This window comes from Hordeum vulgare, chromosome 2H (assembly GCF_904849725.1).
Source record: "Hordeum vulgare subsp. vulgare chromosome 2H, MorexV3_pseudomolecules_assembly, whole genome shotgun sequence".
NCBI lineage: Eukaryota > Viridiplantae > Streptophyta > Magnoliopsida > Poales > Poaceae > Hordeum > Hordeum vulgare.
The window spans coordinates 601,622,012-601,693,911 of record NC_058519.1 but is presented as its reverse complement, the minus strand read 5'-3'; the positions used below and the strand labels follow the sequence as shown (position 1 = coordinate 601,693,911).

General features: G+C 47.0%; 3 protein-coding genes across 4 annotated transcripts; 1 reads left to right on the top strand and 2 right to left on the bottom strand.

The window, feature by feature from the left end:
• Window positions 1–30,139: 30,139 nt before the first annotated feature.
• LOC123427628 (cinnamyl alcohol dehydrogenase 7-like) lies at window positions 30,140–39,051 on the top strand. The gene is made up of 4 exons (XM_045111707.1): window positions 30,140–30,326; window positions 37,548–37,661; window positions 37,752–38,422; window positions 38,536–39,051. The coding sequence occupies exons 1-4, from the start codon at window positions 30,202–30,204 to the stop codon at window positions 38,736–38,738; spliced, it is 1,113 nt and encodes a 370-aa protein (XP_044967642.1). The 5' UTR covers window positions 30,140–30,201; the 3' UTR covers window positions 38,739–39,051.
• A 235-nt stretch (window positions 39,052–39,286) lies between these two features.
• Window positions 39,287–42,294, bottom strand: LOC123427627 (pentatricopeptide repeat-containing protein At1g79490, mitochondrial). Its single transcript, XM_045111706.1, has one exon. The coding sequence runs from the start codon at window positions 41,798–41,800 to the stop codon at window positions 39,470–39,472; it is 2,331 nt and encodes a 776-aa protein (XP_044967641.1). The 5' UTR covers window positions 41,801–42,294; the 3' UTR covers window positions 39,287–39,469.
• Window positions 42,295–44,074: 1,780 nt separating this feature from the next.
• On the bottom strand, window positions 44,075–46,406 carry LOC123427629 (zinc transporter 3-like). 2 transcript variants are annotated; one of them, XM_045111710.1, is made up of 4 exons: window positions 45,706–46,406; window positions 44,980–45,129; window positions 44,493–44,504; window positions 44,075–44,236 (listed from the first exon to the last, which is right to left on the bottom strand). In XM_045111710.1, the coding sequence occupies exons 1-4, from the start codon at window positions 46,336–46,338 to the stop codon at window positions 44,225–44,227; spliced, it is 807 nt and encodes a 268-aa protein (XP_044967645.1). In that variant the 5' UTR covers window positions 46,339–46,406; the 3' UTR covers window positions 44,075–44,224. The 2 variants fall into 2 exon arrangements, with proteins under 2 accessions (XP_044967645.1, XP_044967644.1); XM_045111709.1 differs by having other exon boundaries at window positions 44,075–44,504; window positions 45,706–46,396.
• Window positions 46,407–71,900: the final 25,494 nt, after the last annotated feature.

Genomic DNA, 71,900 nt, shown 5'->3' with positions numbered 1-71,900 from the left:
TGTTGTAGTTCAGCACAAAACCTTTGTAGCTTGGTGGGAGAGACTGGAGGATTCTGTCAATTATAGCATAATCCGGAAGTTCGACTCCAAGTGAAGTCAGACGATCGTGTAACCTAGACATTTTGAGTATGTGCTCACTGACAGAACTGTTCTCCTCCATCTTACAGCTAAAGAACTTGTCGGAGACTTCGTATCTCTCGACACGGGCATGAGCTTGAAAAACTAGTTTCAACTCTTGGAACATCTCATATGCACGGTGTTGCTCAAAACGCCTTTGGAGCCCCGTTTCCAAACTGTATAACATGCCACACCTAACCAGAGAGTAGTCATCACTCCACGTTTGCCAGACGTTCAGAATGTCATGGGCTACTGCGGGAGCGGGAGGGTCACCTAGCGGCGCATCAAGTACATAAGCCTTTTTATCTGCTTCAAGGATGAGCTTCAAGTTGTGAACCCAGTCCGCATAGTTGCTACCATCATCTTTCAACTTGTTTTTCTCTAGGAAAGCGTTGAAATTGAGGTTGACGTTGGCCATCTACAATATTTATAAAGACAACTTTTAGACTAAGTTCATGACAATTAAGTTCATTTAATCAAATTAAGTATGAACTCCCACTTAAATCGACATCCCTCCAGTCATCTAAGTGTTACATGATCCATGTTGACTAACCCGTGTCCGATCATCACGTGAGACGGACTAGTCATCATGGTGAGCAACTTCATGCTGATCATATTCAACCATACGACCCATGTTCGACCTTTCGGTCTCTTGTATTCGAGGTCATGTTTGTACATGCTAAGCTCGTCGAGTCAACCTAGGTGTTTCGCGTGTGTAAATCTGGCTTACACCCGTTGTATGCGAACGTTAGAATCTATCACACCCGATCATCACGTGGTGCTTCGAGACAACGATCATTCGCAACGGTGCACACTTAGGGGAATACGTTCTCTAAATTTTAAGAGGGATCATCTTATTATGTTACCGTCGTTCTAAGAAATAAGATGAAAAACATGATAAACATCACAATGCAATCATATAGTGACATGATATGGCCATTATCATCTTTGCTCTTTCGATCTCCATCTTCAGGCATCGCATGATCATCATTGTCACCGGCGTGACACCATGATCTCCATCATCATGATCTCCATCATCGTGTCTCCGTGAAGTCGTCACGCCAACTACTACTATCACTACTACTATAGCTAACCGTTAGCAATGAAGTAAAAGTAGTAAGCACATGGCATTGCATCTCATACAATAAATTAAGACAACTCCTATGGCTCCTGCCGGTTGTCATACTCATCGACATGCAAGTCGTGAAACCTATTACAATAACATGATCATCTCATACATCATACATGCAACATCACAACTTTGTCCATATCACATCACATGTCAAACCCTGCAAAAACAAGTTAGACGTCCTCTAATTGTTGTTGCAAGTTTTACGTGGCTGATTTGGGTTTCTAGCAAGAAAGCTTTCTTACCTACGTGACAGCCACAACGATGATATGCCAAAGCTATTTACCCTTCATAAGGACCCTTTTCATCAAATCCAATCCGACTAGAGTGGGAGAGACAGACGCCCGCTAGCCACCTTTATGCACGGTGTGCATGTCTGTCGATGGAACCAGTCTCACGTAAGCGTACGTGTAATGTCGGTCCGGGCCGCTTCATCCCACAATACCGCCAGAAAAGAATAAGACTAGTAGCGGCAACCAATTGACAAATCATCGCCCACAACCTTTTGTGTTATACTCGTGCATAGAATCTACGCATAGAAAACCTGGCTCGGATGCCACTGTTGGGTAACGTAGCATAAATTCAAAATTTTCCTATGCCACATTCAGATCTTCCTATGGACAGACCAGCAACGAGAGCGGGGTGAGTGCATCTTCATACCTTTGAAGATCGCTAAGCGGAAGCGTTGCTAGAACGCGGTTGATGGAGTCGTACTCGCGGCGATTCAGATCGCGGTGTGATTCCGATCTAGTGCCGAACCACGGCACCTCCGCGTTCAACACACGTGCAGCCCTGTGACGTCTCCCGCACCTTGATCCAATCAGGAGGAGGGAGAGGTTGGGGAAGATCTCCGGCAGCATGACGGCATGGTGTCGATGGAGAGATGAGGTCTCCCAGCAGGGCTTCGCCAAGCACCGTGGGAGAGGAGGAAGGAGGGGGCAGGGCTGCGCCGAGGGAGAGGGAAAACCATGTGTAAAACAACCCCAAAGCCCCCACTATATATAGGAGGAGGGGAGGGGTGCCATCCCTAGGGTTCCCACCCTAGGTGGTGCGTCAGCCCCCCCCCCAGATGGGAGGTGCGGCAGCCAGGGCAGGGGGAGGGGGTGGCGTACCCCTAGGTGGGCCTTAGGCCCACCAGCGCCTAGGGTTTCCCCCCTCTCCACCTCCTGCGCCTTGGGCCTCTTTGTGGGAGGCGCACCAGCCCACTTTGGGCTGGTTTCCTTCCCTCTTTTGGCCCATGCTACCTCTTGGGGCAGGTGGCCCCTCCCGGTGGACCCCCGGGACCATTTCCGGTGGTCCCGGTGGTCCCGGTACACTACCGGTGACGCCCGAAACATTTCCGGTGTCCAAAACCATCCATCCTATATATCAATCTTTACCTCTGGACCATTCCGGAGCTCCTCGTGACGTCCGGGATCTCATCCGAGACTCTGAACAACTTTTGGTAACCTCGTATAACAATTCCCTATAACCCTAGCATCATCGAACCTTAAGTGTGTAGACCCTACGGGTTCGGGAGACACGCACACATGACCGAGACACCTCTCCGGCCAATAACCATCAGCGGGGTGTGGATACCCATGGTGGCTCCCACTTTCTCCATGATGATCTCATCGGATGAACCACGATGTCAAGGATTCAATCAATCTCGTATACAATTCCCTTTGTCTGTCGGTATAGAACTTGCCCGAGATTTGATCGTCGGTATACCTATACCTTGTTCAATCTCATTACCGGTAAGTCTCTTTACTCGTTCCGTAGCACGTCATCGTGTGACTAACTCCTTAGTCACATTGAGCTCATGATGATGTTCTACCGAGTGGGCCCAGAGATACCTCTCCGTCATGCGGAGTGACAAATCCCGATCTCGATTCGTACCAACCCAACAAACACTTTCAGAGGTACCCGTAGTGCACCTTTATAGTCACCCAGTTACGTTGTGACGTTTGATACACCCAAAGCAATCCTACGGTATCCGGGAGTTGCACAATCTCACGGTCGAAGGAAAAGACACTTCACATTAGAAAAGCTTTTGCATACGAACAATACGATCTAGTGCTATGCTTAGGATTGGGTCTTGTCCATCACATCATTCTCCCAATGATGTGATCCCGTTATCAATGACATCTAATGCCCATGACCAGGAAACCATGATCATCTATTGACTAACGAGCTAGCCAACTAGAGGCTTGCTAGGGACACATTGTGATCTATTTATTCACACATGTATTGCTGTTTCCTGTTAATACAATTATAGCATGAACAATAGACGATTATCATGAACAAGGAAATATGATAATAACCATTTTATTATTGCCTCTACGGCATAATTCCAACAATAAGTAGCACGACAACCCCGATGGCGACACGCTGATGGAGATCATGATGATGGAGATCATGGTGTGGCGCTGGTGACAAGAAGATCATGTCGGTGCTTTGGTGATGGAGATCAAGAAGCACATGATGATGGCCATATCATGTCACTTATGAATTGCATGTGATGTTAATCCTTTTATGCACCTTATTTTGCTTAGAACGACGGTAGCATTATGAGGTGATCTCTCACTAAAATTTCAAGACGAAATTGTGGTCTCCCCGACTGTGCACCGTTGCGACAGTTCGTCGTTTTGAGACACCACGTGATGATCGGGTGTGATAGACTCAACGTTCACATACAACGGGTGCAAAACAGTTGCACACGCGGAACACTCGGTTTAAGCTTGACGAGCCTAGCATGTGCAGACATGGCCTCGGAACACATGAGACCGAAAGGTCGAGCATGAATCATATAGTTGATATGATTAGCATAGAGATGCTTACCACTGAAACTATTCTCGACTCACGTGATGATCGCACTTGAGATAGTGGATTTGGATCATGTACCACTCAAATGACTAGAGAGATGTACTTTTTGAGTGGGAGTTCTTAAGTAATATGATTAATTGAACTAATTATCATGAACATAGTCTAATGGTCTTTGCGAATTATGATGTAGCTTGCGCTATAGCTCTACTATTTTTATATGTTCCTAGAGAAAATTTAGTTGAAAGTTGATAGTAGCAACTTTGCGGACTGAGTCCGTAAAACTTAGGATTGTCCTCATTGCTGCGTAGAAGGCTTATGTCCTTAATGCATGATACGTCTCAAACGTATCTATAATTTTTTATGGTTTCACGCTGTTATCTTGTCTTCTTTGGATGTTTTATGTACCTTTTATATCTTTTTTGGCACTAACTTATTTATTCAGTGCCAGTTCCTGTTTTTTCTGTGTTTTTGACTCTTTTCAGATCTGATTTTGGAATGGAGTCCAAACGGAATAAAAACCCCGAAATGATTTTTTTCCGAACGGAAGAAGATCAGGGGGCCTCTGGGCCAAGCGAGGTGGGCTCCAGGGAGCCCACAAGCTCCCACTCCGCCACCAGGGGGAGGCGGCGGTGTGAGGGCTTGTGCCCTCCCTGGCCGCCCCCCTGACCTAGATCCTTGGCCTATATATTCCCAAATAATCAGCAAAAAAAATAGGGGAGCCTCGAAAATACTTTTCCGTCGCCGCAAGCTTCCGTTTCCGCGAGATCTCATCTGGGGACCCTTCCCGGCGCCCTGCCGGAGGGGACTTTGGAGTTGGAGGGCTTCTTCATCATCATCATCGCCCCTCCAATGACTCGTGAGTAGTTCACTTCAGACCTACGGGTCTGTAGTTAGTAGCTAGATGGCTTCTTTTCTCTCTTGGATCTTCGATACAAACTTCTCCATGATCTTCATGGAGATCTATCCGATGTAATCTTCTTTGGCGGTGTGTTTGTCGAGATCCGATGAATTGTGGATTTGTGATCAGATTATGTATGATATATATTTGAGTCTTTGCTGATTTCTTATATGCATGATTTGATATCCTTGTAAGTCTCTCCGAGTCTTGGGTTTTGTTTGGCCAACTAGATCTATGATTCTTGCAATGGGAGAAGTGCTTGGTTTTGGGTTCTACCATGTGGTGACCTTTCCCAGTGACAGTAGGGGCAGCAAGGCACACATCAAGTAGTTGCCATCAAGGGTAAAAAGATGGGGTTTTTATCATTGGTTTGAGATTACCCTCTACATCATGTCATCTTGCTTAAGGCGTTACTCTGTTCTTATGGACTTAATACACTAGATGCATGTTGTATAGCGGTCGACGTGTGGAGTAATAGTAGTAGATGCAGAAAGTATCGGTCTACTTGTTTTGGACGTGATGCCTATAGATATAATCATTGCATAGATATCGTCACGACTTTGCACGGTTCTATCAATTGCTCGACAGTAATTTGTTCACCCACCGTCTACTTGCTTTCATGAGAGAAGCCACTAGTAAACACTACGGCCCCCGGGTCTATTCACATCCATCGTTTACACCTACGCTTTTACTTTGCTTTGTTACTTTGTTGCTTTCAGTTCTCACTTGGCAAACAATCTATAAGGGATTGACAACCCCTTCATAGCATTGGGAGCAAGCTTTTGTGTTTGTGCAGGATCTTGAGATACTCCTCCACTGGATTGATACCTTGGTTCTCAAACTGAGGGAAATACTTACCACCGCTATGCTACATCACCCTTTCCGCTTCGAGGGAACACCAATGCAAGGCTTCAAGGCCACGGGGGAAATCCTTTGCATACTTGCCTAGGAAGTCCCTTAAGGCGTAGCCGCAGCAGAAAGATCAAGCCAAGTATTCTCTCGTCGACGTGCCTATTTCTGGCTCCATTGGAAGGTCTTTTGTTGCTGTAGCAATGCACCACTCGGTGTGCTGCACCTCGGGCGTCGTCTGTGGATGTTGCGAACATCTGACATACACGTCTTTGATGACTACATGATAGTTCAATGCGCAATACTTAATGGCTTAGAAGCAAGGCGCCGAAGACATTTTGAAAATGTCGCAGAACATAGGAGATGTTCAAAGAGATGAAATTGAGATTTCATGCTCGTGCCCTTGTTGAGAGGTATAAGACCTCCGACAAGATTCTTTGCCTACAAAGTAAAGGAGAAAAGCTCAAATCGTTGAGCATGTTCTCAGATTGTCTGAGTACAACAATCGCTTGAATCAAGTGGGAGTTAATCTTCCAGATGAGATAGTGATGGTTCTCCAAAGTCACTGCCACTAAGCTGCTAGAACTTCGTGATGAACTATAAACAAATCAAGGATAGATATGATGATCCTTGAGTGATTCACAATGTTTGACACTGCGAAAGTAGAAATCAAGAAGGAGCATCAATTGTTGATGGTTAGTAAAACCACTAGTTTCAAGAAGGGTAAGGGCTAGAAGGGATACTTCATGAAACGGCAAACCAGTTGCTGCTCTAATGAAGAAACCTAAAATTGAACCCAAACCCGAGACTAAGTGCTTCTGTTATGAGGGGAACGGTCACTGAGACGGAGCTACCCTAGATACTTGGTAGATAAGAAGGCTGGCAAAGTCGACAGAAGCATATTTGATATACATGATATTGATGTGTACTTTACTAGTACTCCCAGTAGCACGAGGGTATTGGATACTGGTTCGGTTGCTAAGTGATTAGTAACTCGAAATGAAAGCTACGGTATAAATGGAGACTAGCAAAAAGCAAGGTGACGATACGTGTTGGAAGTGTTTCCAAGGTTGATGTGATCAAACATCGCACGCTCCCTCTATCATCGGGATTGGTGGTAAAACATGAATAATTGTTATTTGGTGTTTGCATTGAGCATGAACATGATTGAATCGTATTTATTGCAATACGATTATTCATTTAAAGAGAATAATAGTTATTCTATTTGCTTGAATAATTACCCTCAATGGTTTATTGAATCTCGATCGTAGTGTTACACATGTTCATAATATTGGTGCCAAAAGATATAAAATAATGATAGTACCACTTAGTTGTGGCACTGCCACTTGAGTCATGTTGGTGTATAAACGCATCAAGAAACTCCATGAAGATGGATCGTTTGGGTTCACTTGATTTTGAATCACTTGAGACATGCAAATCATGCCACATGAAACAAGAGATTAACTTGTTGGGAGTAATGCATTTTTGATGTGTGCAGTCCAATAAAGTACCGAGGCATGCAGTGGATATCGTTATGTTCTTACTTCATTGACAATTTGAGTAGATACACGAGTATTTACTTGATGAATCACAAGTCTGAAATATTGAAAAGTTCAAAGCTATTTCAAAGTGAAGATCGTCGTGACAAGAGGATAAACTGTCTACGATATGATCATAGAGATGAATATCTGGGTTATGAGTTTTTGGTACGTGGTTAAGACAATGTGAAAAGTGTTTCGCTGTTCATGCCACCTGGAACACCATAGTGTGATGATGTGTCTGAACATCATAGCCACGCCCTACTTGATATGGTGCATACTATGATGTCTCTTATCGAATTACCACTATTGTTTATTGGTTATGCATTAGAGATAACCGCATTCACTTTAATAGGGCACCGCGTATTTCCGTTGAGATGACACAATATAGACTATGGTTTGGAGAAACCTAAGCTGTCGTTTCTTAAAAGTTTGGGGCTGCGATGCTTATGTGAAAAAGTTTCAGCATGATAAGCTCGAACCCAAAGCGGATAAATGCATCTTCATAGGATATCCAAAAAAGTTGGGTGCATCTCCTATCTCAGATCCGGAAGTGAAGTGTTTGTTTCAAGAAATGGGTCCTTTCTCGAGGAAAGGTTTCTCTCGAAAGAATTGAGTGGGAGGGTAGTGGAACTTGATGAGGTTAGTGAACCGTCACTTCAACCAGTGTGTAGCAGGGCGCAGGAAGATGTTCCTGTGGCGCCTACACCAATTGAAGTAGAAACTAATGATGGTGATCATTGAGCTTTGGATCAAGTTACTACAAACCTCATAGGTCGACAAGGTCGCATACTACTGCAGAGTGGTATGGTAACCCTGTCTTGGAGGTCATGTTGTTGAACAACAATGAACCTACGAGCTATGGAGAAGCGATGGTGGGTCCGGATTCCGACAAATGGCTGGAGGCCATGAAATCCGAGAGAGGATCCATGTATATAACAAAGTGTAGACTTTGGAAGAACTACTTGATGGTAGTAAGACTATTAAGTAATGGTGGATCTTTAAAAGAAAACAGACGATGATGGTGACTATTCACCATTAAAGAAAAGTTCGACTTGTCGCAAAGATGTTTTCGACAAGATCAAAGAGTTGACTATGATGAGACTTTCTCACTCGTAGCGATGCTAAAAGTCTATTGGAATTATGTTAGTAGTTGCTGCATTATTTGTGAAATATTGCACATAGGAAGTCAAAACATTGTTTCCTCGACGGTTTCCTTGAGGAAAGATTGTATGTGATACAATCAGAAGGTTTTGTCGATCCTAAGGATACTAACAAGTATGCAAGCACCAGCGATCCTTTTATGGACTGGTGCAAGCATCTCGGAGTTGGAATATACGCTTTGATGAGATGATCAAAGCTTTTGGGTTTGTGCAAGGTTTATGAGAAACTTGTATTTCCAAAGAAGTGAGTGGGAGCACTATAGAATTTTTGATAAGTATATGTGGTTGGCATATTGTTGATCGGAAGTAATGTAGAATTTCAGTAAAGCATAAAGGTTTTTTGAAAGGGTTTTTTCAAAGGAAGACCTGGATAGAGCTACTTAAACATTGAGCATCAAGATCTATAAGATGACATAAAGATTTGTAAAGCACACACGGATCTGAAAGATTCAGAACCGTTGACTAAAACCTCTCTCACGAGCAAGACGTGATCAGACCCCAGAACTATATGGGTGTTGGATTCATTAAAATCACATGGTGATGTGAACTAGATTATTGACTCTAGTGCAAGTGGGAGACTGTTGGAAATATGCCCTAGAGGCAATAATAAATTAGTTATTATTATATTTCCTTGTTCATAATAATTGTTTATTTTCACATGCTGGAATTGTATTGATTGGAAACTCAAAGACATGTGTGGATACATAGACAACACACTGTCCCTAGTGAACCTTTAGTTGACTAGTTCGTTGATCAAAGATGGTCAAGGTTTCCTGACCATAGGCAAGTATTGTCACTTGATAACGAGATCACGTCATTAGGAGAATCATGTGATGCACAAGACCTAAACTATGAACGTAGCATATTGATCATGTCGTTTTATTGCTATTGTTTTATGCGTGTCAAGTATTTGTTCCTATGACCATGAGATCATATAACTCACTGGCACCGTTGGAATACCTTGTGTGCATCAAACATCACAATGTAACTGGGTGAGTTAGTATGGATCAAGACTGGGATTTGTCACTCCGTGTGACAGAGAGGTATCTCGGGGCCCACTCGGTAATACAACATCACACATAAGCCTTGCAAGCAATGTGACTAACTGTAAGTCATGGGATCTTGTATTACGCAACGAGTAAAGAGACTTGCCGGTAACGAGATTGAAATAGGTATGCGGATGCCGACGATCGAATCTCGGGCAAGTAACATACCGAAGGACAAAGGGAATGACATACATGATTATATGAATCCTTGGCACTGAGGTTCAACCGATAAGATCTTTGCAGAATATGCAGGATCCAATATGGGCATCCAGATCCCGCTGTTGGATATTGACCAAGGAGTGTCTTGGGTCATGTCTGCATAGTTCTCGAACCCGCAGGGTCTGCACAGTTAAGGTTCGGTGACGTTTCGGTATAGTTGACTTATAGGTGTTGGTAACCGAAAGTTGTTAGGAGTCCCAAATGAGATCTAGGACGTCACGAGGAGCTTCGGAATGGTTCAGAGGTAAAGATTGATATATAGGAAGTCCTGTTTTTGTCACTGGAAAAGTGTCGGGCTCATTGGTAGTGTATCGGGAGTCCCGGGAGGGGTGCAGGGGACCATCGGGAGGGGTGTCACGCCCCAAGGGGTCTCATGGGCTATGGGAAGAGATAAACCAGCCCCTAGTGGGCTGGAATAAGTTCCCACTAAGGCCCATAAGGTTTGAGAAGGAAAAAACGCAAGGTGGAAAGAGTTTCCAAGTGGGAAGGTGGAATCCTACTCCAAGTAGGATTGGAGTAGGACTCCTCCACCTCCAATTTCGGCCAAACCTTGAGGGTTTGAGGCTGCCTCCTCCCCTCCCTCCCTCCTATATATACTAGAGGTATTGAGGGTTTTTGAGACACAACTTTGCCACGTGCTGCTCGACCCTATACCACGCAGTTTTTCCTCTAGATCGTATTTCTGCAGAGCTTAGGAGAAGCCGTGCCGGAGTAGATCATCACCACCACCGGTGCGCCGTCACGCTGCCGGAGTACTCTTCTACCTCTCCGCCCCCTCTTGCTGGATCAAGAAGGTGGAGATCGTCATCGAGCTGTATGTGTGCTGAACGCGGAGGTGTCGTCCGTTCGGCACTAGATCGGAGTGGATCGTGGGACGGATCGCGGGACGGTTCGTGGGACGGTTCGCGGGGCGGATCGAGGGACGTGAGGACGTTCCACTACATCAACCGCGTTTCTTAACGCTTCCTGCTGTGCGATCTACAATGGTACGTAGATCCAAATCTCCTCTCATAGATGGAGATCACCATGATAGGTCTTCGTGCGCGTAGGATTTTTTTTTGTTTCCCATGCGACGTTCCCCAACATATGGCCCAACAGTCTGGCCATTCCCATTAAGTGGAATATGGATTTTGGATTCATTCAGCCTTGCATATTGTCGAACCCAACGAGGAGCAGAAGGCTCTGATAAACGGTTTTTAGCAAGGTAATAACTGCAAGCACTGAAAGTAGCGGTAACAAGTGATGGTGTAGTGAGGTGATACGTAGCAAGCGAAAAGTAACAAGTAACAAGTAGTAGCAACGGTGCAGCAAAGTGGCCCAATCCATTTTGTAGCAAGGGACAAGCCTGAACAAAGTCTTATAAGAGGGAAAACGCTCCCCAGGACACACGGGAATTTCTGTCATGCTAGTTTCATCATGTTCATATGATTCGCGTTCGTTACTTTGATAGTTTGATATGTGGGTGGTCCGGCGCTTGGGTACTGCCCTTACTTGGACAATCATCCCACTTATGATTAACCCCTCTCGCAAGCATCCGCAACTACGAAAGAAGAATTAAGACAATGTCTAACCATAGCATTAAACTAGTGGATCCAAATCATCCCCTTACGAAGCAACGCATAGACTCGGGTTTAAGCTTCTATCACTCTAGCAACCCATCATCTACTTACTACTCCCCAATGCCTTCCTCTATGCCCAAAGATGGTGAAGTGTTATGTAGTCGACGTTCACATAACACCACTAGAGGAAAAGACAACATACATCATATCAAAATACCGAACGAATACCAAATTGACATGACTATTATCAGCATGACTTATCCCATGTCCTCAGGAACAAAAGTAACTACTCACAAAGCATAATCATAATCATGATGAGAGGTGTAATGAGTAGGATCAAGGATCTGAACATAAACTCTTCCACCAAGTAATCCAACTAGCATCAACTACAAAGAGTAATCAACACTACTAGCAACCTTACAAGTACCAATCGGAGTCGCGAGACGGAGATTGGTTACAAGAGATGAACTAGGGTTTAGAGAGGAGATGGTGCTGATGAAGATGTTGATGGAGATGACTCCCCTCCGACGAGAGGAGTGTTGGTGATGACAATGGCGATGATTTCCCCCTCCGGGAGGGAAGTTTCCCCGGCAGGATCGTCCTGTCGGAGCTCTAGATTGGTTCTGCTCAAGTTCCGCCTCGTGGCGACGGAGAATCCACGAAAAAGCTCCACCCTGATTTTTTTCTCGGATGAAACCCTTCATATAGCAAAAGAGGGGGCCAGTGGGCCACCAGGGTGCCCACAAGCCCTATTGTCGCGGCCAGGGGGGTAGGCCGCGGCAACCAGGCTTGTGGCCCCCTCGCAGCTCCCCTCTGACACTTCTTTCGCCCATTATTTTTTATATATTTCCAAAAACTTCCACGTTGATTTTCAGGGCATTTGGAGTTGCGCAGAATAGAAGACTCAGACTTGCTCCTTTTCCAGTCCAGAATTCCAGCTGCCGGTATTCTCCCTCTTCAAATAAACCTTGCAAAATAAGAGAGAAAAGGCATAAGTATGGTACCACAAAGTATAATAGAAGTCCATAAAGTGATAAATATCAACATGAAAGCATGATGCAAAATGGACGTATCACATATATGTTAGCCTTTCAAGTAATTTTTCTTCCACCTTTCTTTTGACTACCTTCATCAAGCTCACGAGTAATCTCTTCATGCAAGAAATTAACATAGTCATACAAATTTTTTAGCAAGTGGCATTAGCCTACTATACGAGCAAGTATAACCCACTACAAATACCTTTGGAAGGCTGATGTTCACGATCTACATGATCTTGATCATTTGATATCCTAGACCTGAAAACACGTCCTTCGTTCGCAGTTACAGATGCGCTGGAGGGTGTCTGCATAGATATATAGGTTAGTGTTGCAAGCTACATTTGATTCCTTCAGGTAGAACATGAATGTGATGGAAGCTACATGCCTTTCTTTTCTTTTGGGGGGCTTGGTTTGCTTCCATATCTTCCTACATAGAAGCTCTTAATGACCGTGCTACTTCTAGTCGTTTATCATTTTCTTCAATGGTCTTACTTCTTTATAGTTCATACTCTACCGCCTTCACTTGTTCCTCTGTGACCCCACCATCTTTAGCTTTTCTGTTTGTGCTTGCCATTTTTCCTCCTGCAAAAGACACACTATATGAGTACATCGCTGAAAATATAAAACATTAGGGGATTGTACACAACACTTTCTTTTTTTCAATATCACTTGCTTTAAGAACTAGTCCATCTATATCTGTCCTAGCAGAGCCAATGCATCCATCCGCAACACTCACACGTATAGCAGTACATGGATCCGGCAACGTCACACGTAGAACATTACCCTTATCATCTTGAGATTCTTCTATGTCATGTAATGATGGCACAACAACAGTAGACCACTCAATATCAATGGGATCTTCAACATGGTAAACTTAAGTTGCTTGTGTGGCTAATATGAAGGGCTCATCTGATATTTTCTCACTAGTATTGAAGAAATGCTTGAAATTCAGAGAAGTTATTCCAAACTGATCAGTTTGTACCCATTCATTTTCTACACGATTATCAACCCAGTCACATTTGAACAACCCTACTATCCCTTCATGTTGATAGTTCAACTCAAGAATTTATTTTATAATGCCATAATAGGTCTTGTTTCTTACACTAGTATTGTCACATTTTCCTTCTGCAAAGGATGTGGTTTGTGCAACAAGAGCTACTCCACTACTCTGATACGATCGACCCTCATCATATGATTGTGTATGAAAGTCTATCCCATTTATAGTGTAGCTACTATACTTCATCGCGACCATGTTTGGCTCTTTAGCTAATATTTTATATCGTGTGGTGCTTCATCACCCATTTCTGCCACCTGCGATTATGAAATGCTATTGTTACTCTAAATTAATGTGATGGAATTATATGTCTTATAGGTTCACAAAGTCACATGCCCACTTACGTGCAATTTAAACCACTCATGAAAGGTCTCGTAATGCACACGCTTGACTTCTCGATGACTTCGAATACCAATAGAAGATAGGTAATCCATATGTTTGCTGCATATAGGTTATATTTAACAATCATCAAGGAAGAGAGAAATAACCTAATAGTAAAACATAGTAGGGATATCTTACTCTAGGTATGGTTCTATGTTGTCATAGTTGAACAAGATGTATTTGTGGGATTGCAACCAAGTTTTGTTATCTAACATCACCATGCACTTGCCAGCCAGCCCTCGACCAATGTTGTGGAAGAAAGGAGTTGTACAATCAACTTCTATATCCAAACCTCCATCATTCCTAACTAGGCTGAACCGAGTCTCACCATCTAAATAGTGTGAGCAAAATATCAAGCTCTCATGAAACAAATATCCCTCCGCAATTGATCCTTCAACATGACTTCTAGTGTGGACATGTCCCTCGAGCTTTCCTATATACCTCTCCACAACCCACATGCTGCGAAAATGTACTGGACCAACTATCATTGCTTGGGCTGGAAGATGAACCATCAAATGCACCATAATATCGAAAAATGATGAGAGGAATATAGCCTCAAGAAGGCTCAAGGTCTCAGCTATTTATGCCTACAGCCTTTGCATGTCACTTATGCGAATAACATGTCACCACATTTGCTTGAAAAATCTTCTCATGCGTATCAGTACCGCACTCACTCTTTCTGGTAATTTTCTTCTCACCGCAAGTGGCAACAAGTCTTGCAAAAGGACATGGTTGTCATGGCTCTTTCGCCCAATTATGTTTTTCTCCTAACATGCACATTACGACGTAGGACAGATGCATAACCATTAGGAAACATGGTATTTTTAAATACTTTGCAAAATGTTCTCTCGTGATCAGATTCCATTGTGTAAGGTGCCAGAGGAAAAATACTTCATCATCTTCAAGATCAACAGGTTGAAGATCCTTTCTAATATTGAGTGCTTCAACGTCATATCGAGAATTAATGTTATCCTTGGTTTTCCCATTGATAGCCAACAAAGTGTTAACTATGTTATCAGACACGTTTTTTTCCTATGTGCCTGATATCAAAGTTATGATGCATCTTCAAGTCCTTCCAATATGGTAGTCTAAACCAAATAGACTTTCTCTTCCAAATGATTAGTGGATTCCCTTTCTTGTGTTTCTTAGTTCTAGGCTTCTTCGTTTTAGGATCCTTCCCAAACTTGGTTTGTATATTTTCTGTCAGTTCTAAGATTTTCCTACAGGAGAGTGGAACGGGTGTTGTCCCACGTTCTACGTCACCAAATGTGTGTGTATCGTATGCTAGCAGTCCCCGGCAACGGCGCCAGAAAAATGCTGTTGATGTGCAACTATTCCTGACCTGATGCCTCCACGGCAATGGAGCCAGAAAAGAGCTGCTCCGAGTTGCTCAACAATTAGCAATTGTCTTCCAATGGCCCACCAGCGCGTGGGGTCACGGCAGTTTTCGAGGGTAGAGTATTCAACCCAAATTTGTTGGTTCGCACGACGGGAAGTGAAAGAATATTCTCAAGTATTAGCAGCTGAATGCGTCAGATTCACCCACACCTGAAAGATTAGTATCTGCAAGCAAAGTATCAGCAACAAAGTAGTATGATAACAACGGTGCCAAAAATGATCTGTTGACAAGGCAGACTATTCATAACTGTCGTATCAATGGCGCCAGTAGGTTGCCCGTGGACGGGAAATAGTCTTTTCCCGGCAACGGTGCTAGAAAAGGTATTGTAGAAGGTAGCAGCAGTGTAACGAGTAACAATAGTGGCAAGGAACGGCAGTAGTGACAGCAGTAGCAAGTAGCAGCAGTAGCGAGTAACAACAGTAGCAAGTAGCAGCAGCAGCAAGGCAAAGCAAGTAACAGTGGCAGCAAGTAGCAGTAGTAGCAACAATAGTAACAACAACAGAGCAAAACAAGTAACAGCAGCAGAGCAAAGCAAGTAACAGCAGCAGTGGGACAAACTCGTAGGCAATGGATCGGTGATTCGTTTGGATGACATTCATCATGCAACAGTTATAACACGGAGAGATATGTGGCTAGCTCCTGTTCGTCAATGTGATGTAGGCATGCATTCCGTGTGTAGTCATACGTGCTTAGGGAAAAGAACTTGCATGACATCTATTGTCCATCCCTCCCGTGGCAGCGGGGTCCAAATGGATACTACGGGATATTAAGGTTCTCCTTTTAATAAAGAACCGGACCAACGCATTAGCACTTGGTGAACACATGAACTCCTCAAACTATGGTCATCACCGGGAGTGGTTCCGCTTATTGTCACTCCGGGGTTGCCGGATCATAACACATAGTAGGTAACTACAACTTGCAAGATTGGATCTAAAACACACATATATTGGTGACAACATAATAATTTCAGATCTGAAATCATGGCACCCGGGCCCTAGAGACAAGCATTAAGCATGTCAAAGTAGTAGCAACATCAATCTCAGAACATAGTGGATACTAGGGATCAATCCCCGTCAAAACTAACTCGATTATATGATAGATCTCATCCTACTCATCACCGCCCTGCGAGCCTACGAATAGATTACTCACGAACGATGAAGAGCTTCATGGAATTGGAGAGGGAAGAAGGTTGATGATGACGATGGCGACGATTTCCTTGATCCGGAGCCCAAAACAGACTCCAGATCTGCCCTCCAGATGAAGAACAGGATGTGGTTGCGCCTCCGTGTCGCAAACGCGATGAAATCTTTTCTTCTGATTTTTTTTTGGACGAAAGGGAATTTATAGAGCTGAGTTTGGGGGCGGCAGAGCTACGTGGGCCCCACAAGCTTGGTTGCCGCGGCCAGGGGGCCGCTGCAACAGGGCTTGTGGCCCACTGGCCCATCCCCTTCGGTGGATATTTGCGCAGGTATTTTTCATATATTTCCAGAAATATTCTCCGTAAATTTTCAGGACGTTCCGAGAACTTTCATTTCTGCACAAAAACAACACCATGGTAATTCTGCTGAAAACAGCGTCACTCCGCGTTAGTTCCATTCAAATCATGCAAATTAGAGTCCAAAACAAGGGCAAAAGAGTTTGGAAAAGTAGATACGATGGAGACGTATCATCGTACCTCAAGGGATGATCTGGACATAAGAACTTACGATGCCCGATATAGCAAGTCTTGCTACCATTTCATAGCCTAAGAGAACATAAATGGGAGTGCAATTCAGGACAAGCTCCTTCTCCCGGGAAACACACGCAACCAAAGATCCAAGACCCGGTTTTTTTGTAATTGTGCATATTAAGGCAGCATGCAACTGAAAATACTCTCCGGCTGAAGCATCATAGGTCCTAACACCATCAAGAAACATATCTACCATATCATAAACTAGTGTCTCAAGATAGACATCAATATCACTACAAGGGGAACTTCGGCCAGAAATCAACAATGATAGGATGAAATTTGATTGCTTCATAATCATCCAGGGTGGAAAGTTATAAGGAATCAATAATACTAGCCAAATGCTATACTTGGCATTCATAGATCTAAACGGATTAAAACCATCAGCACGTACTACAAGCTTAAGATTTCTGTTGTCTTTTGCAAAATCTTTATTATTTTCATCAAAATCTTCCGAAAGGAGAGAATCTGCAGGATGCCTAATCAAGCCATCTTCTGTGCGTTCTTCTGCCTGCGATATTGTGAGAGTCGCAATTTCGGAGCACACAAACAACCTTTGAAGCCTCTTCTTTATTGGGAAGTAACGAAGAACCTTCTTAGGAACCTTGTGGACATGTTTCCCGTCTGCACTCTTCCTTTAAGATTTCCATCGTGAAGCCTTACATTCTGGGCATGAATTGGATTGACATTGTTCTTCCAAAATAAAATGCAATCATTTTTACATGCATGAATATTAACATACCCAAGTCCTAGGCATTTGACTAGTTTTTTGGCTTCATTGGAGTTTTTGGTTATTGCGGACTGAGGGTAAGCATCTTTGAGTAGATCTAACAATAGATCAAAACTTCTATCAGACCACCATCCAAGCAGTTTGGTGTGAAGAAGTCTCACTAGGAAACGAAGCTTTGAGAAATTCTTACAGCCTGGATATAGCTCTTGTCTAGAATCAACTTCAAGTTCGTGGAGAGATTGTAGAAAAGAATCATCTTGATCTAAACCACAATCATCTTCAATATCTCCCCCTTTATCCAAACCAGCAGCAAGGTCTCTTAGCAAATCAGATATATCATCGCCCTCATCCCTATCGTCTAGATTTGGAGGAATGGGAGAAGAAGAGAGACGTTCTCCATGAAACATCCACTGTTTGTATCCATCTACAAATCCCTCGCATACCAGGTGCTCACGAACTTTAAATTTTTATCTCCGGTACGAGTTCACACAGTTTTTACAAGGACATAAGATTTTATTCTCGACCAATGACTTACTAAATGCATAGCCTAGGAATTTGGCGAGCCCTTGTAAGTACTTTGTATGCCTACATGCAAGTGTACATGTACAGTGTGTTATATATAGTTTCAGCATCTAATAAATTTAAAATATATATGTGGTTGTTATACCTAGGCGCATCCATCCAACTTCTATCCATGGTAGCTAGCTTCACACTTAGTTACTACCAAATCAACAATAAGTCCTGAAAAGATAATATCATAACCAGAGAATGCAAGAAAATACTATAAGTACTATAAATACAGTGGCATGAAAAAGAAAGGAATAATCATAGAACCAATTCAATGGCAGTACACATAGCAAAGGTAGATACCACCATAAATAAAATGGAACGAAGATGTGGTTGACTCACCAACTGGTGGAGGTTGTAGTGACAAGCATGGAAGGGGGATTATTGCGCCGTTGCTGTAAGCTGAGTCTTTGGGAGCAAGAATGTGATAACCAACCAAATTACACACTATAAAAATCAGTGCCAAACTTCAATTCTTTTTCACGCGCTAGATTTGTCGGGAGATGCTAGGAATACACTATGATAACAGCCACACTCAAAGCCACTACATCAACAAATCATATAGTATGAGAAAAAACTCTGGGCACTCCACACACCTTATGCACTAAGGTGGTATAGCAAAATTGTTCTGTAACTTCTCTTTGTCAGCTTAATGTTACCAATAGTTGTCTTTTGTGCTACCTACAAAAAACGAGAGGGATGAAGTGAGGTCAAATGTACAAAGGGAATAGATCTTTTACTCGCTACTTGGCTACTAAACATTCTTTTGACCTGTTACAAGATCTTGATGATTCATAACTAAACTCCCATATTGTGACAGCCCGATGCCGACATTCCAGAAGATTCCCCTTTCCTTTCCGTTTCCGTCGTGTGGGTATTTTTATTTGTTGCATCATCATCGCATCATGCGCATCATCAGCATTGCATCGGCATATCCGTTGCCGCCAGTTTTCAAAACTTGCATCCGTTGTTAGTTGCCGGTTCTCGTCGTTGTTCGTTCTGAGCCCGTTCACACTCGCACGCGCCCGCGGCATCGTCAAAACCCTGTTTTAAAAGTGTGCGTAAAACTTTCTCTGATCGGGTTGAGATTTGACGTGCGGTCTTATTTTAATATAGCTAGGCCGCCTGTCGAAGTTCGTCGCGATCGGAGTCCGTCTGGTACCCGAACGGTCGACCGTAGCGGCACCGTATTCGGTTTATCGTCGGACGTCTGTCGGTGTTTTAAAATATCGTTGCCGGGTGCCCGTTTCCCTCTCGTCATAGCCAACACCCCTCTACACGGCCTAAACCTAACCCACCTAACCCTAGGACGTTTCCGGAGCGTCCGATGTCAATCGGAGGGTCTGAAAACGCCCGAAACCGCTAAACCTAGCCTGTTTTCTATAAATAGGAGTCTTTCCTCCCTCTCCTCGATTTCCGCGCCCTAACCTAGCCAGCCGCCACCCAGCTTCTCTCCCACCTCCTCCTCCAGCCGCAGGCCCGTCAGGACCCAGATCGGGCCCTAGGAAGCCCATCTGGGCCCGACCCCGAGCTCCGTGGCCGCTCCTCCCATGGCAGCCTCCCGCTCGGCCTCCTGCCCTGCTCTTGCCGAGCTCCTCCCGGTCGAGAGCCCCGTGCTCCGTGCGTTGGAACCGTGGACCTCGCCGGCCGGATCTGCCGCCTCCGCCACCCTAGAGCTCCTCGGTCGCCTCCATGCGTCCTCGTCCCGTCGAAGCTCGCCCTCTCGTCCCGTCGCCTGGATCCCGATCCATCGGGACGAGGAACCGCCGTGCAGAGCCCAGCGCCCTTCCGCTTCGGCCCAGCTGGCCTCCGTGGCCCAGCTCCACCCGAGGCCTTCCTCGGCCTAGAGCGCTCCGACCAGGCCGAGGTCTGCTAAGGTGAGCAGCCCCCGAGCCCTCTAATTTCTCCCACACACTGTATAGTTAAGTTGCGCCCACTATTAGGCCCATTTAGCTTAGGATTTTCCTGAGAATATATTATTTCCAGGAATTAGCTAAATATTAAAACGACCGTAACTTTTATTCCGTAAGTCAGATTGAGGCGTGTAGTATATGGTTTTCGTATAGTTTTGCGCGTAGATTACGTTGGTGCAACTTGCGTATTTGTTTGGCGTTGTTTGACGTGACGAATGCATAGATTTGCGTGTTGATCCAATATGATAGTGCCCGTATTTATTTTCGCGTGTGTCCGTATTGCTCGTATGCCGTAGTAGAAATTTTCATGTTTTAGGAACCCCTTTTCCAGGTATTTTAGAGTAGTCATTCGTATTTTTTCGTGTAGGAATTGCCGCTAGTTTATTTTCCCGTGTATAGGTTATTTTCTCGCATCTACGTGTGGCACTATTTTTTATGTTGCAACCCACATATTTTATATGTTTTCGGGGTAGAAAAATCTTTGTGCAATTAGTTTTAGCATTAGAGCAAGTTAGTTCGCGCGATATTTTGCCATGATGCCCTTTTGTCAATTTCGTAGGATTTATTCCGTGCTTCGTTTGTAGGAGTTGTCAACTAGGGAGTTGTTCTTTGATGTTTTGTCTAGCCCCTGGTATTTTTGGTTGCAATAGAAATGCATGTTTAGGTGTGGTTTGCTTGCTCTCAAGTTGCTAGAAATAGTGCTGATTTGGAGGTGCTGAAATATTTCTAAGTCTGGAATCTGTTATATTTTGTTGTTGTCTTGTCTTGCTTGTATCTTGTGATCTGTAGCTCTTTTGAGGTTGGTGCAATGGAGTTAGTTGTAGCCCTTATGTTTCTCTAGCATGATGTGAATTTTCATGCCATTTGGAGTCCTGTAGTTTATGGTTTTGCTGTTGTCAATTTGGCTTCAGATCGAAAACTGCACTTTCATGAAGTGTAATTTTCACGAAGTCTGAAATAGTGTGTGTGATGCCATTTTGTGACTTCTTTTCCTAGTGTTCCTTGTTGCCATGCTAGTTGTTGTCAGTTGTTTGTTGTAGTGCTTCTTGCCCTCTTTCGTGTCATGCCTTGGTTGAGTATATTGGAGTTGAGTATATTGGAGTTGAGTAGCTCGTAGTTGTGGGGCGTAGAAAAATGCTATGTGGCTGATTTTGGCAGATTGTAGTGTTTTCTTGTTTTGCTCGTAGTTTTTGATCCGTCGCTCCGATTTGACCGTGTCCTACATGAAACTTGCTTAGAATCTCGTGCAGTTTCATTTTATTTTGGTGGTTGTATGTTTTGAAGTGCTCGTGACCGTCGTTGCACACATATTGCATTCATGCCATCATATCTTGCGGTGCTTGTATCTTTTGAACCGTAGCTACGTTGGAGATGATCTCTATGTGTAGATTGCTTGAAATGATGCGTAGAATCATGTGAACCTATTTGTTTTGCTGTTTAACAGATAATTAAATGTGTTAGTTCAGATCTGGACAGAATTGTAAATTAACATCTGAGGTCGTTTCGGAGGTGCTATATGTCATGTCCGACCTCATTTAAAATGCCTAGATATGTAGATTAAGTACGTTTCACCTCTTGCCATGTTTAACCACATTGAATATTGCTGAGTACCTAATCGGGATAGAACTAAATAAATTAACGTGGAGTTTCGTTAATATGCAACTCGTTGCATATTGAACTTCACTTAACGTGTAGTGTTTGATTGTGTGAATTGTCATGCTGTGACTTGCATGTATTCAGCTGCTCATGCATCATATGTGTTGTGCGTCGTGTGGTGAATTCCGTGTGTTGATTTGTGTTTCCGGTTTGCTTTGTCTCGTTAGAGTTCCGCAGAGTGCCGGATTGTGAGGACCCGTTCGACCACGTCGGTTCGTCTGCTTCACGGAGGCATTCTTTTTCCAAGCGGGATCTCAGGCAAGATGGCCATTTCCCCAGATACCATTACTATCATTGTCATGCTAGTTTTACCATTGCTACCGTCTATGTCTCGTTGCCTACCACATGTTAAATATCAGCCTCTCAACAATGCCATGGAAACCTTCAACCTGTTCAACCTAGCAAACCACTGATTGACTATGTTACTGCTTGCTTAACCCTGTGTTAGCGTTGCTAGTTGCAGGTGCAGTTGCTTCCATGTGTTAACATGGATTCCTTGTTATATCACCATATTAAATGCTATTTAATTTAATGCACATATATAGTTGGTAAAAGGTGGAAGGCTCGGCCTTTCTAGCCTGGTGTTTTGTTCCACCTTTGCCCCCTTAGTTTCTGGCTATCGGTGTTATGTTCCATAAATGAGCGCTCCTAACACGATAGGGGTTATTATGGGACCCCCTTGATAATTCGTTTTAGATTAAAGCTGGTCTCGCAAGACCCAACATTGGTACTACATTTGCCTAATCACCTAATAAAATTGCATAGGGACTTTCCGGACCCCGAGGATAATTTAATCAACCCCCGGGTCAGTGCTCCTCGTGAGTGTTGGTCCAAAACAGAGCAGCTTATTAACGCTACTCGGGGCAACTCGGCGTTTGCCGTGGTAACCATCACTCATCCGTCATGTCCTGAGAACGAGGTACGCGACTCCTATCGGGATCGTCGACACGTCGGGCGGCCTTGCTGGATTAGTTTTACCTTTGACGAAATATCTTGTGCATCGGGATTCCGGTGATGCTTTGGGTAATCTCAGAGTTGAGGTTTTCCACTAGGGAATCCGACGAGATCGCGAGCTTCGTGATTGAGGATTTCTATGCGGCTTGTGGTAATTTGTGATGGACTAGTTGGAGCACCCCTGCAGGGTTAAATCTTTTCGGAAATCCGTGCCCGCGGTTATGTGGCAACGTGGAAAGTTTGTTTAACACTGGTTCTAGATAACTTGAAGTTAACTTAATTAAAACTTACCAACTGTGTGCGTAACCGTGACTGTCTCTTTCGTGAATTCCTTCTCCGATCGAGAACACGGTGGGGTTATGTCTGACGTAGGTAGGTGTTCAGGATCATTCATTTGATCAATAATAGTTCACGTCCGTTATGCGTAGATCTTCCCTCTCTTATTTCTTGTACTCGTCAATTTAGGCACCAAATATATGCTTAGCCGCTGCTGCAACCTCACCACTTAACCGTACCTCACCCATTAAGCTTTGCTAGTCTTGATACCTTTGGAAATGAGATTGTTGAGTCCCTTGTGGCTCACAGATTACTACAACACCAGTTGTAGGTACAGGTAAAGGTTACTTGACGCGAGTGCGTTGATTGCTCATTTGGAGTTGCTTCTTCTTCTTCTTCTTCATCGATCTAGAATGGGTTCCAGGCCGGCAGCCTTGGATAGCAAGGATGGACGTCGTTCTTCTTTTCTCATTTGTTTTCGTACGTAGTCGGACCCTGCTCTTACTCTTGATGATTATGTAATGTACTGATGTGACTTTGATGTAGCTTGTGGCGAGTGTAAGCCAATTCTATCATATATCTCTTCTTTTCAGTACATGTACTTGTAACGATATCCATTCTTGCGACACGACGAGATGCGTTTGTATACCTGTCGAGGCCCTCGTGCCAAATTGAGAATAGGGTCGCATCTTGGACGAGACACATATAGCCCAACTAAAGCAAAATTCGACTTCCATTTAACATAATAAAATTTAAAGGGGCAAAAATTTTGAGCTCTAACTAGATATGCATCAAATCAGAGAACAAAATAACTGTGGCAAAGACAGAGCAATGTTCAGATGGAGGAGATGTACCTCAGTCGCCGCTTGATGTCTACGCACGCTTCTATTCTTGTAGACTATGTTGGGCCTCCAAGCACAGAGGTTTGTAGGACAGCAGCAATTTCCCTCAAGTGGATGACCTAAGGTTTATCGAACTCAGGAAAATAGAGGTTGAAGATGGTCTCTCTCAAGCAACCCTTCAATTAAGATATAAGAAGTCTCTTGTGTCTCCAACACACCTAATACAATTGTTAGTCGTATAGGTGCACTAGTTCGGCGAAGAGATGTTAAAAGACAAGTGATATGGATGGTTAAACAAGGTATTGTAAATCTGAAATAAAAATGGCAGCAAGGTAGCAAGTGACAAAAGTGAGCATAAACGGTGTAACAATGGTGAGAAACAAGGCCTAGACTTCATATTTTTACTAGTGGCAACTCCCAACAACATTAACATAGTCTAATCATATGATATTTTCACTAAAACATGCAATTCCTTTATGATCAAGAGAGGACGAGAATTATGTAGGGCTACAAAAGCACACCTCAGAGTTCGTAGTTCTCATTTATGGATATCCCAATATCACCGCAGCCATCCAAAGAAAGTACCACAATCACCACAACGTATCTCAAGGATAGTCAAAGACAAGCACCAAGAGACTCTCAATCTTCAATCAAGTCACAAAAAAGGAAATCACTCATGAAAATATTCTTCTAATCCATGTCCAATAGACCGCTGTCATCATGGTCTCGGGGACTATACTAGATAAGATCAAGTGAGTACTTCAATCCAATACATAGGAGAATGAAAACATCATGGGATCATCCTAGGTTAACATAGCCTATATTCACAATCAAGATCACATCATGAGAGAGAGAATTAACCACATAGCTACTCTAGAAGACCTCAGCCCCGAGGAGGAACTACTCCCGCTTCATGGAGGGAGGAAGCAACGTCGATGGAGATGAATCCGGGGGCACTTCCCCGTCCCAGCAGGTTGCCGGCACATGAATTCTGGTCCCGAGAAACTTGTTGGCGATGGTGGCGGAGATCGGAAGCACGACATGATGCATTCCTACTATGATGCATGTACATTTCAAATATGTAAGGCATGACATGACAATTCACATCACGCAACCACTACACATTAAGTGAAGTTCAATATGCAACGAGTTGCATATTGACGGAACTCCACATTTAATTATTTAGTTCACTCATGTTTAATATCATGACAATATTAAAATATTGTTAAACATGACACGGGGTGAAGCACAAATTAATCTACCTATATAGGCATTTTAAATGAGGCCGGAAACGACATATAACATCTCCGAACTAACCCCATGTGTTACATTCTAATTCTGTCCAGGTTTGTCCTAATCACATTTTATCTTTGTTAAACGGCAAAATAAAGTGGTTCACGTGATTCTACTCGTCGTTCTAGTTCATTTACATATATGTCTCATCTTCAACGGAGTTACAGTTAAATAACTACGAACTAAACTGTTTTTTAACACGATGACACTCAAACCGATGCAAACAACACGCTAAACAGCTTTAAATATGCATGAGAGTTGGAAAATGATATTCAACGCAAAATTCTGGCCAAGTTACATATCTAACTTGTCGCAATCCGACGCACGGATTAAAATTTACATGCGCTTGAAAATATGCTTTTTTTCTGAAATTAAATAATCTGAAAAACCTAAATAAAAACTAAACGGGCCGAATCTGCGTACTCGCTAAAACAGTAAATGAGCGCTAAATAACTAGCATGCGCCTGAGCGGGGTTTATGGCTTGTGGGGAGGGCTCACCTCGTGGGCCCAGGTTGGAGAGAGAGGAGGAAGAGGAAGGCCGGTTGGAGCTGCTTGTTGGGCCGAAGGCTGGGGATGCGAGGTGGGCCGCGCTGGGACGCTGGCTGGGCCTCGGCCTGGACGCGACTGGAGCTGGGCCAGGAGGCCGGCTCGGGGCGGGGCCGTGGCTCACCTGGGCGAGGCAGCGGGGCATCGTCCTCCGTGCTCGTTCCCGAGGTGGAAACAGATGGTGGCGGCTGCTGCTTCCAACGAGCGGGACGAGGGCAGCGGTGATCGGGGAAGGTCCCCCGGCCCGGATCTGGCCGGATCCGGCGGGTGGTGGAGCGAGGCGGCGGCAGGAGGGCCCGACGATGCTAGCTAATGTCGGGGATGGTCGGGTTCCGGTCTTGGTGGAGCGAGGGCGACGCCCCGGCAACCTCCGGTGGCCGGTCGGTGGCGGCCCGATGGCGCACGCGAGTTAGATGCAAGACGACGCGCTGGGTGCAGATGCATGCGCGGGTGCAGCTCGGGAGGAGCGCTCGGGCTGGGAGCTACTCGCCCCGATGGGGAGGCAAGCGGCGGCGGATCCAGGCCCGACGGGCCTCAAATGGGCTCGGGCGGGCCCGCAGCGGCTGGTTGGAGAGAGAGGTGGAAGGTGGCTGGCTGAGGGTTGGGACACATGATTCTCGAGGTGGGATTAGGGTTAGGTCCAAATTAGGTAGGGGAGGGCTCTCTATTTATAGAAAACAGGCTAGGGTAGCTATTTGCTCCGTTTTCGAGATCCGACGGCTCCGATCGAAGGGGTTGACTCGATGGGCTGGTTAGGCCGTGTAGAGTGGATGTTGGGCTATGACGAGAGGGAAATGGTGCGATCCGGTGACAGAGATTTAAAACATCAAAAATGTCCGACGATAACCCGTTAAAGGTGCCGCTACAGTCGACCGTTCAGGTATCAAATGGACTCCGATTGCGTCGAAATTTGGCAGGCAGCATACATACACTAAAATAAGACCGCACGACAAGTTTCGACCCAATCCGAAAATATTTTTTGGACACTTTTAAAAACAAATATTTTAACGATGTCGCGGGCACGTGCGTGTGTGGTTGGTCTCAAAACGGTCAACAAAGATAACGGATAGAACCGGCAACTAATAACGGATGCAGATTTTGAAAACTGACGGCAACGGAGTGCCGATGCAATGCAGATGATGCGCATGATGCGATGATGAATGCGACAGACAATCTAACAACACGACGACAACGAAATAAAAAAGGAATCTTCTGAAGCATCGGTCTCGGGCTGTCACAAGTATTTAGGACGTGTATTCAGCCGTCCTACATCTGTGCTCTCTTACTGCCACCTAACCCGCCATATGAAAAAACGTGTTACCGTGGAGCCGTTTAATATTGTATATTTGTTTATATAAGATTTGTATTGCTAAAAGACAGAAATAAAATCCCCGCAGGTACATCGCGGCTCCGGGAGTTAACTACACATATGTATCATAATTGGGGCATAACGTGCAGATTGGTACCAAAATTGCGAAAAAAAATCATGTTAGTACCAACTTTGTGCGCGGTCGTTATAAAAAGGTCTAAACCGCGTATAAACATGTATTGACGGTGTATCTGACTGACGGGACCCGCCTATCAGGTGCCAACGTGGTAAGTTTTTGACAGAAAACTCCCTTGCTTTGTATGTAATCACATAAATAACCAAATAAGAGTCTTTTGAAAGATTCGTGTAAGAGAATTTTTTTCGTCGTAATATTTCAACATCAAATATGAGTCTTTTGAAAGTTTCCACGAATTGGTCAACTAAGTAAAAGAAGCGAAAATGGCCGGCGGCGGGATTTGAACAACCGAAGCGCGGCGCGCCAGCCATCGCACCACACGGCCACTCGCGGTAGAGAACAGATGAGAACTTATTTGGACTAGCTTCAACGTGCTGGGCCGGCTGGTTGGGCCCAGCCACATACCTTGTCCATATATATTGTTTATCTTCTCCTTTGTCGCTAGCCCAAATTGATTGTTGCATGTATCATTTTCTTCATTAACTTTAAAACATGAATTCTTGTTTTTTAAATATCTAAGCTTTCATTTTAACTGAATTTAAACAAATATTATACGTGCACAATAGCTGGTGTTTCTTTTGGAAATTTGTTAAACAAGTCCATGTTTTTTCTGATGGTGATCAAGAAGTAACATGGTTTACTTACTCATGCTGTGTGTAGGACAATGGATGTCCTTTTTTCCGCGAGGGAAAACAAGTTGAAGTGAGTTAGTCTAGAACAAACTTTGGCGGATCCTGGATTCGAGCTACTGTTCTTAAAGTGATTGGCGCTACAAATTTCTTAGTAAAGTACATGAAGATAGCTAGTGGCCTGGTGTTATCCTAAAGGTCTTAGGTGCTGGAATCGACAAGAAGTATGTAATATTTTGAGGATACAAAATTGTACTTTGGAACTCTTTAAAATATTGATTGTATTTTTTAAAACGCATAGTTACTTTAAAAGATCCTGACATGTTTTAAAAATATTTGCATAATCATAATAAATTTGAGAAATACATTAAAACTGCTCAACATTGATTAAAAAAGCCGCTTGAAATGCAAACTGATTTTACACAATAATATGAAAAAACTATTCATCATATGTTAAGAAATCACTTGTTATTGTAGATACCATTGTGTAATCAACTATTAAAGAAATTCATTCATCATATCTACCTTTTTCTGAACATTTTTTTAAATACACATGGTCAAAACAAATCATGTATTAAGAAATTTTTCTCTATAAATTACAAAAAAAATCACTGCACATTATTTAAAATGTTCATCATATCTTAAAAATGTTTGACATATGTTACAAAAATTGTCAATTTGTATTTCAAATACATTCAATGTATATTCGAAATTTCATTATATACAACTAGCAAAAGAGCCCGTGCGTTGCAACGGAAGCAAACCATACAACACATCTTAACCTAATAATCATGACTTGATACCTTTATTTAAACTTACTGCATAAATAGAATTTAAAAATTGTTAAATAAGTAAAATAACATCATATTTAGATTATACGTCACTATAGATTCAAATTACATTATAAATAGAAATTTAAAAAATTAAATAGGTAAAATACATTAGATTTCGATTCAACACATTTTTTTAAATGAAAGTTCATATGTAATAATTTAAATTAGAGTTACAGTTTAAAAGATATAATTTTTTAAAATATTTCTTAATTATAATTGGACCGCGGATTAATTAACAACATGGATCGGCCTCGTTATGAAAAATGAATTGTACGCTATTGATTAAAATTACAGCATAAATATTATTTAAAAATTATTAAATAGATAAAATAACATTATATTTAGATTGTGCGCATCACTATTGATTAAAATTACATTATAAACAGAATTTTAGAAAATTAAATAGATAAACTAAAATTATATTCAGGTTCTACATATTTTTCTAATAAAATTTCATATATAATAATGTAAAATTGGAGTTACCGTTTAAAAGATATAATTTTTTAAAATATTTTGCACTTATAATTGAACTACAGATTAATTAATTAAAAATTGTAGGGGTGTTTTCGAAAACATAGGGAAAATGATTGGTTTTTTTACTCAAATATGTACTGCGGGATTATTTTATGAAAACTGAAGGAGGTTTCTACAAAAAATCCAAAACACAATTCGTTCTCTCACTGTATTATGTACTGCGGGTTGATTTAAGGAAAACACAGGGAGGTTCCTGTAAAAATGGAAAAAACGATTCGTATCTCAATTAAATCCAAACTGCGGGTTGATTTCGGAAAACTCCAGGGGGTTTTCGGCAAAACGACCACGACTGACGACAGAAGCACTGCATGCTTTATTATTAGGAAGAGATAAACATTATTCACCGGCCCAGCACGTTGAAGCTAGTCTAAAAAACGAACGAGCCGGTTCTCTATCGCGAGCACGTCGCTGGCCCAACCAACCAGCCCATCACGTTAAAGTTAGTCTACAAATGTCCTTGACTGTTCTCTATCGCCAGCGGCGCGGTGGCTGGCGCGGCGCGCTTTGAAGGGTTCAATTCCGACCGTCGTCCATTTAAGTTTCTTTTACTTAGTTGACCAATTTATGGAAACTTTCAAAAGACTTCTATTTGGTGTTGAAATATCACGATGAAAAAAAATTCTCTTACTGGATTTTTTTCATGGGAAACAATGGTTATTTAACTTGTCATGTCAGCACCTGACAGACGGTTTCCATCAGTAAGATACATCATCACTATGTAGTTATACGTGGTTTAGACCTTTTTATAACGGTCTCGTATAAAGTTGGTACTGACATGAAAAAATTAGCTATTTTAATATTAATATACGCGTTATGTCTTAATTATGGTACTTCTGTGTAATTAACTCCGACTTCGATAAAAATAATACTATTTCTGCCGCACAGCTCGCGTCGCTATAAAACGAGCCCGGAGGCGCGGAGCAGACCCTCTTCAACTAGCTCGCAAAAGCCACCAAAGACGACCCGCTCCTCTCTTTCTCCGGCCACCGTCGCCCATCCGCAATGGCGCCTACGGCAACGACCACGACGGCGGCGGCAGAGCAGCAGCAGCAGCACCCGAGGAAGGCGGTGGGGCTCGCGGCGCACGACGCATCCGGCCACCTCTCGCCCATCCGCATCTCCCGAAGGCACGCACTCGCCCCTATCTAGCTAGCCCATCCCCTGTCCGCCTCTTGACTCTTGTCTGATAATAGTACGTACGACCTTCCACAGTGGCAGCCGCCATTGTGGGGAATCGTTCCGATGGCTGTAGGATCACTTGATCAGCCTCAGTAGGTCGTGCTAGTTTGTGATTCAGATTAAGCACATCACATACAGCATAATAGATGACACCACCAATTAAGTGCAAGCTTGAGACTCTCAAGTCTGAACTTGGTTTTGTGGTCAGTGACAGATCCTACGGGAAAGGTAGAATCTTATTTACACCACATTTTCCTGCAAGTAACGGTCGAGCCTTCTTACTGTTCTAGGAAAAATATACTTACTTCTTGCTCAGCCTCTCGAGCTCTCTTGTTCCAAGGGATCAGCAGTGATTTCTGAAGAATCAGTAAAGTAAAATCATTGTTGCTAGGCTGTAAGCCTGTAACTCAATACTATTTCGCCTCACAACTGTGAAATCTTGGCCACTTCTGAGTTGGTGATAGGCAATTAAGCAAGGATAAACGCTCGAGGGTAGACTTTAAGTTGGAGAGCTTTATTTTAAATAGTTCAAAAACTACACTTGAAGTTCAAAAAATTCCGAAAATAATTCTACATGATCATATGGATGTATATTACACATGTGTACAGTTTGATGATGAAATAAGTAAACATACGAGCCGCACAAAAATGTTAAAAAATGATGATTTCTAAATACTTCCTCCATCTCAAAATAAGTGTCTCAAACTTAATACATGCACCATTCATCTTTTCAAAATCATGATTTTGTCATTTTTTTTGTAACTCACATGATTAGCTATTCAGTGATCAGAATTGCACATGTGTAATATACATCCATATGCACATGTTAATTTTTTTTTCATAATCTTTTGAAACTTAAAAAAACCGTGTTGACACTATTCAAAATATAAAGCTCACTAGAGCTCGTCCACCAGTGACTCTTTGTAAGGGCGAGAAGTATATTGCAAGTAGAGCTGCAACTGTTTTACCTTTACCTGTTCACTGCTCTCTGCTCCACCCACAAGGTCACAGCAACTCTCTGCATCATTCATTCCACACACACACACAATACTAGATCGGGTCAGATCTCAATTCAACTGCAGCTGCAGGTACCGATCATTCCTTCCTTCTTACCCTGAGAGTTCTTGGGGAGTCAAATGAATTATTGGCGGCCCTGCAAAGAATTTATGGTGCCCGACACCAGCCTGACCCTAGATCGGAGCTCAGTATACTCGTTTCTGCCTGGGCCTCCTCCTTCTCTAGCTGGCGGCTGGCATAGTAAATCTGCATTAATTCAAGGCAATTCAATTGCGTCGCTACGTCTAGGTACACGCGGCTTCGTGGATCGTCAAGCTGTTCGTCGCCCCGCTCCATACACCTGCACATGGCTGAGTTTAAGGGAGATGGACGAAGATGTCCACGTAGTACGTAGGAGCAAAAAATGCTACCCACAAAAGCATGAATTCTGCCCGCAGAGAGGAATTTTCGCAGTTTTTTTCTTCTCATTTATGCCGGCCAGATCACCATGCCGGTGTTCTTGTGGCCATGATATATGTGTCCTCTTTCATCTACAACAGCAGTGCACTGCAAGCCCTTCGTAATCCTACTGGTAGAGGCAGTACATGTAGAAGGCACACGCTTTTAATCTCCTACTGGTAGTGTAAGAGATCAAACAAAACAAAATAACCTGTTTAAGGAGTTGTTAATTTGTTGGCTTTTAAACCATAGATCAAATCACGACCGAAGCTAATACACGGACGTGTGTAAAACTGGCTTGAAGCAAGCAAGCAAGCAAGCAAGCAAGCAGGTTAATGGATTCTTGAACCTGGCTTGCTAGCTAGCTCTAGTCGGTCGAGTTTCTTTCAGCGGCATTGACGGAACTCAACGAAAATGAATCGATAGCCGGAAGCTCGTATCGAGCGTATTAACTTTTCTTTGATCTCTCTGATCTTGATACAAAGACTACACAGGGGTATACGTATATATATTGCTAAGCTAGGCCTACTGCAAACCGACTCGGTTTGCAATACTACTACTAATCCTACTCGGTTTGCAATACTAACCAAATTAGGACACACGTGTACGTTTAGACTACAACTAGGTTAATTACTACATTCACCTCCTTAACCTTGTTGATATGTCTTCATTGCTTGCACTCCGACTTTCTTCCTCATCTCGATGAACTTCTGTCGACCGAGGGACTTGATGAAAATATCGACAAGCTGGTCCTTCGTATTCACGTGCAGAACTTCTATCATCCCTTCCTCAACGCACTCCCGGATATGATGGAACCGGGTATCTATGTGCTTGCTCCTTTCGTGATGAACCGGATTTTTGCACAATGAGATTGCAGCTTAGTTGTCAATCTTTAATGACACCTTCTGCACCTCCCGCTTTGCAAGAATAGCTAGGAGTCTTCTCAGCCAAACTGCTTGACAAGCCGCCGTGCTTGCCGCTATGTATTCTGCCTCGCATGAAGACAGTGCCACCACCTTTTGCTTATGAGAATTCCAGCTAATCGGATTCGGGCCAAGGTAGAAAACCATGCCCGTTGTGCTCTTTCGGTCATCAACATCACTTGCCATGTCACTATCTGAATATCAACGAAGGATCAAACCTTCCTTTCCCTTTCTGTACGTGCAGCCAAGATTAATTGTGCCTTTCACATAGCGTAGAATTTGATTGACCGCGCTCATGTGTTCGGTTGTCGGTTTCTCCATGAAACGACTCACGATCCCGACTGAATAAGCCAAGTCAGGTCGGGTATGCACCAAGTATCTTAGGCTACCCACAACGCTTCGATACATTGTGGTGTCCACCGGCGGATTTGAGCTACGCTTGCTCAACTTGTGACGTTGGTCCATTGAAACTTGTGTCGCGTAGCAATCTGACATGCCACACTTGTCCAATAACTTGATCGCGTAAGCCGATTGACATAGGGAAATCTCTCCAGAGCTTTGCTTCACTTCGATGCCCAAGTAATAGCTGAGTAATCCCAGATCACTCATGCTAAACTTGTTCTTCATTTGCGCCTTGAAACGTTCAATTTCTTGTACGCTATCTCCGGTGATAATCAGATCGTCGACATAAACTCCAACTAACAGGTTTGAGCCTTTGGAGTTCTTTGTATAGACTGCGTGCTCGAGGGGACATCTCTTGAACCCGAGCGAGACCAGACTTCGGTCTAACTTTGAGTTCCAAGCTCTTGGCGCTTGCTTTAACCCCTAAAGTGCCTTCTTGAGCTTGTAAACTTTCCCTTCTTCGCCTTTCTTCTCGTAGCCGAGGGGTTGTTCCACGTACACTTCTTCTGTGAGATCACCGTTGAGGAAAGCGGATTTAACATCCATATGATGAACCTTCCAATCCTCTTGTGCTGCCAAAGCTAGGAGCACTCTCACCGTCTCGATTCGAGCAACCGATGCAAACACCTCATCATAGTCAACTCCTTAACGTTGAACGTAGCCCTTTGCAACGAGTCTTGCCTTGTACTTCACAATGGCACCCTCCGTGTCCTTCTTTAACTTGTAAACCCACTTCAAACCTATCGTCTTTTGGTTTGGAGGTCGGTTACCAAAGTCCACGTGCCATTGCTCTCAATTGCCTTCATCTCCTCATCCATGGCGTGCGTCCAGCTAGGACTCTTTCTTGCCTCTACGAAGTTCGCCGGCTCCTCAACTCCGAACAGACATAGTCCGGAGTACTCGAGCGTTACTGGCTTTGTGTACTTGTAGACTTTCTTGAGGGTCTTGTAGCGACGAGGCCCTGAGGAGTCCGTTGTGGCTTGCGAAGGAGGCGACACAAATTGTGTCGGTGTTGATGCACTTGAGGAAGACGGCTGAGACCTTGGTGTGTCATCGACATCCGTGTTGTCGGCGTAGTCGTCGTGACCGTGACCATCATCTTGATTGTCGTCGTCACTATGCGCCTCGTTGTCGATGTTGTCGTCGAGATCTCCGCCTGTGTCGTGCGCGGCGTTGTCGCTATCTCCTTGCGACCTATGCGCGTCGTCGTCGGTGTCGGCACCATGATGATCACTACCATTGTGGTCACCTTGGTTGGGCGTCTTGCCAATCACCTGGACATCCTCCCCTGCATCATCATCAGTTGGAAATTCAACTGCAAATATGTTACTGTTTGGAGCATCGTCGGCTGCGGCGCTCCAATTCCACGCTTGGTTTTCTTCAAACTCGACGTCGCGTGAAATCCGTAGACGCTTGGTTTGTGGATCGTAGAAACGGTATGCCTTGGTGCCAGAACTGCTCTCGTATCCGATGAACACCATCTTGGTGCTACCATCGGCAAGCTTTGAGAGGTGCGGCTCCGCCGTCTTCACATGTGCCACGCACCCGAATGTCCGTAGATGAGACACATTCGGCTTACGTCCGTAAATTGCTTCATACGGAGTCTTGCCGACCACCGCCTTCGTTGGAGCCCGGTTGAGAAGATAGACCGCCGTCGAGACAGCTTCTCCCCAAAAAGTCCCCGGTAGGTTCTTGCTCTTGAGTAAACTCCTTGCCATGTCAACGACGGTTCGATTGCGCCTTTCAACGACCCCATTCTGCTGCGGCGTGTAAGGTGCCGTGAGGAACCTCTTTATGCCAATCTTCTCGCAGTAGTCGTTGAACTCATTCGACGTAAACTCTCCGTCGCGATCTGTCCGTAGAGCGCGAACCTTCAGCTTGTGTTCCATCTCTGTTGCAGCCTTCAATTTCTTGAACGCTTCAAACGCCTCATCTTTAGATCGTAGGAGAATGACCCACATATATCTCGAGTAGTCGTCTACCACAAGGAAGAAATACTTCTTTCCAGCGTGAGTTGCCGGGGTGATAGGGCCACATAGATCACCATGGAGCAGCTCGAGTGCATCACTTGCACGATAGGTAGACTGAGCAGGGAATGGCCTGCGGTGCTGTTTTCCAACCAAGCACCCGTCACATACTCGATCAACATGGTCGATAACTGGCATCCCCAATACCATCTGCATCTTTGACATCTTCTTCAAGGCGTAGAAGTTAACGTGTCCAAATCTAGCATGCCATAACCACGAATCATCATCACTCTTGGCAAGCCAACACTCCGGTTGAGATTGATCAAGGTTGAGGATATAGAGCCTATTCCGTGTGCGATTAACACGAGCTAGCACGTTTCGGAGGTTGTCGAAGATCGTCATCACTCCGCTCTCTATATTCACCTTGCATCCATTCTCGTCAAGCTTCCCAATAGAGATGATGTTGTTGCGCAGCCATGGGATGTAGTACACTCCGGTGAGTATGCGATGTTCGCCTGTGAGACCCTCAAAGAGGACAGATCCTTGCCCGCAAATCTCCACAGCTGAACCATCACCGAACTTGACCGAGCCTTCAACATCGAATTCCAGCTCGAGGAATTTCTCCTTGCACCCCGTCATGTGGTTACTGGCACCCGTGTCGAGATACCACGACACGTTCTGATCACCGGATAACTTTGGTGTCACTTTTTCCTCATGAAGTAGCACCTTTCGGCTTGGTTTCACAACCACCGTTTCAGCGAGATGACAAACTTCGGCCATCAGAAGACCTGGACCTTCGTCTTCCTGCTTTGCCAAATTTGCCTTGATCTCCCGCTTGTTAGGCTTTGGACAATCCTTCGCAAAGTGACCCATCTTATTGCAGTTATAGCACTTGACCTCGGACAAGTCCAAGTTCCGTGGTTTCTGCTCTTTAGATTGGCCCGCCTTTCCACGACCTTGTGGTTTGCCTTTTCCTTTGCCTTTTCCGGTTTGTCCATCGCCCTTCGTGTTGCTTGAGCCTTCGCCACCGTCACGCCTTCCTTTGCTACTTGGGGCCTCACAATCTGTGCGCGAGTACATGAGTTGGTCACTACCTCCTCCTTTGCCTTTCCGACAGCCACGAGCATTCTCTTCCCATGTCCGCAATCGTCCGATCGCCTCCGTTATGGTCATGTCGTCGATGTCGTAAAGCTGCTCGAGCGTGCCGATGATGTACGTGAATTTATCAGTGACAGAACTGAAAAATTTCTCCACGATCTCGGTCTCATCGAGCTTTGCACCAAGCGCGCGGATCTCTCCCACCAAAGTAGTAAGACGCATGGTGTAGTCATTCACAGATTCAGTTTCCTCCATCTGCAACTTGTGAAATTGGCGCTTCAGCACTTGTGCCCGAGCCTTGGTGACGCGATCTTCTCCGATCCTCATCTCCTTGAGTGCGTTCCACGCCTCTCTTGCCGTCTCGAACTCCGCCAATGTCATCAGCACGGAATCCGGCACAGACTGGGCTATGGCGGCCATGGCACCTTCGTCGCGCTCCTCGTCGACGTCGTCGTCCGTGATGGCCTCCCACACTCGAAGGGATCGAAGAATAATCTTCATCTTCACCGCCCACACGTCGTAGTTGGCGTTGGTGAGCATCGGGTACTGGATGGGGATGTTGCGATGCGCCTGGACGTTAGCGCCGCTCGTTCCTCCACCACTGGTTGCTGACTTGACGCCCTTCTTCACCTTGTCGCCGTTCTTGTTCGCCTTGGCACCGCCGCTGCCGGACTTGACCGACTCAGCGTCGCTGTCCGTCATCGTAGATTGTAGATCGTCGAGGCTCTAAATACCAATTGTTGGCTTTTAAACCATAGATCAAATCACGACCGAAGCTAATACACGGAGTGTGTAAAGCTCGCATGAAGCAAGCAAGCAAGCAAGCAGGTTAATGGATTCTTGAACTTGGCTTGCTAGCTAGCTCTAGTCGGTCGAGTTTCTTTCAGCGGCGTTGACGGAACTCAACGAAAACGAATCGATAGCCGGAAGCTCGTATCGAGCGTATTAACTTTTCTTTGATCTCTCTGATCTTGATACAAAGACTACACAGGGGTATACGTATATATATTGCTAAGCTAGGCCTACTGCAAACCGACTCGGTTTGCAATACTACTACTAATCCTACTCGGTTTGCAATACTAACCAAATTAGGACACACGTGTACGTTTAGACTACAACTAGATTAATTACTACATTTCCTGTTATCAGTAACTAGTTGAGTTTGCAGGCAACAAATTCACTAGCATGAGCTCTGAATCTGTACCTCTGTGCCAGAAATCGCAGCTCTGCAACATGCTGATGGGTGCAATAGCGTTGTCATTCTTTAGATGCAGTAGGATTATCTGAAAGAACTGGTGATTGTGACGACGTAAGAATTCTGCAGGAACACTGGAGACGACGACGTGGCCGTAAAGGTGCTCTACTGCGGCATCTGCCACTCCGACCTGCACACCATCAAGAACGACTGGAGGAACGCCATCTACCCCGTCGTCCCCGGGTAAACTTCACACACCAATCATTGGAGCCACGAGATCGCCGGCCTGATCACCGTCTTACTTACAACTTGTTATAATCTATATGATCGCAGGCACGAGATCGCCGGGGTGGTGACGGAGGTGGGCAAGAACGTGGCGGGGCTCGCGGCCGGCGACAGGGTGGGCGTCGGCTGCATGGTGAACGCCTGCCGGGCCTGCGAGAGCTGCCAGGAGGGCGCCGAGAACTACTGCGCCAGGGTCGTGCTCACCTACAACTCCCGCGACGCGGACGGCGCCGTCACCCGCGGCGGCTACTCCGACCTGGTCGTCGCCGACGCGCGCTTCGTCGTCCGGTTCCCCGACTCCCTGCCGCTCGACGCCGGCGCCCCGCTGCTCTGCGCGGGCGCCACCGTGTACGCCCCCATGCGGCGCCACGGGCTGGGCGCGCCCGGCAGCCACGTCGGCGTGATCGGCCTCGGCGGGCTGGGCCACGTCGCCGTCAAGTTCGCCAGGGCGTTCGGGGCGGCGAAGGTGACCGTGATCAGCACGTCGCCCGGGAAGCGGGAGGAGGCGCTGGAGCGGCTGGGCGCCGACGCGTTCGTCCTCAGCACAGACGCCGCGGAGATGAAGGCCGCCGTGGGCACCATGCACGGCATCATCAACACTGCGTCCGCCGCCGCGTCCCTGCACCCGTACCTGGCGCTGCTTAAACCCCACGGCAAGATGATCCTGCTCGGCATCCCCAATAAACCTCTACAGGTCTCCGCATTCGCTCTCATCGGCGGTAAGTCCAGCTTCGAGTGTGATCTTCCTTCATTCAGAAAAATGTCGTGATCTTCCTTCATTCGGAGAAATCTTGTGGGCTTCCCGGTTTGATCTTTTATTGCGATCGAACAGGCGGCAAGACTCTGGCCGGGAGCTGCATGGCGAGCATCAGCGAGACGCAGGAGATGCTCGACTTCGCCGCAGAGCATGGCGTGGCCGCGGACGTGGAGGTAGTCGGCGCCGGGGAGGTGAACAAGGCAATGGAGCGCCTGGCCAAGGGCGACGTCAGGTACCGCTTCGTCATCGACGTCGGTAACACCATCAAGGCGGATTGACTAGAGAGCTCGCCGGTCTCTGATCCGTAGAGTGATCCGCCGGCGAGACCAGTGGTCATATCCAGCAACAAAAACACCCGATCTCTACTGATGCCAATAAATTCCGCTCAATATGCATGGCTTAATGTTAGTGCTGTACCGAATCTGCTTCAGTATGTTTGCGGAGTGTGACATGAATATCAATTTTCTGAGACAGTGAGAGAAAGGGAGATAACAAACAATGCAGTATGGGAAGTAAGATAAAATTCCTAACTACTCCTTCAAACTACAAGTATTTATGTAAGAGAGTATATGCCACAGATTGAGTGTGAAATCATGCTCTTCGCAACACGAACCATACATATATATACACACAAATTGAGTGCAGCATATGATTGTGCTTAATCTGGCCTGATGTATAGCTGTACCCTGCATATATTTTTGTGAAGTGTGACACCGGAATGGATTTTCTGAGACAGTAACAATGCACTATGTAACATCTATTCTTCATATAAATAAGATGAAATTCCTCAACCATATGCCGCAAACAAGTGCAGAACCTCGCACTCTTCGCAACAGGAACTATGCATCTGCATTATCTCTCATTTCTCCAAAAAATATGGTACCACAAACCATTTGAAAATTTTGCATTATTATACACGTACACACAGAGAGACGAGTGAACGTTCTCATGCCTTGGCAAATAGCTATAGTAGTATACATAATGCTACGGTTTGCACACACAGGCACCATCACCGTGTCATGCCAAGGGACCTAGGAAGGGCCAGAGACCGGGCCTCTGGCGCCGAGCTTGGGAACATAACGTTCAGCTTGTGCATCAAGACGTCGGACTTCGACGGTATCTCATTCAGCAGGAACTGCTGCACGATCGGCTTCTTGAACCACTCAAGCACCGAGTCCCCGGGTGCACGCAGGACAACCTTGCTCACCTCGAATGGCGACTCCAGCGAAGCCAGCACCTGGGCCACCACCATCTTGAGCGTCGGCCCTGTCACCAGTTTGATACGCCGCGGCACGACCCCATAGTAGAGCATCCGTTTCCTGAACCGATGCAGCGTGTGCACTGTCGAGACGAGCGCCGCTCCCACTGACAGGTTCCGGATGTCCAAGGACCAGGCGATGTGCTGGTCGAAGACGATGGCCTTGGGGAACAGCTTGTTCTCATAAGCGACCTTCCAGACACATCGTGCACGGTTCATCTGCCCCATGAGCACCAGGTAGTTGAGGAGTACGTTCACAAAGTACCTCGCCGCGCTTTCCTCATTCTCGTAGTCAATGCCTTGGAAGAACTCCCGCACAAAGGAGAGCACGGGCTTCTTCCTTTGCTCTGGCCCGGTGAACAAACCACACATGAAGTCATGCGCCTTGTGCCTGCTCACGCTCAGGATGTTCATGATTGCCCGCTCACTGTCCTCATCCTGGCACCGCACCAGATGTGCGAGGATGGAAGTGTAGAGTATCATGTCCACCTTCGCCGCTGCACTGACATACGTCTCGAGCAGCGGCCGTGCAGAGTCATAAAGCCCCATCTTCATGCAAGACTCAAAGAGCTGCCTTATGATGAAATTGTTGGTCCGTATCCCGGCAGAACCCATGAACCGCAGCCACCGGAGTGCGAGCTCCGTCGAACCATCTTTGATGTAAATCATCAACAGGTCGCTCGCGGTCACTTCAATAGGAAACCCTGATGCCTTCATCTCAAGCAGCACCTTTGCCGCCAAATCTAGCAGCTTCTTATTCGCCAGCATGGTCAGCAATGATGTAAATGTGCTCAGCCCTGGCCTTGTCCCTGCATTTGCCATTGAGTGGTACATCTTCATTGCTACATCCACATTCCCCGCTGAAGCATGCATTTCGACCAAACAAGCATATGTGGCAGGCGTAGGAAAGAAGCCGGACCTCTCCATATCGCCAAACAACTTTGCAGCGACATCCAGCCTCCCTGACCGCGCATTCGCCTCGAGCACCATGGTGTACAACCCAAAGCTTGGTCGGAGCCCTCCTCGCCGCATCTCCTCCCAAAGCTCCATACCTGCATCCAGCTTCCCGGCCTTCACGAGCCCCTCCACCATGGAGGTGCTCACTGATGTGCTGACCCTGTGCTCCACTGCCACCATCTCCCTGTACATCCCCATCGCAGCGTCAAGCCTCCCTGATTTGGCCAGCACGTCGACCATAGTGCTGTACACCCCCGGCGAGGCAGGCCCGACCCCATCCCTCTGCCTCATTTCATCAAACAGCTTGCGTGATGCATCGATCCTTCCAGCACGTGCAAGCGCCGGCACTGCAAGCTCGTAAGTGCCCTTGTCGAGCTCGCAGCCCGCCACAGACATTTCATCGAGCACCTCGAAGGCCTTGAAGGCGAGCCCCCTGGCGAGCAGCAGCGAGAGGAGGGCGTTGTAGGTGGTGGTCTGGAGGCCATGGAAGCCGGCGTCGCGGAGACGCTTGAAGCAGTAGAACGCGGGCTCGAGGAGGCCATGGGCGGAGAGCGCGGAGACGACGGCGTTGAGGGTCTTGGGGAAAAGGGCTGGCTGCGGGTGCAAGAGGGCGTCGTCGAAGAGCGAGAGGAGGTCGGAGGAGTGGGTGGCCGGCGATAGACGCGCGGCGACGATGGAGGACAGATCGTCGGAGGGGACGAACCAGGGCTGGTGGCGGGCCCAGCCGACGAGCGAGAGGAGCGGGGTGGGGTCGGAGGCGGGGAGGGAGTTGGCGGCGAGGAGGAGGAGGGCGGGGTCGGGCTGGGAGGGGAGCGCGGAGAGCGCGGCGGAGAGGGACGGCCCCGAGCGGTGGCGGAGCGCGAGCGCGGCGAGGCGGGCCGCCGCGGCGGGGCGCGGGAGCGGGTGGGCGGAGGAGCCGGAGAGGATGGTGGGGTCGGCGCCCGGCACCGCGGGGCGGGCCCCTGGCGCGGACGAGAGGATCTCCCCCGTCTCGTCCAGGTAGTCGACTGTGTCTATCCATTCGCCGCCCGGCGGAGGCTCGGACGAGAGCCGACGCGGGGCGAGCGACAGGGGCAGCGCCGCCGCGCGGCGGCGGAGGTGGGGGAACCCGGCGCGGAGGAGCATATCCGCGTGGTCTCTTTCTCTGAGCTCTTCTCGGCGGTTCGGAAGTAGTTGAAGAGCCTGTGACGGCCCACGGCCCAAACATCAACAAGCACACACGGCCCAAACATCACAGAGCCATCTAAATCTCGAGCCCAAAAAGCATCGTCCCCCTCCTCCCGTGGCATCTTCGCTGCTACTCCTACCTCCCCCCTTCGTCTTCCTCTGCCTCCATAACCAGATCGCCACCTCCGCTGACCCGCCTGCAGATCGGTGGAAGGGAACGCCGTGCTTGCTCCGCGGCACCAGACCAGTAAGCTCTATCCCCTCCTGCCGGTGTGTAATTTGGTGTTGTTTGGCGAGCTCGCAGAGCCCTAGCTCTTCCACCGAGATGGAATCAGGCTCTGTTTTCTAGGTTAATTGGTTCGAGTCCTTGATTAGATGATTGGTGGTAGCAGTAGTTCTCCCCAGGCTGTTAATTTTGGTAGCCTCAACCTTTGGGAAGGAATTGGAGAGTTTTCTATGGTTTAACCATGTAGTTTGTCGCTCGATTTTGTTCAGCAATCGCGCCCCCCCCCCCCCCCCCCCCGGTGCCTGAGGTTGGTCAGGTCAGATTTGGCAGCGAAATCACAGTTGTAGCCGTCATATGAGCTGTGTTTGCTTGTCTACTATGATGTTTGCTCTGCACATTTAATATCTGCAACCATGCTAGATCTTTCTAGCTTATATAACTGTATGATGAGCTCATGTTGCATGATTATCTTGCCTTTTTATCAGCATTCCCACTAGGAGAAGCAATGTCTGCAGTAATCACAAAGTTTGCCGTCACATCTATGGTGATGTGGATGGCCCCTGTTGCAATCATGTATGGGTTTATCTACCAGATTTTTCCAGGTTTGATTGTTGCTCCTTCTACTTTATGTTCTACTCCCTCCGTAAAGAAATATAAGAGCGTTTAGTGATCGTGTTTATAGATCACTAAACGCTCTTATATTTCTTTACGGAGGGAGTACTTAATATTTTGTATGGAACTCAAGCACAAACATTATATCAAAATGATGTTTTACTTCTTGGTCAGGTGTCGGTCAGCTTTCCCCCTCAGCGCAAACTATGGCGAGTGGATTCCTTGCTGTCATCTCGGTCAATCTGGTGATCGGCTTTTACATATACATGGCCATGAAGGAGGCTCCCCATCAAGAGCCACAGCCTGATCCAACCTTTCTAGCAAACGCCAAAGCAAGCATTAACCAGCCAACTTCTTCTCAAGTGAGTGATGATTCCCATGGGAAGGGAAAGGTGGAGTAGGCAGTAGCGTAACTTGAGTTGAGTTTTATGTCCATGATACACATGCTATCCAGAGTCAGTTGGGTTATGTGCTTTTGTAATATTACGTCCTTCTAGTTTGATGTAGTCGCTGAAAAATTTCAGGATTATGGAAGCTATATGAGGATGAATCGTTGTACCTGTTATTGGTAGATACTGTGTTCAGCTGTTAATTTTGTTATCATGTTGACAGAGACTACCATGATCATAATTCAGGTCCTACTTTTACTAATTCTACCAGATCTTCTTTAGCACATAATTTAAGCAGATCTATCTTTATCAGCTTGGTTTGTTAGTTCTGCCATATTTGCTCAAAAACATCGACTCTCTTTGGACTTTCGAGTAGTTACTTTTGCGTTCAATTGTTAGTTTTTATTTAACCAAGAAGGAACTGCAAAAACTCAGTGGAGCAGAAGGGATATGTCATTGTTTCACAACAAATAATCATTACATTTTGTGTCATGAAACAGAATAGGTTCTCTATAGTTTATATGCTGTCGTTGACTTCATGAAGAACTTGAATCTCTTGGGAAACTTTGGTTCAGCATATGATTGTTGAAAGAACTCAAAGAAGTAGCAGTCTTGTGTGTAACTGTGTTTACTTGTGGTTTTCTCACAGGAGCATATACAACTGTGGATAAATCACGTAGGCCTCTTTTGTTTTTGTAATTTTACATCTTTTCTGAAGCTTTGAATCTCTCCTGTCAGGTTTTCTTGAACAGTTTTTAACTATCAAGCTGAACAAACTAGTCCTGTTTTGGTCCTTTTGGTTAATGGAAAAGTATCCATGCAGATTTATTATTGGTGTGAGGGACTCATCTGGTCTAAATTTGGGAAGTCCAAAACCTACTGTATAACTAATTACTTATATTGCTTAGTAGTTAGGGCTGACATCTACTCATCACACAATCTCATACTATGATGTACAGAGAATATCCTAGAGTACATTGGTTCGGGAAATAGAAAATTCCTGAATGAATATGGTCAATTCTTCACCAAGGGTGTATTATTTTGAGAAAATAGAGAACTCCTGGATGAATACAATTAGCACTTCGACTTTAGCAGGAAATACAATTGCAATGGTCATTGCTTTGAAGATCTATGCCCATATGGCAAGCATGGACATCATCCCAGCACCTAGGAAAAGTGCAAGATATGTCATCAGCTGAAGCTTTGTATTTGTCTGTAGCTTTGGGTTATTGAAATCTGTTGCTAGAAGGTCCACTAGGGACATGTAGATTAGAATCCCTGCCGAGGCTGAGTTGAAGACTCCCTCAATAATGAAGGCAGTAGAGCTATGCACATTATAGCTAGATGAAACCGCAATCCCTAGCACGATGCCCACTGGTGCGGTAAGGGAGAAAAACGTTGCCATGATGATGGTTGCCCTTACCTTGAAATTAGCCTGCAGAAAATGTGAAAATCAAAGATGTTAGCCACTTAGCCTTTTGTTGCTATGGACCACTTTATAAAGTTGGTTCTTTATCCTCTGTGTCATTTGTTTGCTTTCTTCAGAATCTTTGCTTATTTTAGCTTATGTCTTTAGGACTGGAATATCAGTCCTCAAACTGGTTACTTTCTATTTTCTCCCTGAAAAGATCAATTATCAATGGCTGTTGTATATAATGTGTTGATTATTTTTGGAAGACAAATATCAGTATTATTTCATCATGCCTCTAATGTCTCATACTCATGTTGCTATCAGCGAACTATTTAATTTAAACTTAATATTGTAATCATCCTTCATTTTTGCCTCCCCTTCTGTGAGTGTATATATCCTGACATGTTGATTTAAAATTATCTTTTTACCTTCCTGGTATCATATTAAAAAATGGAGGCAGGAAAACAAGTTAGATTCTTATCAGTGCAAGCACAGGTACCTGAACAATGCAACCACCCAAGCCTATGCCTTCAAAGAATTGATGGAAGCTGAGGGCACCGACCAGAGGCTTGATGGTGGATGGCCTCACAGATGCTCCTAATGACACGCCAATTATCACTGAATGCACCAAGATTCCCAGCTCTAGAACCTGCATGATGGTAAACTTATGGTTATTTTAACGCGGGACTGGTTGGTTCTCCAAAATATCTACCAACTTGGCGAACAGTTTGTGGAGGAACTGGATTCTTTATTTGAAGAGGTAAAGTTTGTCCTAAAGGAGTAAACGGCAAACTGCCTGGCCTTTCGAATAGGTATTGATCTCCTCATTCACATCTCTGTTTATTTTTGTTTCATTATTATGGAAAGGTTTTGAGCGAGATGCCAAATTGACCTTGGAGAATTATTTAACCTGCCACTATGCCTTTTGGTTCTGCTCTGAAATTGTTCTGTTTGTTTTCTCTGAAACTGTTCAACGTAGATATTAGTTTGGTCAGATGAGATATTTTGGAACATTATGTGCTGATGTAGTCCACCTTTCCACTACGTCATCTTTATTCGTGTTCATGAAAAGTTAATATATTTTTGTATTTTTAAAGTTACGTCTTTCATGCTCGCATCATTTTAAGATTCACTATTTTTCTGGTATACGGGAAGTTATGGAACTAACCTCCAATTACTTTTGCCAGGAAGTCCTATGAGCTTTGGAGCGGCTGCTCTAACTTACCTGAGATACCACCCTGTGCCGGATTGTGTCAGCTATCGCAGCCTCCTCCGGCGAGCTGACAGCAATCGCCTCACCATGTGAATGGCCATGCGTGTGCACATGTGGATGATCGGCCCTCCCTTCCTCATCTCCGGTGTGTCCAGGTATGTCGATGTTGTCAAGTGGGCGTGCCTTGCTGAAGTGAGAGCGGCGGTAGTACCCAGCAGCCAGGGAGTCTATCACCATTGTGGCCATGGCTGCAGACATGGCCACAAGTCCTGCAAAAGGGAAGCCGTTCCTGTCCCCGCCGCCTTTGTGGATGCACGGGGAGGTGAGCCCGTCGAACGCCGCCGGCAGGATGTGCACCATGCCGGTGGCAAGGATGACTCCAGCGGCGAACGCCTTGACCGCGAAGAAGATGTCGCCGTCGGGGCGCAGCGCGGCCATGGAGCGTCCGAGCACCGGCACCAGCACGCCAGCCGCCCCGGCGGCCAGGATGGACGCGATGGCGACCAGCTTGAGCTTCATCGCGCCCTGCTTGTCCGCCCCGTCCGTGGCGGTCGTGCACTCGCACCCGCCGCTGGCCGCGGCCTGCTGCACGAACAGGAGGAGCCATGGGAGAAGCGCTTGCAAGGTATGCTTGGTAGCCCACATGGTGGCGAGTCTGCTGAATCGCTGATTATGCCTGAATGCGATGTGCTTGCTGCAGGGAGATGGAGCCAGCGCTTGCTACTTTAATATAGGAAGGAGGCGTGGGGTGAGGGTGAGGGTGAGGAGAGTCGTTGTCCTTTGTCCAGGTGGGGTCTGGCGCTCCCGGGGCTGCGCATCGTATGTGCCATGTGTCACTAACCTCGGTGCAAAGTGCTCCATACTTAATGACATGGTATCCGGAAACTGGATTCTCTGCACTTTGGGGAGATATTTCCGTAAGGATCCACGGGCTAAGTTGAAACTTGTTTTCATCCATGGTCACCGGCCGTCGGCTCGGCTGTCTGGAACCTGGATTTCTTCCTCCGGTGACGGCTGCCGCGTCGCCTTGCTGCCGTGCCTCCCTCGTCGCCGATCACCGGATGGACGAAGGCGGACAGGGGCCTGATTCTAAATTGGGTATGTGCCCTGGGTATGTGTATAGGGAAGAAGAGGTGTGCTTGGCGGATGGCGGCTGAGGATTTCATTAATCCTGGGGAGGCGGTGCGCTTTCTGGTCGGTTTTAGTGCAGTGTTGACACAATGTCGTCATCGACCGGTGTGAGGTAAAAGGCGTGCAAGCTGTCAAAGCTGGCTGATATATTCCTGCCATATACGAATGGAACCCGGATCGGACGGCCGAGATCACACGGCATCCATCCTTGGCCAATGGAAGCCTTGGCGATGGAATGAGCCAGCGTTCCCCTGTACGAAGGGACCAAAATGCACGCCATGTATGTGACGTATGTTGGCTGGGCTCTTTTAGCTGCCGTTGGTTGTGTTATAGGTCAGGTCACAGTCGTTAAGGACGTGAGATAGTTCCACTGACCTTGGCGCACAGCCGGGCTTTTCCCCTCCTCCCAAATCACAAATCCAAAGTTGATAAGATCGATGGTAACAAAGAATCTCTTTCTCTGTGCGTAGCTATAGGGAGGAATCTTTGTACCGTGGGTCTGCACCAAACGTGAGCCATCGAGCCCCGGCAGGAAAATGGAGGAAAGGAAGGGTGAGCTAGGCGATGATGCGCCAGCAACCCTGGACCAACAGGGACGGTGTAGCTAGTGCGTCGGCCATCACCCCGTCATTGCGCGGAATAAGATGGACAGGTGCGTGCACCTGCCCTCAACTTTACAGTTTACACTTATCCTGCTCCGGCCACGGTTTTGTTCACTGCAACTTCTTACCAATTCATTGAAATCTCTGTTTTTGATCTATGATCCTAAACTTATTCTTTAGATCTCCAAATGCCCTATCAGTCGTCGCTCTAAGGCTAGAGTGTTTGAGGTTAAACAGTTCTTGTGGAGCCTTGCGATAGTTCCTGAAAGAGAACTCGTTTAGATGGTACCTTGTTTCTCTAAAGGATGGAAGAACACCCGTATCTCCTAGGTACAACTTGCCATCAGGGATATTGATGCCATCACGTCGACTCATACTGTCAGTTAGGATGTTAGCATCATGGGCTGATCCTTTGCACCCAGCTATCACATAGGTGAACTACATATCAAAGTCAACCGCAACAAGAACATTCGAATTTCTGTAGTGCTTTCTACACATGTATGCCCTAGACATGTGTTGTCGACACTTTAGCAATCAAAGCATGACTATATGGTGGTATGGCAATCCTAAAAATCACATGACAAGCATGTGAGTGCACGAACTATGAGTAATGTCCACCTTGAAATACAAATAACATCTTGGATAGTGTGAATCTTGCTAGGAGTTTGTTCGGTTGGTGACTTGATCATCTCTCACCTGAGCTCCCAACAACATATACCACATGCTTAAAATACCTCGAAATCGTTTCCATTGATCTCATGAATGTGTAGTGGATAACCATAAACCTGTGGTTATGACCTACAATATAGACAAACATGGCTACTTGCTCTTCCACGAAGGTGTGGATGTTATCATGTAACACTCTGCTCGTGAAAGTTTGCAGAAGCCCGACAAAAGGTGCTCTTTTCATTTGAAACATCCAGAGAGTCTCGTTATGATTAGTTATCTTCTCTTGATCCTGGATTAACGGTGGACCATACCGGATGATAGGCTTGTCACTCAGACGAACGACTCTCTTGTGGACCAATAGGATCCAGGCCTGAATCAGTGATGCTGACTAAACTACTAGCTTCATCCGTTCGTCCACAACCTAGGTGACATCCATGGTGCGGTCAGCAATGGCGCAACCGATCTTATACCATCATAACAAACGACCTAACAAAGGAGGGAGGGGGGTATGTTGCTTACTAGCTTTGGAGCCAATGAAGCGGACCGAGGTGGGAGGAGGGGAGGGGGCATGACTGAGACGAGGATGGCCAGACGGAGTCCAAGAAGAAGGGGAGAAGCAGCCGGTGTTGCCGGAGAGTGTTGTCTCCGCCTCTGCCTTCACCTCAGTCACCGCCGTTTGCGCAGATCCGAGTCGCCGCCGTCGGTTCTAAGAATAGAGGAAGGACTTGTCCTAGAGCTAGGGATGAGAGAGTAAATGAGGGCGGGCCTATATTTTGCGCCATCCCGTCTCCGCCGATTTTCTTCTTCCACAATATCTGCCCTGATCCCTCCTTACACCACGACGTACGTCGTGTCCTACTTTTCGCCCGACTTAGCCTTGCTCGTTGGAAACAAGCGAGTCAGGCTCTAGGCTACTTTAACTTCCGTGCCGATGCAAGCTAGTCCTCGTTGTACCTAACCAAATACTCCATCCGTCCGGATTACTTGTCATAAAAATGGATATAAATGAATGTGTTTAAAATTATAGATACATCCATTTTAGGACAAGTATTTCTGAACGGGGAGTAGGTATTTTTCTTCTCATCTTTATGCAGGCAAACACGTCGTGAGCTGTCCCGTCCTTCTCTGTAGATTGGTTGGAGACGGCCATGGATTGGTCTCGCGACGATATGGAGTGATGGGATCGATCACGGGGAGCATTCCTGCCGTGTGTATCCATGGATGATTTGCCAGCAGTAGAGCCCACGGCCTGGGTTGAGTGTAGACCCAGACATGCAGAGCTTTCCATGGCCCTTTCGCCTTGCATGCATGCACGCATCGGTCCTGAAAACCACGGGGCCTCCAATGGCGCGGCGCGTTCGTGCAAAACAAAAGCAGTGAGAGCTGCTGATAGGATCTCTCTTCCCCGGGAATACGAATCTCTCTCTACAGGCCGGTCCTGTTTCGAGCGGCGAAAGGGGAGCGGAAGGCGACGCGACGTAGGCGCGCAGCAAAAGGCATCGATCAACAGCCGCAGAAGCACCACGCGCGCATGAGCATGCGGCGGAGTGGAGCTATGGATCGGTCGGTCGAGGCTGTGGATCGGTCTCGGTCGAGGAGCCAATAATGCTCGCAGAGATCGTCCTGGGATGCATGATTAGTGGTGAACCTGATAGACTTGCTGGCCCCGCGAACTGCTCGTGCTCACATGTAGCAGATTCTTCTTTTTTTTTTTCGATTAACGGGGCATGTATAAGGCCAACTCCAGCGCGCGACCCTATCTGATCCGGCCCTGTCCGTTTGGAGCGAAACGAACAAACACCACGACCCAGCGTGCGTCATCATGGACGCATATTGTCCGTTTTATATCCGGACCGATTCATTTCCGACGTAAACATACGCCTGGTTTGGGTCTTGGCGGACACGCTCGAGCCCTCCTCTCGTCCGCGTCGGGGCCGCGTAGCAGGCGGCCACCTACCTCCCAGCGCCCGTATTTACTGCGCACTCAGGTGGGCGGTCGCCGTCCTTCTTTATGGAGAAGCCGTGGACCGGCATATCGCACGCGTCCACTCCACTCGTGGTGCCTCCACGGGACCGACATCAAACCCTAGCTTTCTCCCCCTCCCTCGAGCTCTTCGGCCGCCGGCAACAATGGGGTGGTGGAGCATCGGCGGCAAGGGGAAGGCGACGCACGACCACGAGGTTGGGTGCTCGTCCGGCCGCCGCCGCGCCGCAAGCGAGCCGCGCCGTTCTTCTCCTCCACCACGGCCTGCTCCGACAGCCTTCCGGGCGTCCCCGCTCGCTCCCGGCAGTACGTCCATGCGGATGTGTGCCACCTCCATTGGGAGACAAGGACACCACTCCCCTGGAGCGATGTCCACTTGCCGAACAACTCACACCTGTCCGTTGACCGGGTGTCGATCCCGCCAGTGCCAATGAGCGACCGTGCCCGTCGCGACGAGATCCACTGCCGTCGACGCCGCCTCCCCGACGACCTCTACTACCACCCGAGGTACGCCTTGGATTCCCCCCTGTGGGACACTTGGTTCCGTGATGAGCACGACATGCGGCGTGCGTCCTATTTTGCCGGCCAACACAACAGCCCGCGACGGGCAGGTGCAGAGCGTCGGGCTTGCCCTTCGAGCCCTCCCCAGGTGCGCGGGCGTACGCGGGTGCGCGACTTGACGCCGACCCCATCGCCGTCACCCTCTCCGACGCCACCACCACCTCCTCGCATGACCGAAGAGGAGGAGGCCCGGCTCGTCCAGTGTTTCATGGACCATGAACACGTATGATGAGCGCCAGTGGGAGGGGCTAGAGGAGATGATGACCCTCTCCGCGGTCGGTGACGTGGCCATCCCGGAGCTGGAGATGGCCGGCGCCGTGGAGGAGCGTTATTTGGGAATGCCTACGGATGTTGGCCACTCTAAGAATGGTACCCTTAAATACCTTAGAGTTCGTGTGTGGGAGTAGATCAAGGGGTGGATGGAGAAGTTGTTGTCTACGGCTCGGGAGGAAATTTTGATCAAATATGTGGCACAAGTTATTCCAATGTTTTCCATGTCTTGCTTCCGGCTACCAAGGGGGTTATGTGAAAACATCACTTCGATCATTCAACAGTTTTGGTGGGGCTCAAAGCAAGGAAAAAAGAAACCTTGTTGGGTGGCATGGGACATCATGACTCGGCCAAAGTACCTTGGTGGTTTGGGGTTTTGTGACCTTGAGATTTTTAATCTGCCTCTACTTGCTAGACAAGCCTGGAGCGTATTGACCAATGCTACTTCCGTGAGCGCAAGGATTCTGAAGGCAGTATATTTTCCTAACTGTAACTTGTTAGAGGTGGAGTTGGGAGGCCACCCGTCTTAGATTTGGCGGGCAATTCTGGACGGTCGAGACATCCTTGCACAGGGAGTTATTCGGAGGATTGGGGACGATGCCAGCACGGGCATTTGGACCCATAACTGGATTCCACGAGACAGTTTCGAAAGAACGATCACCTCTCTCGTGCCTAACCCCCCGGTTTTTGTTCCTCGGCTCATAGACACTACCACTCCTTCCTGGAACGAGAACCTGGTTAGACAGGTGTTCACACATTTTGATGCGGGGGAGATTCTCAAGATTCCATTGTGTATGTGATTTGTATCGGATTTATGGGCTTGGCATGCTGATAGCAAGGGAAAATTCTATGTTCGATCGGCATACCGGATGATCATGCGCATAAAGCTTAGTAGAGATGGCTGGATTGATGAGCAAGTGGGTACGTCCGTGATTGAGTCTGAAAATAATCAGTGGACTTCTATTTGGCATATCAAAGTTCCCTCAAAACTTCGGGTTTTCGTTTGGAGATTGGCAAGACAATCTATCCCATGTGGTGTTCTGCTGCAGCACCGTAAAATGGCGACAATGGATACTTATGCTCTCTGTGGTGCCCGGGATACTTGGCGACATGCACTACTAACTCTCCCTATGGTAGGCAATGTTTGGGTGCTAGCATCGGAACATATAGTGGAGGTAATGAGCAATCGTATGGAGGACAACACCAAGGATTGGATCTTTGCATTACATGAAATATTAGCAGAAAATGATTTTGTCCGTCTCGTCGTAACCCTATGGGCAATCTGGGGAGCTAGGAGGAAAGATATTCATGAGGACATTTTTCAGTCGCCGGCAGCGGTACACAGCTTCATCAACTCATATCTTGGGGAGCTGAGCGAAATCAATCACAAACATGTTCATGTTAGGACCAGCATTCTGCCACAACAAGTTAACCAATGGATCCCTCCAGCACCTGGCTTTGCTAAGCTCAATGACGATGGAGCTTTCTCTAGGCATGCTTTGGGTATGTTGGTGTCATCTTCAGGGATCAAGGAGGAACTTTCCTGGGAGCCGCGACATCTGTTTTCAAATTTATTTCAGATCCTCCTACCCTGAAAGCTTCGGTTATCACAGAAGCTCTTGCGCTGGTGAAGGATCTATACATGCAAAACATACAAGTTGCCTCACATTGTGAGGTAGTAGTAAATGATATCCTGAATCGTACCTCGGCAACCTATGGTGCGATAGTTCAATAAATTTTAGATATTTCAGTTTCTTTTAATTCTTGTAAGTTCGTTTACGAACGTAGGAGCTCCAATTTTAAACCTCACAATTTAGCGAAGCATGTTCTTAACCTGCTACGTGGCCGCCATGTTTGGTTAGGCCATCCAGGGAATCTGCCATTCGTCCTTGTAAACATCGTGACGAATTAATAAAGCTTCGCTGAATTTTCTAAAAAAGTTTTGATCGCTCGTTGATACGTCTCCAACGTATCTATAATTTTTGATTGTTCCATGCTATTACATTATCTGTTTTTGGATGTTTTATATGCATTAATATGTTATTTTATATTATTTTTGGAACTAACCTATTAATCTAGAGCCTAATCTCAGTTTATGTTTTTTTTTCATGTTTTTCAGTATTGCATATAAGGAATATTAAACGGAGTTCAAACGGAATAAAATTTTCGGAATGATTTTTCTTGGACCAGAAGCAACCTAGAAAACTTGGAGATGAACACAGGAGGCCCCACGGCTGCCCTCCTAACCCTATTCTTCGGCCTATAAATACTCAAATATTCTCTGGAAACAAAAGGGAGCCCCACGAAAATACTTTTCCACCGCCGGAAGCCTCTGTTTCCATAAGATATAATCTTGGAGCCTTTTTGGGTAATCTGCCGGAGGCGGAATCGATCACGGAGAGCATCTACATCAACTCCATTGCCCCTCCGATGATGTGTGAGTAGTTCACCACAGACCTTCGGGGCCATAGCTAGTAGCTAGATGGCTTCTTCTCTCTCTTTGTTTTTCAATACCATGTTCTTCATGATCTTCATGGAGATCTATCACATGTAATACTACTGCGGTCTGTTTGTCGAGATCCGATCAATTGTGGGTTTATGCTCAGATTATCTATGAATGTTATTTGAGTCTTTTCTGAAATCTTATATGCATGATTTCATATTTTTGCAAGTCTCTTCGAGTTATTGGTTTGGTTTGGCCAACTAGATTGGTAATTCTTGCAATGGGTGAAGTGCTTAGTTTTGGGTTCAATCTTACGGTGTCCTCCCAAGTGACAAAGTAGGGGTAGCGAGGCACACATTTGTATTGTTGCCATCGAGGATAAAAAGATGGAGTTTTCATCATATTGCTTGAGTTTATCCCTCTACATCATGTCATCTTACCTAATGTGTTACTCTGTTCTTCATGAACTTAATACTCTAGATGCACGCATAAGTCGGTCGATGTGTGGAGTAATAGTAGTAGATGCAGAATCGTTTTGGTCTAGTTGACACGGACGTGATGCCTATATACATAATCATTGCCTTGGATATCTTCATAATTATTCGCTTTTCTATCAATTGCTCGACAGTAGTTTGTTCACCCACCGTATTATTTTCCTTCATGGGAGAAGCCTGTAGTGAAAGCTATGGCCCCCGGATCTATTTTACATAATGTACTTTCAGATCTATAAAGCAAAAATACCAAAAATATCTTTCTGCAATTTATTTACTTTTGTTTTACTTTTCGTTTCAGCAATCTTTTATATCTATCTCTATCAGATCTCATCCTTGCAAGTAACCGTGAAGGGATTAACAATCTCTTTTTAGCGTTGGGTGCAACTGTTTGATTGTTTGTGTAGGTGTGAAGATTAGGGCATTGCTTGTTCCTCCTACTGGATTGATACCTTGGTTCTCAACAAACTGAGGGAAATACTTATCTACTTTGTTGCATCACCCTTTCCTCTTCAAGGGAAAACCAATGCAAGCTCAAGAAGTAGCAAGAAGGAATTCTGGCGTCGTTGCCGGAAGGATACATAGCAAGATTAAGCCTACCAAGTATCCATCACAAACTCATCTCTTGCATTTACATTATGAGATTTTTATTTATGTGCCCCTGGTTCCTTAGCCATACTCCTTCATCCCTACGCTCTTAACTTTTGCTCACTTTTCCCCCACTCCCTTGGCCGAAACCTCAGAACTGGTCACAAACGGTGGATGCCGTCCGGTCAGTGCTTTGACTGTTAACTCTAACGAGTGGTGCCGCGTTGACTGTGTCGCCCGTTGGACCTGATGAGTGGGGTCGCGACGGATGGTGCCACGGTTAGCCTGTTGGGTCGTGGTTACAATTGGGCCATGCGTGCGACGCAACTACAGAAGCATGTTATGCATGCACGACATGTCCAGCTAGCCTGCATGCATGCACGTAGCTAGCCTACCCGCATGCGCCGCCACCCGCCGCCACGATGCACTGACCGGCCTCTTTTTCACGCGAGTCGCCACGGACGCTGACCGGCCTCATTTTCGCGCGAGCCACCACGGACGCAGGGACGGTTGCTGCCGCTGGTTCGTATCATCTCCCACGCGTGTCTCCTCGATGTAGAGCATTGTTTCACACTTTTCGATCCACTCGCATCTATTCAACGTGGCAATTAAAACCTGTTGGCAATTAAAGTGGCATATCGACCGACTCGACTCGTTTGAACGTAGCAAATCCAAAGCGTGGCCGGTGCCACTCCCCTTCCCTTCCCATTTCCCTATTTAAACCACCACCCCTCCACCTATTCTCCACACATCTATTTGCGCCGCCCCCTTCACCCAAACCCAGAGCACTCTCAAAGCGAGGCGAGGATGCAGTACAACGGCCCCACCTTCGAGCTCCCACCAACCGTGCCAGAGAGACGGTATCCGGCCGGCGTCGTCGTGGAGACGACACTCCGCGTGTGGGCGTTCTCACGCTGGAGGGGTGCAAGGGGGTTTGCCGAGTGGTTCCTCCGTGCGGGCTTCGCCCACCTCCCGGCGGGCTCGCCGGTGATGTTTCAACTAGAGGAAGTGTGTCCAAACTCCAGGACTCCGACGATAGGGCTCACTGTCACCTTCACCAACAGATTTGATGCGTACTACCTCCTCGGCAAGTTGTTTTGGTGTGGATGCGGATTCATCGCATTCACAACCCACAACGTCTTCACAAACTTCGACTGCATCTCCCCCACCCGCGATGGTATGCACAGCCTCCCCTACTACATCGGCCAGGACGGCATGGAGAGGGAGCAGTGAAGAGAAGGCGCAGTGAAGATGGTGGTGAAGTCCCGGTCTCAATCGTGAGCTTGTCTTGCCCTAGGGTGTTAGGGCTTTTTATCTTTTATATATTTCTAACTTAATTATGTCGTTGGTTGTACCATGAACTTTGTTATGCTTGCTACCCTTATTTGATATGGAATCCCCGCCCTATTTGATACGTCGTTGGTTTTCAGTGTTTTTCCTTGCTATTTCTATCTTATTTGACGTGAGATAAATCACTAGATGGATATGGTGCCGTACACAAGCCCTTCTGCATTCCTCAATGAAACCAACAAGTTTTCGCCCATTTAGAGTAGGGTCAAGTTTTCGAACGCGCGGATAATGGAGTAGTTGAAGTGTCAAAAAGGAAACTAAAGCTAGAAAAATGAGCCTTGTTGATGTTGAAAAGAAGAAGAAGAAAAGCTAATTTTTTTGAATTGTTGGTGGCCCTATTCCGTATATTGTATGAACAAAAACAAACTAATTTTTGAATAGTTTTCGAACTATGCTATGGTTTAGGGTACCCTATGTTTTATGTAAGAAGTATGCTATGCTTGCTACTTTTTATGTTATGGATGTATGCTTGCTACGTGAGATATCGGTCGATGGATATGGTGTCGTAGCCGAGCCGTAGACAAGCTCTCTAGATGGATATGGTGCCATAGCCGAGCCTAGACATGCTCTCTAGATTGATATGCTGGCTAATGGTGCCACCGGACTTTATTCTAGACGTGGTTTCAGATGGATATCATGATCTACATAATTAAGTCTGACATGTTCTTAATAAAAAAACAAAAACAAAAAATCGTGTATACAATATTTTGCTTGCAACAAAAACTTGTTTATAATACCCGTAGTCAAAAATGAAAGTGTTGTGCCGTAGGCAATATACAGAAGGAAATTGCCATGATATGTACAAATAAATTTGACATATGCAAGTCCAACAATAAATTGATTTACCATCATGCACTATTTTTGTTCGACATGGCAATAAATGGATTTACCATGGTAATAATCAAGGGAAAAATAGAGCCATCGCGTGGGCCTTCGACACTCAACGCAATGAGACGGCCCAACCTGAGCTTAGTTTCAATTTGGGCCCTACCTTTTTTTTCTTCTGCAGTCGGTGTTGTTTGACGAAACTGAAGAAACTGAAAATGTACAAAAGTGACGAAACTGACGGGTACCCGAAACTAACATGATCCACAAATTAAGCAACACAGAGCTTAGAGCACATGATCCACAAATTTAAGCAAATCGTAGAGCACATGATCCACAAATTTAACCAAATCCTAGAGCACATGAAACCACACTAATAACATCTCTAACGAGTGATGACCAGCAAGTAAGCAAATCCTCGAGCAACTACACAAAAATAAAAGGGATAAAATCCTAAAGCTATCAGATTCGCCTGCTTGTTCAATTGAATCATCTGCTTCAAGTTCTTGTTCATCTTCTTTATTTCCCTCTTCAGATCTGCATCCCCAACTGTCAGAGCAGCACTTTCAGAGACCAAATTCGTTGTTGTTGACGGCAGATTGAGCTCCCGGGTAGGGGCCCCATTGAATTGAATCTGCTTAACGTAGTCATCCAGCCATTCAAAATGTGTGCATTTCTTCACGATCTGAAACGAAAACATGAACCCTAAATCCCAGATCGAAAAAGAATTAAAAAATAGAAAAATAAATCAGAGAAAAATCATGAGATCTAACCTACCCCTCTGGCTTGCTCTCGCATTTCACGAACTCGCGCCCATAGTTTTCATTCTTGACCTCCTTCGAAGTCAACAGTATGAGTGGCGCGCTGCGTGGGCAATCAGGGCATCGCTCCAAGGGAAGTGGACCATACTGGGTCCACGAGGGACGGGTGGCTGAAGTGGAGCTCGACATATCGTCCAAAGTCGCCGGAGAAGAAGAAGCAGAGGAGTGGCTCCTCTCATCGCCGGAGAAGAAGAAGCAGAGGAGGGGATACCCGAAGAAAGTGGAGGCCCAACCAACAAGTCTCGCGGATCGCCCCACGATCCAACAAAGCGGAGCCGTCCTTGTGAGCCAACGGCGTGGACCATGCTCACAGCCTGCCCTCAGAATTACTTCTAGAAGACCGCACCAATATTTATTTGGTGTTAATAAAAAATATTTGGCTCATTTGGAGTAGGTCCAAAAAAAACTTGATTACGAATGGGGTTGTTTACCCTAGCTTGGGAGCCTATTTGGAGCACATTTCTCATGACTACAAGTTTTGTAGACGCAAAAGAGATCGGATTGATCACCTAACGTTTATAATAGTTCAGCAAACTGTGCAACTCACACCACAGGGGAATGGACTGAAGTGTTCGTTCAAGTTCAAAGTTTGCCTAAAATTCAAAGTTTGCGTGAGTAGTTCAAATTCAAAGTTCACATATAGAATTATTACACCTTACAAGTTTTCACAGTACTTCAAATTGACAATAGAATCCTTATTACAAATCTTTAAAGTTCAAAGTTTATGCCTTGCATTCAAGTTCAAATTCAAATCTTTGCCTTGATCCTTGTGTTCCGGTATGGGTTAACCGTCTTGCTTCTGGTTTCCCTGGCTGGGAGATTTTGTGCTTTTGAAAGCTTTGTCTTGTTGCTTCTGATCTTCACTTCTGGTGGTGGCGGTTTTGTTGAGCTTTGACAGATCGAACAAGTGATGACCATTTGACGGTCATCTGTGGGCTCACTAATCTTTAAAGGAACTTCAGACAAAATAATTTCCTCCTCTCTTATAGCTTCAAAACCTTCGTAAACCATGGTTTCAAATTCCGCATCAGATGATGGTTCAACCGAAGTTTCTTCCTCTCTAGGTCTTTTCTCTCTTATAGACAAAATAATTTCCTCCTCTCTTATAGCTACTTCAGTTGCTTCATTCTCTAAACTTGCTGCATTCTCCTCTGCTGCTGCATTATCCTCTAAATTTGTTGCATTCTCCTCTGCTGCTGCATGCTCCTCTGCATTTGCTGCTGCCCATTGTTCCTCTTCTCCAAATGATGCATCAACTGGATTGGTACAAGGCCTAGCAATATGCCCTAAGATACCACATCTTTTGCACTTACGCTGTTTTTTTACACGACCCTCTTCACCAGCTCTTATCATGTTTTTCCTTGGTCTTCCTGGTGGTCTAGTCAGTACAGGAGAATGGAGTTTGAACCCTGGGTCTACTATGTTCCATTGATATTTTCCCAAGAGTGCAGGCACATTTTCAGCATAAGCAGCCCTAAATTTGGCAACATAGAAATATTCAGAGCAATACTGATCAACTTCACCATCTTCACCTCCAATAACAGTCATGAGATGTAGGGCATGAATGCACGGCTTCCCGCGGATCTGCCATTGCCTACAGCTGCATTCATTGTTTGCAAGGTTCACTGGATATCTCCATTCCCTATTTTTACTGTCAGTGTATGTCACCTTAGCCTCGTATGTCGACGGTCGAATGCATTTCATTCTTAGTCCTCTTGCCTTGGCATGCAATGCCTTAATCAGAGATGGGACCATAAGATGGCCAACATATTGTGTTTCTGCAATTCTTTTACGAAGAGCCATCTTTGCCATGATCATCTGCCTGATCTTATCAAATGATTGCCACAACAAAAGTCCTTTCACTGACTTGAACTTTGCATTGAAACACTCGGCGAGGTTATTGGTCACGTAGTCTACTTTGCAGATTTCATTGAATTTAATTCTTGACCACAACTTTCCATGATGTTCATCCATGTACTCCTTCACAAAGGATTATGAGCATACAACACTCTCAAATGGTGCTCATGCTTCCTCAAGATGCATGTGTATGATGCTGGCCATAGATTCTCATCATAAACTTTGCCTTTAAATTTCTTTTTAAAATTCTGCGCTAGGTGTCGCATACATTCCCTATGTTCCACTCCACGGAATATAATTTCTACTACAGTTTCTAAACCCTTGCAAGCATCTGTGTGTATAACTAAACCTGAGGGTGTACCTATAATGTTGCGCAACTGCTGCAGAAATCAGACCCAACTCTCCTCACTCTCTACCTCCAACACACCAAATGCAACTGGGAATAGCCAGTTGTGTCCGTCAACTACAGAAGCTGTTGCTAGCTGGCCTCTCCATCTTCCATTCAAAGCAGACGCATCGACAGCCAAATAGGGCCTACAACCATTCAGAAACCCCTTCCAGCAAGCCTTGAAACAAACAAAAGCCCTCTTTAAGCACTCCTTCTCCATTGTCTTCCATTTTAATTTGTACTTAACTGTATGCTTGTCAATCTCTACGACACTCCCTGGACTAGCCGTCTCCACTTCAGCTTTGAAGGTGTAAAGCAACTAAAAACTCTCATTCCATGGACCATTAATCCTATCAAGAGCCCTTTCCTTAGCATAGAAAATCTTCATGTATTGTACATTAATCTTGTACTTCTCAAATAGCTTCTCATGGAGTGCTATTGGACCAATTGTTGGTGTTTCCCTCACCCAATCCAAGATTGCATCTGCCACCCACCTAGTCTTTGCAAGCTTAGATTTGTCCTTTCCCCCTCCCCCTCCAGGTGGGCAAGTGTGCCCGTGTGGGTTTCTTTTTATCTGAAAAAAATGAAACATGATGTCAAATACAATTAAGAAACAATACAATTAATATTTAGTTGTAATACCTGAATCAATTTGCTCTTTCGTATAGTGGATGCATGCAACCTCCACCTACACCTATCATAAGGTCAATGAACAGTGTATCTTCCTGGCTCACTACTATCAACCACATAAGAGTTTTCAGTGTCAATGCAATATGTAGTCACTGCATTACGAAAGTCCACCATCGATTCGACCCATACCTCCTGAACCCCATGACCGGCATACAGGGCGCGCTCCCGCCGGTTAACACGATCACGGTCCGTGGTGACAACTTTTACGACGATGAAGGCAAGCATGTCTTGGACCTCGAGTGTGCGGACGAGAACGGGGACCCGAAAACCGGCAAGCTTTGGGCATGAGAGTCGGAGTACGCCCGGGTCGCCATCGCCCCCGCCACCGAGGTGGCCGAATGCACCGTCCTGATTGTGCATGTTACGGGTAGGAATCCCTTGTTCACCAGGCCGGGCGACGAGTGATGGACATCGCTCCCCGAGTTTGAAAACTATGTCATGGATGTTCTTTACAACAACAATGACGGCTTGTTCTACGTTCTACACAACAAAGGTTCCATCACTATTTTGGATCTCAAAAACGCATCTTCACTGTCTGCGACCAAGGTCATCATGCGAAACGTAACAAGAGGGAGCATTGCCAATATGTACCTCGTCGTCACGCCGCCAGGCCAACTCCTGCAGGTGTGGAGGATGCTAGATAACATAGACGCTCCGCTCAAGAATCGTGTGTCATAGAAAGACGTCGTGCGCGTCGCGCTCCAAGACTGCGTCGATCTGGCAAACGAAAATGGCAGCGACGACAAGTTCAGTGAAACCGTCACCGACGATCAACGACACATGGACGTTGAGGAGGAGGAGGAGGAGTTGTGTGATGATGAAGTCAACACGACAAAGGTCTTGATCTTCAAGGTTGACACAAGTAGGCAGAAGCTGGTAGATATTCTAGACATTGGAGATTACACCATCTTCCTTGGGTTCAATGTCGTTGTGTGCCTTTCGGCAAAGGACACAACATTAGAACCAAATTGCATCTATCTCACGGACGAAGTCTGCTCTCCATCATATCACCCCATGTTACGGAAACATGTTGGTATCTGGAACATCAAGAAGAGGAGTATGCAAAAGCTTGGTGATGTGTGGCCACTCATGCATTCTTGGCTAGATTTACCGGCTCCAATTTGGATCACACCAAGTTGAGCGTCGACGGTGTGCTTGGCGCCGTCTATTGCGGGGAGGGCGGACACCACAACACCGCATGCGAGGAAGAGGAGAGGAAGAGGAGTGGATGGCGTCGTGTGCGGCGATGTTGATGGCCCAATGTCGACATGAACTCATGAGTGGGGTCCACCCGGGGGTCACCAATGGCTTGGGATGGACATCAATCGGACATCAAACGACGGTTGCGGACCACGAGGGGGTGGCGGTTTTTCTTTTGGCTTGCATGGTGACGACGAGTAGGATACCAGTAGGGTTTGGCACATACTCCCTCAGTTCCTAAATATAAGTCTTTTAAGCGATTTCACTAGGGTCTACATACGGAGCAAAATGATTGAATCTACACTCTAAAGTATATCTATATAAATCCGTATGTAGTCTACTAGTGAAACCTCTAGAAATACTTATATTTAGGAACGGAGGGAGTATATAGGTTCCCGCGAGGGGGCATGCAAAAGTGTATATGTTTTGCCAAAGTACATTGCATTGATTTCACTTTTTCTTTGTTGATCTATATACTACTCCCTTCGTCACCGTTCAGAAGCCGTGCTTGAAAGTTCTCTGTAACTTAGGTGGTTATTGATTGACTTTGAGATGGGTTAAAAAATAGGATTTACACTACGCATGCATATAAAAGCAGTACAACAGAGTACTAATTAGTTGTTATGAGTAAATACAATATGACATAAACCTTGTTGTCGTGGGTATAAGCCTGACAGTAGATGTGTAGGGTACGAATGAGATGGGCAGAGTCCTAGCTACGGCGAGGTTGTATGAGTTCAGGCCCCTCTGCGGTGGAGGTAACAGCCCTACGTCTCAGTGCTCTTGGAGCTTGTTGTCGAGTGTAATATGGAATACAATGATTTGCTAACCCCTCTACCAGTGGGGGAGGACGGCTTATATAGAGTGCGCTGCCCTCCACAACGGTTCCGGTACAGGGGTGGAGTAGTGGGGATTGAATGCGTACGTTACAGGTAACATATGCTCTAAATGCTAATAAATGCACCTGGAAACGTACGGCCGTTTCCCTCCAGAGAGGTTACGATGTACCGAGTGTAGCCAGTCGATTAGCTTGGTATCCTCCGAATGCTAGTCTCCGACTGGATGATTGAGGACCTGTTACCGACTGGATGATGGGGTCTCCTTAATTCAGTCGGGACTGACTAAGGGCCCTGTCCTTTGTGAGGGGTAGTCCTTGGGTAGGACCTGCATGGCAGGCCTATAACCCTACCCTAGGACTATGACCCCATCATTAGTCCCCGAATGGATTGGGGTTGGAACGACGAAGCGGCGCTTGAAGTTTGGATCCGACTGGATTAGATTTGGCTTGGGCGTTGCTTGCCTCGATCCATTTTATCTTTTCTGACCAACGATCCGAGTGGAAGTGCTCGCGAAACAGACTATCGGAAGCCGAGTGCTTCCGCGGCATCTTTTGACGCGACCGGTCAACTGACAGCGGTGGATTTTCCGGGATCTCAAATTTCGGGTTCCGCGCGCTCAGCGGGGATGACGCCAGCGCACTCGAGTAGCGCCTGACACCTCGATTCTCGCGCCTTCAACTCCTCCACTGATATCGCCGCGGCCGGTCGGGCGGATAAGGTTTCGGGGCCACCCGCCAGTGGCCCAGTCGGAACCCTATTTAAATCTGGGCGGCGAGGCTTCTTCGTTATGCTCACCGAGTCTTTCGCTCTCGTCTGCTCCGTCTTCCTCGCCACCTCCAGCGCTCCTACACTCCTTCCTTCTCCTTCCTCCCGAGGGTTCACCGTCGCCTCCATGACCAAGGGTCAGACCAGCAAGATGGAGGCGAGGAAGAAGAAGGGCAAGGCGGCGGCGCCTGCTCAGCGGCGACAGCGGCCGCTGCCGGCGGGGTGGATTCAAGGAGATTTCCTCCCCTCCACGGTGACGGAGGGGGGTCTGCTGCAGCTGGTGGAGCACGGAATGCTCGTGCATAAGTCCTGGAGGTTGCCGGCGGAGAACGAGGTCGAGCCGGCGCCCCGGGAGGGGGAGCGCGTCTTGCTCCTCAGCCACGTCTATAGAGGTTTTTCTTTGCCCCCGCATCCTTTCTTCAAGGGCATCATGAATCACTTCGGTGCCCAACTTCACCATTTCCCTCCGAATGCCATCGCCCACCTTTCTGCCTTTATAGTCTTGTGCGAGTGTTTCATTGGCTGTCCCCCCCATTGGGGGCTGTTCAAGCACATATTTTCTGCTAGATCCCAGACCATCAAACGACTTAGTCAGTCAGATGATAAAACACATCTTCTCCAGCTCTGCGGGGGTCTAGATTTCCAGAAAAAGAGTCGGAGCAGTTATCCTGCTCTCCAGCTATGTGAGTCGGTGAGGAACTGGCAGTCGACGTGGTTCTACTGCCAGGATATCGCCTGTCCGAATGCTTCGACAGGGCTGCCTCCCTTCAGTCTGGATCGGCCTGCCCCACCTAAGCAACTCGCGCTCACGAGGGCGGAGAAGAATGACGTCCAACCCTTGGTTGAGGCACTCGTGGACGTCGTCAGGAGGGGGGTCACCGGCATAGACTTCCTGGAGGTCTTCCTTGGTCGACGGATCCAGCCTCTGTAGGCTCGCGACCATGCCATGTGGCATTACACAGGCCCCGAGGACTCCACTCGGACCAACGTGGTGGCCGTGACTGAGGAGAGGGTGACCTCGTGGGTGCTCCAAATCACGGGCCCCTGCGAAAATCCCAAAGGATCTCGACGAGTGAGGCCTTACAGCGCGGATCATCCTCCACCGAATCAGGTGAGTGACATTGTCGAGTGCACCGAACTGTCCCAATCCTTGTCGTTTGTCTATATCTTTGTGTGATGTCCGATCTTGCCGACTGAAATTTATGCATGAGTGGACTAACTGGTTCTCCCCCGTCTCGAACGGGAATCCGACGAAGGAAGAGGAGGAAGGCAGCCAAGAGGGCAGTGTGGAGAGCGCCGAATACGTCTCCGACAGCGGGGAATCGGAGGAGGAGACCAGCGAGGAGGAGGAAGAAGACGAAGAGCAAGACTCGCCACCTCCAAACCCAGAGCATGGGACCAAGCGCCGACACGAGCCCGCCGTCCCCTCGGCTCCTCCTGCGTCTTCGAGTGCTCCGCCTGCTACTCCGGCGGTCCCGAGTGTTCGAAGCACTAAGAGGACCAGGGATACCGCCGCTGAGCCTGCGGGTCAGTCTTCTAAGGCGGCCAAGCCGAGTGGGCCTAAGCCTCGGAAGGCTCTGCCGCGAATGAGGGTTGCTGTCCCCGTCACCTCCAGGTAAGTGTACTCAGCTTTCAATTCTTTCTCATATCCGGGTGAACTTCTGTTTACTGGCCGAATGGGTCTCACTCGACAGGGTCGCTACTTCTGCCACCTCTCCGGCGCGTCAGGAAGACGACCCCATGGACACGGACAACGTGTCTCGTCCCAGCCAGGTGCGTTGTAGGGACGTCGAGTGTTTTATACTATCGTGTCCCAGTCAGGTGCTTCTTTCTTTTTCTGAGACCTCGTGTCATTCGGTCTGTCAGGGGCGATTTGTCTGGATGAGGGCGATCAGGGGAGAGCCGACCCAGCTATGGAGCCTATTCTCGAGGCTGCTCCTCCTGCTGCCGCTCTCGCCGCCGACGTGCTGCCGACTGAGGCGCTGCCACAGACTGAACCAGTGCTGGTGGATGAGGAGCCGACTGGGGCGGACCTTGGGATGCCTCAGGAACCTCTGACGATTCCAGGTTCGTCGAATGCTGAATTCAGCATCCAGCGTCTTCCGGAGGAGCAGGTGGGAGCGGCCAAGGGGGCTATGGTGCAGGCGGAGCTGATGGCTGGAGAAGCCAAGAGGGCCTACTACTCCGTTGTGGCCTTGTACCAGCGGAGCTTGGAGCTGCGCGATGATATCCGAGTAAGTGGTCTAGTAAGTATTTACTTTTCTCCTGTAACCCACTTGGTGTTCTTGAATAGCAGTTGTTGTTTGCAATGGGTTCACTCTGAGTGAACCCAGTGGGTGTAGTCCCCGAGACTTCTGTCGAGTGCTTGCACCGACAGTTGTCTTTATACATATTGTCTTTGCTTTGGTCATGTCTGTAAATAATATGACCGACTGCTAGCAGTTGTGGCACTCGGAGTGCATTTACTGTAAGAGTCTCCGAGAGTAAGTTGTACTCAGGTCGGGTAGCATTTGCCTCGTAGGCGTAGGTGATAACATGCATCTCAATAGGGCAGGCCTGCTTGAGCTGCATGCCAGTGGGGTCACTCTTAGTGAACGCACTGGGTGTAGTCCCCGAGACCACTGTCGATTGCTTGCGTCGGCAGGGGTCTGAAGAACTTAGACTTTTAACTGTTGAACTTTCTGATGGTCTCTTGGTGTTTGGTGGCAGAAAACCTGTGAAATGGGATCAGCCTATGAGACTCTCAAGGTGGAGAGGAATCAGTTCGCTGGTGAACTTGATGCGGCCATGCTTGCAATGGCCGGCATGAAGGATGCTCTGGCGGAACGGGAGAAGTCATTGGAGCAGGCACGTGAAGTGAACAAGGTGTTGACTGTGGAAGTGGAAAAGATGGGGAAACAGAGGACTGCGCTGATGAGTCAGATGGATGTGCTGAACAAACGATGCAGAGCACAAGAGAAATATGTCAGCGACTGGGCTCGCCAGATGATGACGCGTCTGGCTGGTAAGTCCTTCTTTTTCCGAGTGGTTGTGCTATGCGCGTAATACTCGGCGCTTATTGTCTGTTTGTCCTATTGTCGCAGATTTTTGCTTTGACGCCGAAGCTGAAGCGGCTGACGTGGAGCATTCGATTCTTGAGAACGTTCCACTCGGCGACGACGCCAATCGGGATCTGCTCCGTGCGCACATACGCGTGGGCAAAGTTGGTCCTTTCATCGGTCGACTGAGAAAAGTCGTCAGCCGAATCGACAAGGAGCTTTGGCCAGAAGATGAGTCGTGGCAGGAGATGGAGAACCTGATGACCCAACTGGAGGAGATTCCCAACAGAGTGCAGTCGTGGAAGAAATCTGCAGCTCGTTGCGGTGCAGATGTTGCTCTGTCCTTGGTCCGAGTCCATTGCAAGGAGGTGCGTGAGGAAAAACTGAAGACGCTGAAGGTCGCCAACACGAAGAAGCTTCGATTCGAAGACTTCATGGAGACGTTCCTTGAGAGTGCTACCCGCATCGCCGACGGAATCGACTTGGACACTTTCGTGGAGCCCTCCAGTCGTGGCGCCGGCCCAGCTGACCCGTAAGAAACTTTATCCTCGGTATGCCGAGTGTTTATCTGTAAGGTACTTTGGCCACTTCTGTTGGCCGTCACACTTTTAAATCGGTGCGGGTAAGCTTGATCCGCACCGAGTTAGCTATCTTTGCGAGAATTTTGGAATCCGATTTTTGCTCTTCTGTTGCAATGTTGATTCGGGTTTTTGTTTGGCGTTTCTTGGTGAAGCCAAAGGCAAACATTCGGAACATGTCAGTTGTTTTGACATCTGCGTGAGCCTCATTGAGGGTCCGTGGAATTCCCTAAGTCTCCGAGTGTGACGTTAAGAGTACACTCGGAGAAGGTTAATACTTAGGCGATTCTTGATCGCAGCTAAGCTCCCGAGTGTGACGTGTAGGGAACACTCGGAGAAGGTTAATACTTAGGCGATTCTTGATCGCAGCTAAGCTCCCGAGTGTGACGTGTAGGGCACACTCGGAGAAGGTTAATATTTAGGCGATGCTGGATCGCAGCTAAGCCCCCGAGTGTGACATGTAGCGCACACTCGGAGAAGGTTAATACTTAGGCGATGCTCGATCGCAGCTAAGCCCCCGAGTGTGACATGTAGCGCACACTCGGAGAAGGTTAATACTTAGGCGATGCTGGATCGCAGCTAAGCCCCTGAGTGTGACGTGTAGTGCACACTCGGAGAAGGTTAATACTTAGGCGATGCTGGATCGCGGCTAAGCCCCCGAGTGTGACATGTAGCGCACACTCGGAGAAGGTTAATACTTAGGCGATGCTGGATCGCAGCTAAGCCCCCGAGTGTGACGTGTAAGGCACACTCGGAGAAGGTTAATACTTAGGCGATGCTGGATCGCAGCTAAGCCCCCGAGTGTGACATGTAGCACACACTCGGAGAAGGTTAATACTTAGGCGATGCTGGATCGCAGCTAAGCCCCCAAGTGTGACGTGTAGTGCACACTCGGAGAAGGTTAATACTTAGGCGATGCTGGATCGCAGCTAAGCCCCCGAGTGTGACGTGTAGTGCACACTCGGAGAAGGTTAATGCTTAGGCGATGCTGGATCGCAGCTAAGCCCCCGAGTGTGACGTGTAAGGCACACTCGGAGAAGGTTAATACTTAGGCGATGCTGGATCGCAGCTAAGCCCCCGAGTGTGACGTGTAGTGCACACTCGGAGAAGGTTAATACTTAGGCGATGCTAGATCGCAGCTAAGCCCCCGAGTGTGACGTGTTGTGCACACTCGGAGAAGGTTAATACTTAGGCGATGCTGGATCGCAGCTAAGCCCCCGAGTGTGACGTGTAGTGCACACTCGGAGATAGGTAGTACTTAGGCGATGCTGGATCGCAGCTAAGCCCCCGAGTGTGACGCGTAGTGCACACTCGGAGAAGGTTAATACTTAGGCGATGCTGGATCGCAGCTAAGCCCCCCGAGTGTGACGTGTAAGGCACACTCGAAGAAGGTTAATACTTAGGCGATGCTGGATCGCAGCTAAGCCCCCGAGTGTGACGTGTAAGGCACACTCGGAGAAGGTTAATACTTAGGCGATGCTGGATCACAGCTAAGCCCCCGAGTGTGACGTGTAGTGCACACTCGGAGAAGGTTAATACTTAGGTGATGTTGGATCAAAGCTAAGCCCCCGAGTGTGACGTGTAGTGCACACTCGGAGAAGGTTAATACTTAGGCGATGCTGGATCGCAGCTAAGCCCCCAAGTGTGACGTGTAGTGCACACTCGGAGATAGGTAGTACTTAGGCGATGGTGGATCGCAGCTAAGCCCCCGAGTGTGACGCGTAGTGCACACTCGGAGAAGGTTAATACTTAGGCGATGCTGGATCGCAGCTAAGTTTTTTTTTGAGACCGAAGTCTGCGACTGCGGAAGAACTTTGAACCTGCAAAAAACTCAATCTGCTTTATATTATTTCGCCAACACTTGTTCTGTACATTGCTTCAGTCGACGGTCACGTGTAGAAGCGCTTCAGGAGATCTCCGTTCCATGCACGCGGCTCGTCTGTCTCCCTCTCGATGTTGTAGAGTTTGTATGCTCCGTTGTTCAGCACCTTGGAGATGATGAAGGGTCCTTCCCAGGCCGGAGCCAACTTGTGAGGTCTTTGCTGATCCACTCGGAGCACCAGATCGCCTGCTTGGAACGTGCGACTTCTGACGTGGCGTGCGTGAAAACGCCGCAGATTTTGTTGATAAATGGTCGAGCGAGTTAATGCCATGTCGCGCTCCTCTTCCAGAAGATCCACTCCGTCTTGCCTTGCTTGTTCTGCTTCGGCTTCGGAGAAGAGTTCGACTCGTGGCGCATTGTGAAGCAAGTCACTCGGAAGGACCGCTTCTGCTCCATAAACGAGGAAGAATGGTGATCGCCCTGTAGATCTGTTCGGGGTTGTGCGAAGTCCCCAAAGCACTGAAGGTAGCTCGGTAACCCAAGCGCCAGCGGCATGCCCTATCTCTCGCAAGAGTTGGGGCTTGAAACCTTGCAAAATAAGTCCGTTTGCCCGCTCTGCTTGTCCATTGGACTGAGGATGTGCTACGGAAGCAAAATCCACTCGGATGCCTTGGCTTGTACAGAAACCTTTGAATCTGTTCGAGTCAAAGTTTGTCCCGTTGTCTGTGATTATACTGTGAGGTACACCGAATCTGAAAATGATGTCCCTGACAAACTTGACGGCCGTTGAGGCGTCGATCTTCTTGATGGGCTTCGCTTCGATCCATTTCGTAAACTTGTCGACTGCCACCAACAGATGTGTGTATCCACCTTGGCCTGTCTTGAATGGGCCGACTGTATCTAATCCCCACACTGCAAACGGCCACACCAGAGGGATCGTCTTCAACGCAGACGTTGGCTTGTGGGACTTGGTGGAGTAGAACTGGCAGCCCTCACATCGATCAACCATATCCTTAGCCATCTCGTTAGCCTGCAACCAAAAGAAGCCAGCCCTGAATGCCTTGGCGACGATTGCTCTCGACGAAGTGTGATGACCGCAGGTTCCCGAGTGAATATCCTCCAGAATCAGCTGCCCCTCCTCTGGGGAGATGCATCGTTGAAGAACGCCTGAGATACTTTCCTTGTACAATTGGCCATCAATGATAGTGAATGACTTCGACCTGCGGACTATCTGCCTGGCTTGGACTTCGTCTTCTGGAAGTTCTTGCCTCAAGATATATGCCATGATCGGCACAGTCCAATCGGGAATGACAGCCAGAATCTCCATGACCAGATCAACCACAGCAGGTACATCGACTTCAGTCGGATCTGTTGTGCTCTTGGGTTGTATTGGTTCCTCTGTGAAAGGATCTTCTTTGACTGAGGGGAGGTGGAGGTGCTCGAGGCAGACGTCACTCGGGACTGGTCTTCGAGTGGATCCGAGTTTTGCTAACTCGTCAGCTGCTTGGTTCTTCAGTCTTGGAACATGGTGAAGTTCTAGACCTTCAAACTTCTTCTCAAGCTTCCTCACTGCATTGCAGTATGTAGTCATGGTGGGGTTTCTAACGTCCCACTCTTTCATCACTTGATTGACCACCAAATCCGAATCGCCGTAGACCATCAGGCGACGGACGCCGAGTGAGATGGCCATACGCAACCCGTAGAGGAGAGCTTCATACTCTGCCTCGTTGTTGGAGGAATCGAAGTGTATCTGTAGCACGTACTTGAGCTTGTCGCCCTTTGGTGATATGATCACAACGCCAGCACCGGAGCCATTCAACATCTTGGACCCATCGAAGAACATTGTCCAATGGGCCGAGCAGATGTGGGTCGGTTGCTGTTGTTCTACCCATTCTGTTATGAAGTCAGCCAGAGCTTGAGACTTAATAGCTTTCTTGGCCTCGAACTTGATGTCACAGTACAGCATCTCCATCGCCCACTTCGCCACTCGGCCTGACGCATCTCGATTGTGGAGAATTTCCGACAATGGAGCATCAGAAACGACAGACACCGAGTGGTCTTGGAAATAGTGGGCCACCTTCTTCGCAGTCATGTAAATCCCGTAGATAAGTTTTTGATAATGGGGATACCTCTGCTTGGAAGGGGTCAAGACTTCGGAGACGTAGTACACTGGCCGCTGAACTTTGTATGCTTTACCTTCTTCTTCTTGTTCGACTGTAAGAACAGTACTGACGACTTGATTTGTAGCCGCGATATATAGAAGAAGGGGCTCTTTACTGAGCGGAGCAGTAAGAACCAGCTGGGTGGAAAGTAGGACTTTGAGGTCGTCGAATGCGACTTGGGCTTCATCTGTCCACTCGAAAGTATCTGATTTCTTCATGAGTCGGTACAGAGGAAGTGCTTTTTCGCCGAGTCGACTGATGAACCTGCTCAAAGCCGCTAGGCAACCTGTGAGCTGTTGAACATCGTGTATTCTGACCGGCCTCTCCATTCGGACGATGGTCCCGATCTTTTCGGGGTTGACATCGATCCCTCGTTCGGAAACAAAGAAACCGAGTAACTTTCTGCTGGGAACACCGAATGAACATTTGGTTGGGTTGAGCTTGATATCGTACCTACGAAGGTTGACGAATGTTTCTGCCAAGTCAGTCAGCAGGTCGGAACCTTTGCGTGACTTGACTACATCCATATATGCCTCCACATTCCGACCGATCTGGTCGAGGAGACATTTTTGGATCATGCGCATAAAGGTAGCTCCTGCATTCTTCAAACCGAACGGCATAGTGATGTAGCAGAAGCACCCGAATGGGGTGATGAAGGCTGTCTTTAACTCATCGGGACCATACAGACGGATCTGATGATAGCCCGAGTAGGCATCGAGAAATGACAAACGCTCGCAACCCGCAGTCGAATCGACAATTTGATCTATGCCGGGGAGCGGAAAATGGTCTTTCGGGCAGACCTTATGAGATGCTTGAAGTCGATGCACATTCGGAGCGACTTGTCCTTCTTGGGCACCATGACAACATTGGCGAGCCACTCGGAGTGGTGAACCTCGCGCATGAAGTTGGCTGCCAGCAGCTTGGCCACCTCTTCCCCGATTGCCTTCCTCTTGTGCGCGGCGGACCGGCGCAGGCGCTCTCGGACAGGCCGAGCCGTGGAATCCACGTACAGTCGGTGCTCAGCCAACTCCCTGGGTACACCTGGCATGTCAGAGGGTTTCCATGCGAAGATGTCCCAGTTCTCACGGAGGAATTGGGTGAGCTCCGCTTCCTATTTAGGGTCGAGGGTGGTG

Excerpts from the sequence above, each read along its gene's own strand:
- LOC123427629 (XM_045111709.1), bottom strand. The coding sequence starts at position 46,338 with ATGTGGGCTACCAAGCATACCTTGCAAGCGCTTCTCCCATGGCTCCTC. Across the intron at positions 45,130-45,705 it reads GGCACAGGGTGGTATCTCAG|GTTCTAGAGCTGGGAATCTT; the intron begins GTAAGTTAGAGC and ends ACCATCATGCAG. Across the intron at positions 44,505-44,979 it reads TGGGTGGTTGCATTGTTCAG|GCTAATTTCAAGGTAAGGGC; the intron begins GTACCTGTGCTT and ends CATTTTCTGCAG.
- LOC123427627 (XM_045111706.1), bottom strand. The coding sequence starts at position 41,800 with ATGCTCCTCCGCGCCGGGTTCCCCCACCTCCGCCGCCGCGCGGCGGCG.
- LOC123427628 (XM_045111707.1), top strand. The coding sequence starts at position 30,202 with ATGGCGCCTACGGCAACGACCACGACGGCGGCGGCAGAGCAGCAGCAG. Across the intron at positions 37,662-37,751 it reads ATCTACCCCGTCGTCCCCGG|GCACGAGATCGCCGGGGTGG; the intron begins GTAAACTTCACA and ends ATATGATCGCAG. Across the intron at positions 38,423-38,535 it reads CGCATTCGCTCTCATCGGCG|GCGGCAAGACTCTGGCCGGG; the intron begins GTAAGTCCAGCT and ends GCGATCGAACAG.